This window comes from Miscanthus floridulus, chromosome 6 (genome assembly GCF_019320115.1).
Source record: "Miscanthus floridulus cultivar M001 chromosome 6, ASM1932011v1, whole genome shotgun sequence".
NCBI lineage: Eukaryota > Viridiplantae > Streptophyta > Magnoliopsida > Poales > Poaceae > Miscanthus > Miscanthus floridulus.
The window spans coordinates 21,890,567-21,951,514 of record NC_089585.1 but is presented as its reverse complement, the minus strand read 5'-3'; the positions used below and the strand labels follow the sequence as shown (position 1 = coordinate 21,951,514).

The 60,948-nt window shown below is 44.5% G+C and overlaps 2 protein-coding genes across 4 annotated transcripts; both read left to right on the top strand.

Moving 5' to 3' along the window:
* Positions 1 to 223: 223 nt before the first annotated feature.
* LOC136461850 (uncharacterized) lies at positions 224 to 22,099 on the top strand. 3 transcript variants are annotated; one of them, XR_010760467.1, is made up of 13 exons: positions 224 to 619; positions 813 to 960; positions 1,030 to 1,181; positions 1,261 to 1,443; positions 1,951 to 2,026; positions 2,221 to 2,298; positions 3,691 to 3,776; positions 4,407 to 4,480; positions 5,069 to 5,114; positions 5,289 to 5,398; positions 5,668 to 5,842; positions 20,628 to 20,879; positions 21,983 to 22,099. XR_010760467.1 is itself a non-coding variant. In XM_066461181.1 (12 exons), exons 1-12 carry the CDS (start codon positions 350 to 352, stop codon positions 20,796 to 20,798), a joined length of 1,569 nt encoding a protein of 522 aa, XP_066317278.1. In that variant the 5' UTR covers positions 224 to 349; the 3' UTR covers positions 20,799 to 20,957. The 3 variants fall into 3 exon arrangements, 1 of the variants encoding a protein (XP_066317278.1); XR_010760468.1 differs by lacking the exon at positions 21,983 to 22,099 and adding an exon at positions 6,419 to 6,569 and having other exon boundaries at positions 20,628 to 20,764; XM_066461181.1 differs by lacking the exon at positions 21,983 to 22,099 and having other exon boundaries at positions 20,628 to 20,957.
* LOC136461852 (glycosyltransferase BC10-like) lies at positions 21,087 to 24,029 on the top strand. Its single transcript, XM_066461182.1, has 3 exons — positions 21,087 to 21,666; positions 21,824 to 22,512; positions 22,652 to 24,029. The coding sequence occupies exons 2-3, from the start codon at positions 21,991 to 21,993 to the stop codon at positions 23,309 to 23,311; spliced, it is 1,182 nt and encodes a 393-aa protein (XP_066317279.1). The 5' UTR covers positions 21,087 to 21,666; positions 21,824 to 21,990; the 3' UTR covers positions 23,312 to 24,029.
* Positions 24,030 to 60,948: the final 36,919 nt, after the last annotated feature.

The following is a 60,948-nucleotide window of genomic DNA, read 5'->3' as shown; positions in this document are numbered from 1 at the left end:
GTTTTTAAATATCCGGATATATCCGATACTTAACTGGATTATCCGATATCCGCCGGATATCGATGATATTTCTCCGTATTTGATATCCGCCTAAGATATCCGTTTTAGTATCCGTATCCGAAAAAAATTACGAATATCGAGTAACTATCCAGATAAGTGTTCATATTTGTTCGGTCGAACGGACGGTCGAATAAATATCCGTACCGTTTTCATCCATGCTGTCTGCTGCCATAGGTCGCCCCGTCTGCCTGAGCGGATGAAGCTAGGGAGCTCGCCTAGTCTCCTGTAAACACCCGCCCGCTAGTCCCGACAACCAGCGATCATTTCACAGCAGCGCGGCGCTGAGAAGATGGGCTCGCCCTCCTACAGGCTTGCGGCGGCGATCACGGTGCCCTCGACCGGCGAGTTCCTCTTCGCCCGGCAGCCGCGCCCGCCATCCCCACCCGATGGGGAAGAGGATTACCGGCGCTTCGTCGACAGCGATCTCTACGACCTCCCGTCCGCGCCCCTCGCGCCACTCGCGGGGACACCCCGGTCGGAGGTGGCCATCGGCGGTGCGGACTCTGTCGCCGGCTGCCTCGACCTCTCGCACCTCGACGTGTCCGCCGCCCTTGATCAGGTGACCTACCCATTAGCCGGGTTGCAGAGTTAATTTTTGCGCTCTGTTGCAGTTGTTACCCGTGGCTACAGTTGTTTAGCAACAGCAAACTAGGTCTCAAAGTGGCACCTCGATTTGGACCTATAATTTTTCCCACGGCACCTGTCTCAGCTCAATTTTGGCAAACTTTGTTCTAAATGATGGTTTCTCGTAGATATTTGACCAATTCGGCTTGCCTGATGGGATGCGTGGGGAGTGGAGGATCCTCAAGTTTGTGGAGGAAGCGGAGTTTGGCCCGGACGCTGGCATTAACACGGTGTACATCATCGGGTCACTTGAGTCGAAATTGGATGCTCTACAAGGTCAGATGCTTAATGTTTGAGTGTTTCTGATTAGGGAATTGCTTGACCATCATGCGTTGCCCATGGCAGAGTCATGTAAATGGATGTCCAAGGAGTGTGCATTGAGGTTGCTTTCGGAAGCGAAGCCAGGTAATGAGCGCATAGGACAGTATGCATATATTGGACTTTTGCATTCGGAGCTGTCATCAAACTGCACAGCTTCTCCTGCATTGCCCTCCCAGGTATCACCCTTTTTTCCCCTTCAATTCATGCCATATAATGACAGATAGTTTCCCAGTCCTGAAATGCATTGTTCAATAGGAATACCCACCTGGAATAACACTTGTACCTATGAAGAGTAGGACACTAGCGCCATTCCGTACAACTAATCTTGTGGTAGTACGATCAACCAATGGTGCTGGTGGATCTACATGTTCTGAATTTTTTGCTTCGGGGGAAGCTCTGCTAATAGATCCTGGATGCAGCTCTCAGGTTCATGCAGAGGTAAGAGAAAATTTCATTAGATTGTGTTCTTTAGAAAAACCAATGTGCATACATGTAAGTATCTTTAACATCACTGTCTTATGAAGTGCATTTCCCACCTTAGATTTGTTTGTTTTAACAGGATTGTTTAGATTTTCAGAAGTGTCTTTCCCTTATGTATTTGCTGCAGTTCCTTCCACGTTAGACCTATATCACTGAGTACTGACAGTCTTCTTCATGTGTCCTTATTTTCTTATAGTGCTTGATTATTTCTGTATATCACAGCACAGTAGAAGTAGCAAAAATACAAAAGGATCAGGACGACACCAGGGACAAAATCATTACGAGACTTCTTGATAAAACATTACCTTTTCAAAATGTTCCAACTGTTTCTGTAGAATAACACTGTATGCACACCTGCAGACACCATGGAGTGTTTATTAGAATGCTTACTCTGAGTAGAAGCTGTCCTTTTGCACGTACTGTTTCTTCCATTCTATTGACTAATTATATTTTTATCATATTCAGCTTGCAGATCTCGTCAATTCCCTCCCAAAAAGGTTGTTAGTTCTTGTTACACATCATCATCATGATCACATTGAGGGTACGATGAAATATATCTATTGAACATTTTGTTTGCTCTTTAATATTCCAATTTTGTTCTAATTAAGACCATATCTGGGAGTATCAAATCGAGGTGGTGCAATCATGCTATAGTACCTTCTGTAGTCAATTACTGTCAGGTCTATCTATGCTATACATCATAAACAAGCTGAATCCATTGGTTCAAAATTGTAGGTCTTTCAGTCGTTCAGAGATGCAATCCTGATGCTGTTCTTCTGACACACCAAAGTACAATGGATCGCATTGGGAAAGGTGATAACCTACACATATTTGATTTCTTTTGCCAATATTGTAAAACTTGCCATCGTCATGGGAGAAATGTGTTCATCTCCTTATTTCTGAGGTTCTGAAATCTGTTAAGCATGATACTTGAATAAACGAGGAGGTATCTGGCAAGTTTTATTACTCTGAACCCAACTACCAATCTCACTTCGCTCTTTATACTTTCCACGTCTCGTCAGATTATCATACTTAGACCTGGCTGTGAATATTGGGAAATCATCTGAATAGTTTTTGCTACATCTTTTTTTTTAGAGTTTCAGGGCAAAAGCCCCAGCCATTGCATTATCACAAGGACCAGAGTAACAGGGTTTAAGCATTCAGTGTTCATCACCCAGACTTAACAAAACGACTCAAACTCAACTCCACTCACTTCACCCTCTCAACAGGAAACACAAGACGCCCACAACTAAAAGATTACATATTCCATTCTTTCTCAAAATCTAAGAAACTGATCCATTTCCCCTTGATCTCCAGACAGTGGTCTGAAGCATCCACCAGTAGTTTCTGAATCTCGTCAGGGTATTTCTTCTGCTTCCAGTCCAGGGCCGACTTGTACATGAGCTTATCCCAGTCATTTTCCACCTGGTTCAGCCAAGCAACCGTGGGAAGCTGGTTGCCAGCCTTCTGAGCTTCTCCAGATGAGGTTTGCTACATCTGAATAAGGTTGGATTACAGATCCTTTGTCCTCAGCCAGATGAGGTTTCCTTTGATAAATGGTGGGCTAGAGATGAGAACTTGGTCAATGAGCAAGCTAGGAAGGGCCCTAACTCTCTTATCATCTTAGGTGCTTGGACGACTCGGAATCACCATAAATGGTGTGTGTTTGATGGTGCTGCTCCTAGCATAGCTGGAGCTCTGACACTTGTTGAGGAGCTCCACCTTTGGGGTTTGCAGGGGCTCAAGGAACTACATACCTTCTTGCCCTTGCTCCAGAAGGTGGATGATGGGTAGCAGCTATTGGGTCGGGGTTTGTTTGTTGATGCTTTAGTTAAGGTCGAGATCGTTTTCTTCCTAATCTAATGGGTGTGTTCGTGGTTTTTTTTTTGTTTCTATTTGTAAGGGTTCTTACTCCTTTTTCTTCCTTCTTAATATAATGATACGCAAATCTCCTGCATTTCAGGGTTTTCCTAGATGATCATAGACTCTTAATAATCTAATATCACACAATCAATATAACAATCTAGTATATCACAATCATTTTAGATTATTATTGTCATTTCCCTAACTTAAGCAGCGCTGCACCGCATGTGTGTGATTTAGCTCGTACGATGTACTTTTTCTCTGTTTGTTTATGTTATCCATGCCCTGCCCCTGATGCCCATGTTTTGTTCATCTCAATGCGTGCGATGCGATGTTGTATAGGAAATTGGCAGATTGACTACACTTCAGTAACTGGTGGTGAAAAGATATGCATAGGTAACCAAGAACTACAAGTTGTTTTTGCACCTGTAAGTATAATGCTCTTTGATAATTTTTCTCCCATTTGTGTTTTTTGCTTACAATTTTTTATACCTGTATACTTGCTGGTAAGAAAAATTTTCTTCTGTTGAGCTCTTAACGCATGATAATGCATTCAAATGGTCCAATAATTATAAAGTTAGGTCTATTTAGAGCCAAATCAAGAACATCAACCTATAAAAATAGTCTGTAGAAGTTTATAGTAATGCATGTATAGTGCTTGGTTGCTACTAAACATTTTGTATTGCAGTTGTTCAGAGGCAAATATATTAGCAAAATAAGGGGAGGCCTGAACTTACTATGAGAAGTCATAGGAGAAACATATCTTGTTTTATTTCAAATTCTGGGTGCTAAGCCATTTCCTGATGTGATCTTAACTCAAAATATTATCGATTCTTAATTGTCTTATTTTTTGTAAAGAATACTTTTAAAAAAAAATGAGGTAAATTTTACTCAACTTTACACTTTCTGGATATTCTTTTCCCCCCTTTTGTTAATTAGACCAATGCATACAACTCTAGTTTGTTTTTATTTGATCAATACTAAAGTGATGCATTGCTTGTATATTACATTTCTGCGTAGTTTTTGGTTCTTAATTCCTCACCATATTTGAATTCTAGGGTCATACAGATGGTCATATGGGGCTTCTCCATGTAAATACCAATACATTGATTGTTGGAGATCATTGTGTAGGGTAAGCATTGTTCAGATTATTATTGGTAGCATAGGGAGATGATATATGATCTTTAAGTGTGAAGTCAACTATAATTATGGCATCACCTTTAAAATGTTAACTTGTTAGCCAAATACTCATGTCAAAGCTTCTCCTATTTCAAGATCACAGTGACAACTCTCATGCACAGTGCATATATGCCCACCACCCTGCAGTACATTTACACATTTGCTGACTTTTTTTCATCCTGAACTAAAGTTTATTAAAAAGAGAAATGAATCAAACCTTTGTTGACATTTGGAACTGCTGGAATTTTGTAGGAATGAAATATGCCTGTTTTTCTTTTTGTCTATTTGGAACCTAAATAGCTGTATTTTAAGATGCAAGTTGACTTGATTTATCGTCCTCTGCTATTGCAAACAATATTGCATTTCGTTTTTGTTTCCTGAAGCACCATCATTAAATGGTTATAGATTAAAACATGGCCAAAAGGAACATAACTAATCTTTAAAACAAAGTAGTAGAGTCAACATTAGTATTCCATGTACTCTAAACTTAAATGCATCATGTATGTGCAGTTCTTAAAAGATGTTTTTTACCCATTTGCAGGCATGGAAGTGCAACTTTGGACAGTAGAAATGGTGGCAACATGAAGGTAATGGTACTTCTTTTTTTTGGAACCTGGAAGGTCAAAATAGCAATGTGGCATCACTGCACTCTGTGCAACTGAATGGAATATGTGCCCCCATTCTTTCTTCATGTGCACTCTTCCCTCCAGAATATACCGAATAGTGCTTTATAACAGAATGGTTTGATTTGAAATGTGCAGGATTACTTTGAAACTACATACAAATTCTTGGACTTGTCACCACATGTATTAATTCCAATGCATGGAAGGATCAACCTATGGCCCAAGTATATGCTTTGTGGATACCTCAGGCATGGAGAACTAATCATTTCTTTATACAATTTTTTTTTAAGAAATAAGAAACTTTATCGCTCCCTGGCTTCTTTGCCTCATGTTCTACAGGCTATACGCACATGTTACAAGTTCTATTGTTCGCAATTGCTTTTGGAATTTTTTTCCATATCCAATTCAACTGTAGCCTGCTTACTTCTTACCCTATATGGAGGGATTTTCATTTAAAAAAACAATATGCCTTTTTCAAGACTCTGTACACATTCTGATCCAGTCTGTGTTTACCCAGGAATCGAAGGGCTAGAGAAGCGTCCATTCTGCAATCCATAGAGAATGGGGCCCAAACTCTGTTTGATATAGTTTCAAAGACTTACAGTGATGTCGACAGGAAGTTTTGGATTCCTGCTTCTTTCAATGTTCGCCTTCATGTTGATCATCTGAACTCCCTACATAAATTGCCCAAGGTGAGTATTAGAAATATTACCATCCTGAGATACACCTTTCCCCTGTATGCATTATTAAAGAATATAAAGATATTCCAGATTTATGAATAATCTGTTCTATTTGATATGGTAAAAGTGTAAATGATTGATATAGTGTAGGGAAAGTACTGCAGAATGATCATTTAGTCAAATAGTTAATTTTACTGCCAAACATTGCTGATTTAGATGATTAGATCCACATGATTGGGCTAGAGCTTCTCATTGTGGATGAGACTTGAGTTGGTTTGCATTTTGGCACATTAAAATTGTACTTGACCCATTTTTCACAAGGTTTTTGTTTTTTGAATGTAACTATGGGGGGGTGGGGATGGGATTCCATCTGGATTTTCATTTAAAAGGGGTATAAATTGGAAACACCATCCGCTCTAAGGATGTGGCTGGCCTTAATATGAGTTTGTGCTACCTTCCATTACATGATTTCTCGAGTTATGTTTTCCCTCATTTGACCTGACAAACGCAGTGATAGCGTGGTGTTAGGACCTCTAGTTGGGGGGCTGCTGGTGAGGTTTATTTATTTATTTATTTTTGAAAATGCAGGAGAGCTACGTTTCATTGTATTAAAGAGAAAGGGTGGTCCTCAACAGGATCCTCACTCATACGGGGACCAAATATGAGTCAGGCAATTACACAGACTCAACACTTTTCCACATAGCTAACTCACATGACTCAACTGCCCTAGATTGCAAAAGTAAGTCCTAACCCCTGTAGTTTCTTGGCACCAGCCATGCACCATAAGGCATGCTCATCCTTCAGTTCACACAAAATTGTGTTAACCGACGGAGAAGCCCCCTCAAACACACAAGCATTTCTATGTTTCCAAATAGTCCAGGCGCCGAGAATAATTAGAGTGTTCACTCCTTTTTTGTGCTCCTTTTTAACTCTTCTCATCGTCTTACGCCACCAATCTGCAAAGCTCCTTTCATTTTGTCGGGGGACTAAATCTGTTAGCTCCAACGGATGGAGCAATCTAATCCACACTTGTCTTGCCACCACGCACGTTGTTAATAGGTGTTGTATGTCTCATCTTCTTGATCACATAGAGGGCATTTATCTAGATGGGAGAGGCCCCTCTTAGCAAGCCTATCTGCTGTCCAACATCTGTTTCGGATTGCCAACCACAGAAACATTTTGCATTTAGCTGGGGCCCAGGTCTTCCATAATCGACGCCAAGGCTCGAAGGTCACAGCACCAAAGAAATAGGCTTTATAGGCAGATTTGGAGGAGTAACATCCGCTAGCATCTAGCCTCCAAATGTGACGATCCTCTTGATCAGTCAAAACAATTTCTATGAGGCAGTCCCATAACTGTAGGAATTCTCTAATACCAACCAAAGACAAGCCTCCTTGGATGTCCCTGGGCCATTCCCCATTGTTGAGAGCAATGTTTTCAGATCGTATTATCGAGGCTAGTTGTATGACCACCGATTATGACCACCGATCAGACGACTAAGTCGTCGATAAGGGTCGATTAGTCGGTCCTAATCGGTCTAATCGGCTAGTCGGACATTTAGTCGTCCTTGTGTCTAGATGGCCTCATCGACCATGTATATACTATATATATGATGTAAATATATGTAAACATGGTCATAATAAATAGGTAAATGTTAGAGGCAAGCAACCAAGCATAGTTCGGCATGTAATCATGTTTGCAATGAATCATTATCATGGTGATTTGACCACTTACCTGTAACTGTTGCTTGCTGATGCCTGATGGTGAGTGCTGACTGGTGACTTGTGGTTGAATCTGAAACTATAAAGAAAGAAGATAATCAGTTAAATAGGCAAAATAGCAGAAAAACAAAACTGTAAAGACTACAGAAAATGTAAAGAGTAGTAGACAGTAGAGCATGGCAAAACAACTTAACCAAATACACAAATTTAACAAATAAGAACTAACAACAATTTAGCACAGTGCACACTGTGCACAACAGTTGGAGCAGCTGACTACGCTGAGGCAGCCCCTCCTGAGATAGCTTCATTCTTAGGTAGAATTACCTCAACAACTGCACGCCGTCGAGCATCCTCTGCAGAGCGGCACAGCCACACAAATGTGTCACAAATTGGTGGCAACAGGCAATACACAACAACAGAGTAGTAGACATAGACAATAACCTTCAGAGGAGGCAGAGTGGTGGCTCATCTTGATGCTTGAGGCCTCCCGCGTCCGTCCTCCAGGCGTTGAGGAAGGAGCTCAGAGCGACAGAGCCTCAGAGGCGGGCGGAGCTACTGGGTCCTGGTAGGGGAGGAGACAGGAGCGGGCGGAGGTGGAGGCGTGGGTGGAGCTGCGGACGCCGGCGAGAGGCGCGGACGGAGCTACGGACGCTGGCGAGGGGCGTGGACGAAGCTGCGGATGCCGGCGAGGGAGATCTAGAGAGGTAGGCCACAGGTGGAGGAGACGCGGGCGGAGGTGCCGACGGCTGCGAGAGAGAGCCAGAGCGGGAGCTGGAAATGTGCTGAGCGGGAGCTGGAAATGTGCGGCGGCTGCAGCTCCTTCACTAGGTCACTCACTCACTCCTCTTCTTCTTACCCTAATGGGCCAGCTAAAGGTGGGCCAAATTCTTCCTACCCAACTAGTCGTCCGGCTAGTCTGATCGGACGACTTCGCAACTTATCGTACGATAAGGTTTCTAATCTGTCTAAACTAATCGAGGGCCCTTATCGAGCACTGATAAGGACGACTAATCACGATTAATCGCGATTAGTCTTCCGATATGAAAACACTATTGAGAGCCTCAGCCACTGTCCGAGTCTTGCGTATTCTTGGAGGGACACATGCAAAGACCGTTGGTGCAAGGTTTTCAATTGAGCAACCGTGCAGCCAACGATCAGTCCAAAAAAGACTGTTGTTTCCATTTCCTACCTCCGTAGTGATCGCAATGGTAAAAAGGGCTATCGAGTTGGGATGCGAGGGAAGCTCAAGGTCAGTCCATGGCCGATCAGCTCTGGTCTTCTTAAACCATTGCCATCTGATTTGTAGCGCCCAGGCCATTACCTCTAGATTGGGGATGCCTAAGCCTCCAAGACCCAACGGTCTCAAAACCTTCTTCCAAGCCACTAGACAGCAACCTCCATTAGCTTTTTCCTTTCCCTGCCATAAGAAACCTCTTCTAATTTTGTCCACCGCCTTGATGAACCACTTCGGAACGTTGATGGCAATTAACAAGTGAACTGGCATTGCTAAGAGAACAGCCTGAACTAAGGTGGCACGTCCCACCCTGTTCATGAGAGATGCCTTCCAGCATGGGAGCTTGCCAGCTATTTTCTCAATCCATGGCATAAGGTCCCTCTTCCGGAGCTTCTTATTTGACAAAGGCAGGCCCTTCAAGCCCTGGCTTGCACAAAAAAGGGTCGATCGCTGTGTAACTGTGTGCTATACACATGCTGCAAGGCGCATCCTGCACAACCACTTTTCGGAGCCTTTTCTCGGCCTGGGTGAGTCGAGTCTGCATTGTGGATGAAAGGAAGATGCCCAAGAGGGGGGGGGGGGGGTTTGAATTGCGCTAATTCTAAATTCTTTGCAATAATTAAGTCGTACACTTAGCCCACTTCACCTTTTGTGCCTAGAATATGATTCTATTGATATACCGCACAAATGTTTTGCACTCTAAGTTTTAATCCTACTCTAGCATAGTAATTTTAGAAATGTAAAGACAAGAAATGAATTGCTCAAATGTAAATGCTTAAAGTAAAGAGAGGGAAAGGAACGCGGCGATGTTTTGCTAAGGTATCGGAGAGTCGTCACTCTCCACTAGTCCTCGTTGGAGCACCCGTGCAAGGGTGTAGCTCTAAGTGTCTCTTCAATACCAAACGACACTTAGAACTAGTCCATCCTTAACCTTATCGTCCATCCTTTGAAAACTGAAACGATTTTCATCGTCAGGGGCATGACCACCTTGATTGCCCAATCAATTTCCATTATTATGACCTAACTTAAATTGCTTTTGTAAAACACACGTTAGTCATAGTAATCTCGTGTTGTCATTAATCACCGAAATCCAACTAGGGGTCTAGATGCTTTCAATCTCTCCCTTTTTGGTGATTGATGACAACACAACCTCGAGTATGTAAAAAAATGAGTGAGGTTTTCAATATTCTTGGTTCATATAAGCTTTCGACAATAAGAACAAAGGGGTTAGACATGCTTATATGACCCAAGCCAACATGGTGTACTCAAAGGATATGAATTAAGCAAGAGTACATGAAGTAAAGCTCATTTGAATCAGAGTAAAATACGGAAGCAAAGCAAATGAGCATAACCAAGTGTCCTCCATCTCTGAAAGTATGACATCCCAAATATCAAATACGGTCTGAGGCATCAGAGAATTCACTAACCACAATTGAATGCGAGTCAAGCCCTCGTGGTAATCCATCCTCAGAAACAAAGTCCTCATCATAATAGCATTAAGTAGTCGAGCTATGAGAGTAAGGTCATGTGGTGTCCTGCTCGACCCCTCGCAAAAAGGCTCTGTGAAGCATGGCCGGACAAGATCTGTGGGTGGCACAAGTCCGCCGTGAGGATGTCTAGGAGGCTCTGTCTGACCATAGCAAACCTCATGAAGGCGAATGAGTGACTCTGGAATCCTGAGAATCTCTCTGACCCTCGAGCTCTGGAGTCTGTAGTCACGGCCTCTGAATGCAAAGTGAATCAACCTGTGCCTCGGGTCAATCCAAAGAGAAAAGTAAAACTCACGGACCCATGATGGAACATAGCGGCCAGTGCGTCCAAGAAGATCTGTCAACCCTGGCAGATATGAGATGTGAGGATGGATCTGCTCGCCTGCAGCTACAAGTGACTCAATGGAGCAAACTCTCTGTGATCTGAAGGCAACTCCACTGTTCAGATAAGCATTATAGAAATCCTCCTACAGTACTGTATAGAAGTGCTCTGAAGCACGCTCATCCCGCCTCGGCGAAAACCAGTCCTCAAACTGCACGAAGCAGAGCTGCTACACCTGTTTGGCTGTGGCTGCCCTCAAGTCAAGGTGAACCACCGGAGGTGGACCCTACGGTCTGGGAGGCGGCCGAGAGCCCCTCCTCTGTGTCTCAGGCTTCGGTGACACCTGAGTGCGTGTATGACTAGAGCGTTGAAGTTGTGGCTGTGCTGCCCGCTCTATCTCCTCAGTCTGCTCTGGCTATTAAGTACCCTCTGTCTGCTCCGCTGGCTGTGTCTGCTGCTCTGTCTTCCCCTGAGGCTGACTCTCCTCTAAAACAACACGTCGTCCTCCAAGCATGACAGTCCTAGCTGGACTACTATGACGACTCTCAACCCTCCTGACGGCGGCCCTCTGAGCTGGTGATAGCTGATCGGCAATACGGACACCACTCCTATCTCCACCTCTCTCCGCTCGCTCAGCGGCGGCTGCCACTGCTGCTGCTCTTTCAGTCTCCACATCAACGAGCTTCCGCTTCTTTGTTGTGGTCTTTTTTGCCTTTCCCTTTTCTTAAGCAGTCAGGCGAGGCGGAGGCCTTGGATCCTCATCACCTAGACCACCTCCGGCATTCTTGACTCGTGTCATTGCTGGAGCTAAAGAGAATTGCTGCCACGGATAAAAACCAACTGCCAGCTGACACTCGCGAGTCTTGGCCTCGATCCGTACTCGCGGGCTTGGCCTCGAGTAAACTGACCACTGCCAACACAACCTCAAGAACACTGACTTGCTGCACGATAGAATAGATAGGATATATAAATAATCACAATATTCATCTAGAGATGTGAAACCCTAAGAAGCAAGCAGTAAATACGAAATTGAAAGCGATGGCTTGCTACCTGACGAACCGGCGACCCACGAGCAAAGGAACGAGTCACCACCGGAATACTCCTAGGGTTAGGGTTTAGGCGCGAAGTGGTGAGGCGGCCGAGCAATGCAATGTAGATGCGGTGGATGGCGGCTAGGGCAATTGGCGGCGCAGGCGAAGCTCGGGATGCGTGCTGGAAGGAGCCGCTGCGACGCGGGTAGGCGGCGCGGATGCACGCGGGCACGACGGTGCAGTGCTGCGTGGATGTACGTGGGCGTGGCGGCGTTGGTGCACGGTTGCAGCGAGGGAGGCATAGGTGGCGGAGCTGGTGCGCTGTTGCGGGCATGGGTGAGGTCGGCGTGGGCACGGCGGCATGGGCATGGGAGCGCAGAGCGAGCGCGGCGGCGTGAAGCAGGCGACGACGCTGGCGCGGTGGCTCGGTGGCTATGGGATTAGGGCAAACAGTGTCGCAGCGTACGGAGATTATATGGTGGCCCCCCGTGTGGATAAGAAAAATGAAACGGAATAGAGTTGGAGATCCACCCGACTTTAACTGACCGGACGCACCGGTGGCAACGATCGGACGCTGCCACCCAGAGTCCGGTCGACAACAGAGAGGTCCAAAACCCCTCAAGTCGCGACTGGACGCGTCCGGTCCCACGTGATCGGACGCACGCAGAGTTCGATCGGTCCTGATAGCTTCTTCGATTGACCAGACACAGGGACACCTTCACACTAGACACAGGATGAGCATTGTTTCAGCGTCCGGTCACTCCTGTGCTGCTTCTGTTCACCGCCTGTGAACTGACCGGACGCTGTAAGCAGAGTCCGGTGCAGCGAATCTTCAATGTTCCTTCGCGCTGCCTGTTTCCAATCAAGTAACAACTTCAATAAGACCCAAATAAACATCAATTGAGACTGATGTGAGTGACCTCTCTCAAACCCTCAAATTTTTTTAAAATATTTTGCCTTAGGCTATAATTCTTTTTAAGAAAATTGGCAATAAAAAAGGTAATCGAAAAGAAACAACAAAGCAACACATATGCATATGCAATGCAATTACTTGAAAGTAATTCTAGTTGCTTGGCAAGTTTGATCCAAGGTTAAGCTTCTTCACACGCTTTTTAACGGTTATCTTAACCATGTTAGACAAGCTCTAAGTGCATTACAAAAAATTAAACATATTGTATGTTACAATGCAATACAAGAGACAACACAAGCTCATTTTCTAGTGAAGTTACTAAAATCAAGCACATTTAGCTCATTCCTCAACCGACAAAATATAGCCTCATCTAGCGGTTTAGTGAAGATATCCGTCAATTGATCATCGGTCCTTACACCTTCTAGTGATATATTATTTTTAGCAACATGATCACCAAGAAAGTGATGACGGATATCTATGTGCTTGGTGCGAGAGTGTTGAACCAGATTATTAGCAACCTTTACCGCGCTCTCATTGTCACACAAAAGAGGTACCTTTTCTAGAACTACACCATAGTGTAGCAAGGTTTGCTTCATGTAAGAAATTTATGCACAACAAGCACCCGCGGTAATGTATTTCGCTTCGGTGGTGGACAAAGCCACACTATTTTGCTTTTTGGAGGAGCAGGACATTAATGATCTATCAAGCAAATGACATCCTCCGGATATGTTTTTTCTATCAATTTTGCAACCGACATAATCCGAATCGGAATAGCCAACCAGTTGAAATCTAACTCCTTTGGGATACCAAAGACCAATGCTTGGTGTGTGCTTAAGATATCGAATGATTTTTTTAACGACAACCAAATGAGCTTCCTTAGGACTAACTTGAAATCTAGCACACACACACTAAACATAATATCGGACCTAGATGCGGTCAAATATAACAAGCTACTAATTATAGAACGGTAGAGAGTTTGATCAACCGATTTACCTCCCTCATCTAGGTCGAGATGTCCATTAGATGGTATTGGTGTCTTGATTGGCTTATATTCATCCATATTGAACTTCTTGAGAAAATCCTTGGTATACTTTTCTTAAGAGATGAAAATCCATTCTCTCATTTGCTTAACTTGAAAACCAAGAAAGAATGTAAGCTCTCCAATCATAGACATCTCGAACTCCTTCGACATTAATTCATCAAACTCTTTGCAATAATCTTCATTTGATAATCCAAATATGATATCATCAACATATACTTAAATGAAGATTTTTCCATCAAGTTTCTTGATGAATAGTGTGGTGTCGATCTTCACAATGTTGAAGCCCTTCTCAATGAGAAAATTCCGAAGGCGCTCATACCAAGCTCTTGGGGCTTGCTTGAGCCCATATAGCGCCCTAGACAACCTATAAACATGATTAGGATATCTAGGGTCTCCAAACCCGGGAGATTGATCAACATAGACTAGTTTATTTATAAAGCCATTTAAAAAATGCACTTTTAAAATCCATTTGATATAATTTCATTTCATGATGCGATGCATATGCAAGGAGGATATGAATGGCTTCAAGTCTTGCAACCGATGCAAAGGTCTCTCCAAAGTCCAACCCTTCAACTTGAGAGAACCCCTTTGCAACTAGTCTTGCCTTGTTCCTCACAACAATGTCTTGATCATCTTGCTTGTTGCGGAACATCCACTTTGTTTCAATGACTCTTGTACCTTGTGGTCGCTCTTCAAGAGTCTAAACTTCATTGCGAGTGAAGTTGTTCAACTCTTTATGCATGGTATTTATCCAATCCGAATCTTGAAGAGGTTCATCTACATTATTAGGTTCAACACAAGAGACAAAAGAGTGATGTTCAATAAATAAAGTAAGTTTTTGAGAGCGAGTCATTACACTATTTGAAGGACTTCCTATGATGAGATTTTATGGATGTGCTTGTAGTAGGGGTGAATTTCTTCTATCAACCACTTAAGGTGGAGGTTGTGGAGCATCAACATCTTGAGCTTGTGCCACTATTTGATCATGAGACATGAGTATCTTCATTTTCTGCTCTCCTATCTTTATCACTATCTTGCGACACATTTGTTGAAGAATGTGGATCAATCACTTGTACATCATCTTTATCATCTTTAGGCTTGATGTCTCCAACCGAAATATTCTTCATGGCCTTCCTCAATGGTTTATCACCTATATCATCAAAATTCTCATGTACTCCTTGAGAGTCGTAAGATTCATAAAATTCCACATCATATGTTTCTTTAACCAAGCCGATGGCATGATTAAATACTCGATATGCTTTGGACTTTGATGAGTAACCAACAAGAAAACTAATATCACATCGTCTTTAAAACTTTTCTAAGTGTTGCCACTTCTTATAGATGTAGAATTTGCAACCAAACACCCGAAAGAATGATACATCCGGTTTTTCCCATTGAACAACTCATAAGAGGCTTTGCTAAGAAACTTTTGAAAGAATAGGCGGTTGGATACATAACATGCGGTGTTGATAGCTTCCGCCCATAGAACTTCGGGTGTATTGTACTCATCAAGCATTGATCTTGCAAGTGTGATAAGTGTCCGGTTCTTTCTCTCTACTACACCATTTTATCGAGGAGTGTATATTGTGGAGATTTCATGTTTGATTTCAACTTTATCATAATATGTTTCAATGTTTGTGTTGTCAAACTCTTTTCCATTATCACTTCTTATCTTCTTGAGCTTCACTTCAAACTTATTTTGTGCTCTCTTGGCAAACTTTTTGAAACATGATGCAACTTCGGTCTTGTCATGAAGGAAGAACACCCAAGTATATCTAGAGTAGTCATGAACAATCACAAGACAATAGAGATTTTTTTCCAAACTCTTGTAAGTTGTTGGTCCAATAGGTCCATGTGTAGGAGCTCTAGCAATCTTGTTGTTGACATGTAAGCTTTTGTAGGATGTGTGTTTGCAACTTGCTTGCCGGCTTGACATGCACTATAAAATTTGGTCTCAAATTTTACATTCTTCAACACTCTCACCAATTCATTATTCATAAGCTTCTTGAGTGAGCTCATCCCAACATAAGCAAGTCTTCTATGCCATAGCCACCCAAGTGATGTTTTGGTGAATAGGCATGTCTTCAAGTTGATATTTTCGGAGGTGAAATCCACTAGATATAAGTTGTATCTAAATTCCTTGAATATAACTTGATCGTCATCTTTTTTAGATACAACTACTTCCTTCTCGGTAAACAAGCATTGAAAGCCAAGATCATACAATTGACCAACGGATAGCAAGTTGAAGCTCAATGAAGCAACATATAGGATATTTGAAATCGAATGATCATTTGATATTGTCACTTTGCCCAATCCTTGAACCTTGCCCTTTGAATTATCATCAAATGTTATCCTTTCTTGATCATCTACTTCTTCATCTAGTGAGGTGAACATACGAGGATCACCGGTCATATGTTGAGTGCAACCACTATCAATTACCCAATGACTTCCACCGATCTTGTAGTTCACCTACACACAAGAGATCAAGGTTGTTTAGGGACCCAAATTTGATAAGGGCCCTTGACTTTCTCAATAAGTGACTTTACAACCTAAATTTTTTTAGGCCTATTTTTGTTGTGAGGTCCTAAGAACATGACTTTTATTTTTCTACTAGAGTCCTTTCTAAGCTTGTAATGAGCATTGAACGCAAATGATCTAACATGCTTGGGCAATGGTTGTGGTGGTGGAGTTTGATACTCATGGGCAAAGTGACCTTTTTGTCCACACTCAAAACACCTCTTTGGCTTTGGCTTTGACTTATGTTGTTGTTGATGTTGAGCTTGAGCCTTCTTCTCTTGATTTACTAAATATCCATGCCACTTCTATCCATCTTCGTTACGGTGTTCATGAGTAGCTTACTTTGAAGATATTGACCTTTTGTGAACTTGCTCAAGCCGGTTTTGAGATGTTCTTTCTCCAACTTGAGTTTCTTGTTCTCTTCTTTAAGTTTATCATGATTTTTCTCCATCTTGAGTCTCTAGTTCTCTTCTTTGAGCTTCTCATTCTCAAGAGCTATATCACAATCATGATCAAGGTTCTATATCACAATAGTGTTGGTGGTTGATAGCTTTTCAAGATCTTTTTTGAGCTTTTCATTCTCATGCTTAGGCTTGACATACTCATCATGGTTGTCGGTCTCAACCACTTTCTTGCCTTTGCCACTAGATCCTTGCTCAATGCTCTCAACAATTAAGTCATCACATGATGTGGTTATATCAATCTTAACAACATGATTAGTAGAATCATGTGGCTCATTGGATAATAATTCATGAGAGACAACAAGATTATCATGATTAATCTTGAGATTTGTATACTCTTTTTTAGCATACTGTAGCTAGTGGTGAGCTCATTATGTATCCCCTCAAGTTTATCATATTTTTCTTTAAGCTCCTTTTTAGATTATTTGAGCTCCTTGAGTTTAGATGACATAGTTTTATTTTTTAGCTCTAAGCTCAACACTAGCTTTTTCGGCTATATCATTTTTAGCTAAGAGTGAGTCATTCTCAAGTTCTAGCTTTTCATTTTTAGCTCGTCTTTCTAATGATTTTAGTATATTGATTGAGCAACTTGACAAGATCATCATAAGAGGGTGATTCAAACTCATCATCACTATCACTATCATTATTGCTAGCATGATCATCACCACTACTATCATCATTATTTTGTACCTTTCGTTCACCCTTGGCCATAAGGCATAGGTGTGTAGAGGATGACGGCGGTGTTGTCGGTGAAAATAGTGAAGAGTCAATTACAATAGCGGCCACCTTTTCGTTCTCACTTTCATCATCGGATGAACAACTTGATGAATCAATATCCGTGAGCCAATCACCAACGATGTATGCCTTGCCATTCTTATTGTGGAAATCCTTTTTCTTGCCATCCTTCTTCTTGTATGGCTTGTTTTTCTTCTTCTCATCATCATCTTCATCACTTGAGTCATCTTTCTTGCCCTTGTACTTCTTAATGTATTTGTCTTTCTTGGGCTTGGAGCATTGATGAGCTAGATGACCAAGTTCTCCACAATTATAATAATCTATCTCGGAGATTGGCTTCCTTTTATTGCTAGTGAAGAATTTCTTCTTCTTGCCATCAAACTTGATACCGTTCTTGTTGAGCTTTTTAAGCATCTTGGCGGTTCTTCTCACCATGAGAGCAAAACTTGCATCATCAATTTTATCATCACTTGAGTTCTCATGTTCAACTCTAGCTTTGTCCTTCTTCTCTTGACTAGCCTTGAATGCCAAGTCTTTCTTCTTGGTGGAAGAAGAGCCATCTTGTGGTGTGATGTGCATATACATTTCATGTGCATTGATCTTTCCCAATATTGTGTTGGTGTAGCGGTAGAAAGATCACCTTGATGAAGCACAGTCACAATATGCCCATATTTGCCAATGGGGAGGACTCTTAAGATTTTTCTTACAACATCGGAGGGTTGTATTTGTGTAAGTCCTAGCCCACTGACTTTCTCTACAAGAACATTCAAGCGTGAGTACATTTCATTAGCAGTTTCTTTAGGAAGCATCTCAAATGAATTAAGCTTTTTCATAATAAGATGATAGCGTTCCTCACGCTCACTCTTTGTTTCCTCATGGAGTGCACAAATGTCCGACCATAGTGTATGGGCGTCCTTGTTGTTCCGCACACGGTTAAACACATCTTTGCAAAGGCCTCTAAAGATGGTGTTTCTAGCCTTTGCATTCCATTTCTCGTATAACTTCATCGCCTTAAAGGTGTGTGGGATCCTTAGGTTTTGGAAAACCTTGAGAGGCGGCTCTAAGAATTCCAATATCTAGAGCTTCTAAATAAGTCTTCATGCGGATTTTTCAATAAGGAAAATCATCTTCCTCAAAGATAGGAGAAGGTCTATCCCCGTGGAATATCTTTCTCTAGACGGTTAAGCCTAATTTAGTGAGCACGAGGCTCTGATACCAATTGAAAGGATCAAGATACCCAAAAGGGGGGGGGGGGGGTTGAATTAGGCTAATTCTAAATTCTTTGCAATAATTAAGTCATACACTTAGCCCACTTTACCCCTTGTGCCTAGAATGTGATTCTATTGATATACTGCACAAAGGTTTTGCACCCTAAGTTCTAATCCTACTCTAGCATAGTAATTCTAGAAATGTAAAGACAAGAAATGAATTACTCAAATGTAAATGCTTAAAGTAAAGAGAGGGAAAGAAACGCGGCGATGTTTTGTCGAGATATCGGAGAGTCGCCACTTCCCACTAGTCCTCGTTGGAGCACCCGCGTAAGGGTGTAGCTCCTCTTCATTCGCGCAAGGATAAAGTGCTCTCTACGGGCTGATTCTTCGACACTCCGTCACGGTGAATCGCCCACAACCGCTCACAACTTGAGTTGTGTCATCCACATGCTCCGTTGGATGATCACCAAACTCCCAATCACCACCAAGCCGTCTAGGTGATGGCGATCACCAAAAGTGACAAACACAAACTCTCACTTGACCACGACAAGTCTAATGAGAAGAGGTGGATGCACACTTGGTACTCTCCTTGCACTAACGAGACCTTAATCTTGGATTCTCAAATCTCAATCACCTCAATAGGCTTTTGATCTCCTTTGCACTCTCAATGGTGTTTCTCAGCTGAACAAATGGGCAAGAGACCTACCTTGGACGAGTGGAATAAGTATTTATACCCTTTTATTCAAAACATAACGTTTGGAGGCTGAGTCATCACTCTGCGGGGTGACCGGGCGCTCCGGTCAGTTATCCCCACCACTGTGCCAGAAAGAGCCGTTAAGTTCTGACCGGACTTTGACCTGCGCCCGGTTAAGAAAAACGCTCTCTGGAACCTTACTGATGTTTACCGGACGCTGGCACCCAGAGTTTGGTCACTTCGTTGTTCAGCATCCGGTCAGTTACCGGATCCTGACCTGACGCGTCCGATCAGGAAACTCCCTCTCTGAAACCTCTCTGGAGTTGACCGGACGTAGGCACCCAGCGTCCGGTCCTACGTCCGGTCACTTTTCACTCAGCGTCCGGTCGCAACCAGACGACTTCAGTTGATCAAATGAACTGACCGGACTCACCCTCCAGCGTCAGGTCATAGCCAGACCAGCGTCCGGTCAGTCATTTGATCCTCCATTCACTTTCAACTCGAAATCCTATGTGAATGAAGTTTACTCCAATTGATCTTAGGGCTACTCCTGAACTACCGAGTGCTAGATTTGACAAGTGTACACCACACCTAACCTAGTAGACTTACCTAGGTCAAGTTACTAGTCCATACCCCTCTTAATAGTACGGCCAAAGGAAAAATAAAGTCCTAAACTACTCTAAGTGTCTCTTCAATACCAAACAATACTTAGAACTAGTCCATCCTTAACCTTATCGTCCATCCTTTGAAAACCGAAACGATGTCCATCATCAGGGGCATGACCACCATGATTGCCCAATCAATTTTCATTACCATGACCTAACTTAAATCGCCTTTGCAAAACACACGTTAGTCATAGTAATCTCGTGTTGTCATTAATCACCAAAACCCAACTAGGGCCTAGATGCTTTCAGTGGAAAAAGCACCTTATTTGCCTGGGTGCACTGCGTTTTCAAAAGCTTCCAGTCGAACTGGCTCTACAGTTCGAGGAAATTTCTACCTTAACTATAATGTCTCGGGAGGTCTTCCCCCGTAGGTGGAGTTTTTTCTTTTTTTCCTCATTTGACCTCTACCTTGTTGCTAGAACTGACTATTCAACCGTACTGCTAATTACTTAGTTTAATCAAATATTTTGGGGATTATCATGCATGATTTATCTTTGGAAATGTTCTGTCGAAGTTGTGATGATTTTATCTCTAAAGTTTGATAGCAAGTATGAGAAAAAGGATCTTCCAATTCACATTCTGTGTTTTGATTGCATTTAAGCTGCTCTTTTCACCATTTTTTTTGTTTTATTTTGTGTATGACACTGAACAATTCAATGATGGGGAACAAAATCTTGTAATAATCCAATAAATATGTAGATTGGGCACCAAGGCTACCATTCACTCTTCTGAAATTGCAAGATTAACAATTCTAATATACGCAGGACTTCTCATTGGAAAATTTTAAGGAAAGCTGTGGAGTGCATTTCATATTCCGTTGGGCGGTGGCATATGTGCATTCCAGGAGCTCCTCAGCTATCCTTGCGGCAAGTGCCCTTGCTGGTGGTCTTGCAATTGCTTGTGCTCTCAGAAGGAACTACTGCAAGCAATCATAGATTCTCTCGGTCGATAATTTTCCAGCTACATGCACATTATATTATTCCCAAGATTCTACTACCAGTATGTTGAGTCAAAAGGTGAATTGCCAAAACTCTTACTCCTATTCTACAATTATTGGCCGTGATTGCCACATCTATACACAAGAGAAGTATCCAGACTAGGAGCATGGAAAGTGAGGGATTTGGATATGAATCCTTAGGATTTCAATCAAGAGTTTTAACCGAATCGCCAAAGGGTCTCTAGCATAGTGATTATAGTACCTGGGTAGCATCCAGCAGGCCTAGGTTCGACTCTGTGTGGGAGCGAATTTAAACAGGTCTGGAATAAAATAAATAAATATATATATAACAAATAGGTTGAGGTTTCTTCTGCTGACTTCTCTCAAAAAGAGTTTTAACCGAATCCTAAATCCCTGGAAGCAGTTGCCTCATCAAAAACAGGGGCGAGTAAGGTGTAACTAAGGGCCTACGAGGTCAAATCTGTTAGTGTCTGCATAGTTCTTATGGCTCACAATAACCTAGGAGGTAGACAGGTAGTTAACCTTAGCATTGGACGGAAGAGGCAAAGCAAACTTGGAAGTGAGCATCTCCTGGCTCATGCCAACTCTATGTTGACCCCGTGAGCATAAAAAAAAACCCTACTAACAGGCATGAAAAGCTATGCCTGTTGTCTCTCCTACGCTTAGCCTTGTCACTCTTAAGTTTGCTTTGTTGCCACTCTTAGTTGTTGTTGCTGCCTTTTCCCACTCTTTGGAAATTATTGTGGAATACTCTCACCAATGCAATTGGATGAGAATTTAAACATCTGAGTGCCGTTTCAGTGGGAGATTTGATCCTTGCGCCTTCTGATCGGCATTTCTCCTGTGTATGCATTTGTTCCTCCCAAATGAGCACGCCATCTTTATGCAGCTATATATAACGGAAGCAATCGAGCAAAGGATCAACGTGCGATCCATAGGTTGCTTCCAACATAGCTACTACTGATAATTCAAGAGGTTAGTGAACGCAACTGACTTTTGCAGGGAGAAGCCATGTTAATTTGCAGAGCAAGCAAAGCGGAGCTGTGGGAGTGCGTGTATTTTAGTTCCATCCCGTTCAGGCAGTAGAACACCGGAGATAGTAGTATATAAGTGCATAACCAAGGTAGCTGAGCTCACCCAGTGTTGTGCTGCGAACTTCAGGCCAAGCCATGAACGACGTAAACAAAGCCATGGCTGTGTCTCACTCTCACATAGGCGGGAAGCTCCTCAATGTGGTGCCTATGCTTCTCCTCTTCTCCTTGGGATTTGTGCTCGGCATGACCTGCAACTCCAAGTTCCCAAACTTCTACCTCTCCTCCGTCGCGTCATCGCCCTCTCCGTCGCCGCCTCCGGTGCCATCGTCGCCGCCTCCGGCGCTGCTGCCACCGCAAAACCCACAAGTGGGGCTGGCACGTTTCCTGGAGCCGCCCAGCGTCATGCACAACATGACCGACGAGGAGCTGCTGTGGTGGGCGTCCATGACGCCCAAGGTCCGCAGCACGCCGTACCACCGCGCGCCCAAGGTTGCCTTCTTGTTCCTGGCGAGAGGGGACCTGCCGCTGCGGCCGTTGTGGGAGAAGTTCTTCGCGGGGCACGAAGGGCTCTACTCCATTTACGTGCACACCGATCCCTCCTACACCGGCTCGCCGCTGGAGGACTCCGTCTTCTACGGTCGCATGATCCCAAGCCAGGTAACAATAGAGCAAAAGGAGAAAAATCTATAAGATGTTGCTGACTGTTCGTATTAGTTTAGTGACTGTAGCACAGCTTTTCGTTATCATATCGATCTCAAGGTGAAGGCAACTACTGCTATATATATAAAAATTGCAGAAAACGATGTGGGGAGACGTGAGCCTGGTGGCCGCGGAGCGCCGGCTGCTGGCGAACGCGCTCCTGGACCTCGGCAACGAGCGCTTCGCGCTGCTCTCCGAGTCGTGCATCCCCCTCTACAACTTCACCACCGTGTACGCCGTGCTCACCGGCACCAACACCAGCTTCGTGGACGTGATCGTCACGCCGGCGCGCTACAACGACCTGTTCGCGGAGCGCAACAACATCACCGTGGCGCAGTGGCGCAAGGGCGAGGAGTGGTTCGAGATGGACCGCGCGCTGGCTCTGGAGGTCATCTCCGACGGCACCTACTTCCCCACGTTCCGCGAGCGCTGCGTGGGGCAGGCGGCCTGCCTCATGGACGAGCACTACGTGCCGACGCTGCTGAGCGTGCTGCGGTGGCCGCGGAGCGCCAACCGGACGCTCACGTTCACGGACTGGAAGCGCCGGGATGGGCTGTTCCACCCGCACGGGCACGGCGCGGAGGAGGTGACGGCGGAGCTGGTCGAGGAGATCAGGGGAGGCGCGCGCTCCGGCAGGAACTGCAGCGCGTACCACGACGGGGCCACCGGCGTCTGCTTCCTGTTCGCGCGCAAGTTCACGCCGGACACGCTCCAGCCGCTGCTCCGGTTGGCGCCCAAGGTCATGGGGTTCGGGTGAGACGAGATCGAGATTGTATATTGCTGTGGCTGCTTTACATGTTTTTGGAGTTAATTACTGTACGAGTGTCATTAATCAACACCAGTCACTAGAAGAATAAAATGATTTCTTCTTGTTAGAACGGTAGGATCACGCATAGATCTAACGGGTACAACTTGACTAGAACATGATGAATAAACTCTAAAACATAAACTACGAGATCTAGGTGGAGAAGAAGGGAGAGGGGCAGTGGTCTCTGACCATCAGATGGCTTGGCGGAGGAGCTGCTGGAGCCGTCTATGGCGATGGGGGTGATGCGGTCCGAGTCGATGAAGGCGGTGGCGATGTAGCAGTGAAGTCCGGTGACGCAGTTCGGTGGCAACGAGGCAATGGAGCTTCCCGTCACTGGCTGCACACCCTCTAGATCGGATTAGAGTTATGTCGGTGGGGCGACTGTGGCTGCTCACGGTGAACCTCGTAAAGAGAGCCGTCGGCCCCCACCTCTCTTTATAGCGTAGTGTGACGGGGGTCCACCAACCATGTAGGGTTGGACGCCCCTGATCAGGACGCGGATCCAAGGGTCCAATTGACCGGTTAGAGATCATCTAACATTCTCCTCCTTGATATCATCTTATGACTTAATCTTAACTTTTACTTTATCTTGTTCCCATTCCATCACAGATCAGTGCATAGAGTGTGTCTTATCGTCATGGTCAGTTGCCACTAGATTAAACAGCTACAATGCACCTCTCTTTTTTAAAACAGATTCTCAACTAGGCCCTTATTGTCCAGGAATCATAGGCTTTCCCTTAAACCCATATCGGCTAAGTATTCTCTGAACACGTTGGGTGGTAAGCCTTTTGTAAGCGGATCTACGAGTATCTTTTCTGTTCTTATATGCTTAAGACTAATTATATGATTCCGGACTTTGTCTTTCACAACATAATACTTTATGTCAATGTGTTTGGCAGCACCACTTGACTTATTGTTGTAAGCATAACATACTGTTGGATTATTATCGCAGTATAACTTGAGTGGTTTGTGTATGTCGTCTACCACTTTCAACCCGGACATGAATTTCTTCAGCCAATTCACCTGCCATGTGGCCTCATAACATGCTACAAACTCGGCATATATTGTGGATGATATAGTAAATGTTTGCTTTGAGCTTTTCCACGATATAGCTCATGCGAGAGTGAATATGTATTCTGACGTGGACTTTCTGTTATCTCCCGCATAATCAGAATCTGTATACCCCTCTATGTGTAGGGAATCAGATCTTCTGTACGTTAGCATGAGACCCTTCGTACCTTGCAGGTAATGCAAAACTTTCTTTACTAATTTTCAGTGTTCTATTCCTGGATTACTCTGATATCTGCCAAGTAACCTAGTAACAAATGCTAAGTTAGGGCGAGTACACACTTGAGCATACTGTAAACTTCTGACAACTGAACTATATGGAACCGCTTTTATTTGAGCGATCTCATATTGGTTCCTGGGACATTGAAATTCTCCATATCTGTCGCCCTTGACTATGGGAGCAGGTGAAGACTTATAATTTTTATATACTGTATTTCTTTAGAACTTTTTCTAAGTATGCCTTTTGTGATAATCCTAAAACCCCATTTTCTCTATCTCGGTGAATCTCTATTCCTAGAACGAACGAAGCTTCACTGAGATTATTCATATCAAACTTTGAGGACAAGAACTTCTTTGTTTCTAGTAGTAGATTAACATCACTGCTAGTGAGCAATATGTCATCCACCTACAAGACTAGGAAAATGTATTTTCCATTCTTGAACTTCGCATAAACGCAATTGTCCACTACATTTTTTTGAAACCCAAACTTTCTTATTGTACTATCAAACATCAAATACCACTGTCTTGAAGCTTGCTTTAATCCATAAATGGATTTCTTCAGGTGGTATCCCATACGTTCTTTTCCTTCCACAACAAAATCTTTCGGTTGTGCCATGTAAACATTTTCCTCCAGATCCCCATTTAGGAATATCGTCTTTACATCCATCTAATGTAATTCTAAATCATAATGTGCTACAAGCGCCATTATGATTCTAAAAGAATCCTTACATGAGACTGGAGAAAAAGTCTCATTATAATCTATACCTTCTCTTTGCGTGAAACCTTTTGCCACAAGTCGCGCTTTAAATCTTTCTATATTCCCTTTGGAGTCATGTTTGGTTTTGTAGACCCATTTACAGCCTACTGTCTTGGCTCCTTTAGGAATGGTTTCTAAGTCCCAAACACCGTTGGTTTTTATTGATTTCATTTCATCTTCCATGGCTTCAAGCCACTTGGATGAGTGAGCGCTTCTCATGGCTTCTTCAAATGAGGTGGGATCACCCTCCATTTGAAATTCCACATATTCATAAACTTCATAATCATCAGAAATGGCTGATCTCCTGACTCTTTGAGACCTTCTAGAGGCCTCGTTAAATATCGCTTGTTCTATATGAGGCTGTTGTTGCTCTCCCTCATGTGTGATAATGGGTTCTTGGGGATCCTGAAGGACAGGTTTCTCGTGTCCATTCATTGTTGCCACACGAGAACTAACAACAGGTGCTGTTACTATAGTGTCTTGTACTGTTGGTACAACAACAACAGGTAGCGTGAAGAATGGCTCCTGAACCATAGGAGTGGGCACGTATATTCGCTTCTCTTCAAAACTTATTTCACCCGCTACCACGCTCCCCCTGATCATATCATCCTCCAAGAAGACAACATGTCTTGTTTCTATAAACTTCGTTTGTCTGTCAGGACAATAGAAGCGATAACCTTTTGACTTTTCTGGATAGCCAATCAAATGGCAACTGACTGTCTTAGAGTCTAGTTTCCCTATGTTTGGGTTAAAGACTTTTGCCTCAACTGGACAACTCCACACACATAAATAGTTAAATGAGGGTTACTTTCCTGTCCACAACTCATACGACATTTTGGGCACCGACTTGCTTGGCACTCGATTAAGAATATGAATGACGGTTTTTAACGCCTCCATCCATAAACTTATCGGTAAGGTAGAGTAACTTATCATGCTTCTCACCATATCCATTAAGGTACGGTTGCGTCTTTCAGCTACTCCATTCTGCTGAGGTTCGTCCGGTGTAGAATACTGGGCTACTATACCATTTTCCTACAAGAACCTTGCAAAGGGTCTAGGAACTTGGCCATATGGGGTGTGTCGACTGTATTACTCTCCCCCACGGTCGGACCTTATTCCTTAATCTTTAAGTTGTGCTAATTTTCTACTTCAGCCTTGAATATTTTAAATTTATCCAATGCTTTCGATCTTTCCTTAATTGGATAAATATAGCCAAAACGAGAATAGTCATCTATGAATGTTATAAATGAATCATAACCATCCACACTCTTCATAGAAAAAGGATCACAGATGTCTCTGTGAACTATTTCTAAAATTTCTACGCTTCATTTGGCATCTTTCTTTATTTTCTTAACGTACTTTCCTTTTATGCAATCTATACATTGTTCCAAATCTAAAAAAATTAAAGAAGAATTGATTTCTTAATCAATCGCTCTATTCTCCCCTCAAAATATGGCATAAACGATAGTGCCATAATTTTGAAGATACATCATGCACTCTCTTCTGCTTATTTGTTGCATTCATAGACGAGGAAGCATTCTCATTCTTAATACTTACATCATTCACATTCTAAGAAATTGATAATAAATAAAGCTTGTCTTATCCGAAGGCAAGACCAACACATTTATTATTATAAACAATATGAAATTTGTCATTACCAAAATGACAATCATATCCATCGTCATATAAACGTGAAACACTTATTAAGTTTCTTTGCAAAGAGGGTACAAATAAAATATCTGAAAGCTTAAGTAGAAAATCATCAACTAATTCTAGAGAAAGATCTCCAATGGCTTCAACTCCATTTGCTACTTTAATTCTTCTTTCTCCTCTTTGCAGGGTCATCCTCGTACGAAATCCCTATAATGAATTTGCAACATAAATAGTTGCAAATGAATCAATCCACCAAGTAGATTTTGCATAACTTAAATACAAGGATTCATCTATGAATGTAATGAAATCCTCACCCCTCTTCAAAGGGTTCTTCAGGAAGTCTGGACAGTCCCTCTGGTGGTGTCCATGCTTCTTGCACCATTTACACTAATCCTTCTTAACTTGAGCATTGTTGTTCTTCTGATGATGCTCAGTGTGAGGGGCTTTCCCTTGAGATTTGGCATTCTTATTGAAATTCTTCTTCTTGTCCTTCACAAGGTTAGCAGAGTCACCCTGTAAGGATTCCAGCCTCTCCTCTTCTTGAACATACATTGCGATGAGCTTCTCTATATCCCATTTATCGGGCTGTAGGTTGTAATTAACAACAAAGGTTTCATATTCCTTTAGCAAGGAAGCAAACACCAAATGAATCAGGAACTCATCATTGAGCCCTAAATCTATTGGCTTCAGCTTCGAAGCCGTGTTACTTATCTTTAATATGTGTTCTCTTATACCTCCACCAGAGTATTTCTTATTGAATAATTTTTTTATCAAGGTGTTTGCATAAGCCTTTGAAGTGCTAGTAAACTGACTCTCCACTTTCTTAAGATACTCGGTGGCTGTATCACAATCTGGGATTGATCCCCTTATAGCATCTGAGTTAGTGGATTTGGCCACCATCAAGCACTTGTGGTTTGAAATGTCCTATTTCTTCCGATCAAGATCGTATTTTATTTTAACTTCTGCATGATCTCGCTTTCGAGCATTGAAATCAGCATCAGTCTCATTTTCTGCCCTCACTGGGTCCTCTGGCTCAGTAGGACACGGAGAGGTAAGTACTAAGTCATTCTCGGACAGCGCAAGTGCGAGCTCATACTTCTCTCACCATACTCTGTAATTGCCCCCTTCAAGAGGCGGAATATGCGAGATAAAAGCCATTGGGTTGTCCTAAAAAACAGTGTCAAAGAAAGTGAGAAAACATAACAAAATAATTGCATGCCTTAATTTAACGTTGGTCAAAATTAAAACATACAACTTCTTCTACATTAATTCTACATCACCGTTGGACAAAAAATAGAATTAATCCATAAACGCATAAATCAAACATTTATAATATTGCTATCAACAACTTTGGTCAGAAAATAGCAAAATCATAAATTTACTCAAAATTATAACTACTCCTCAAATTTAAATCCTCCCATTGGTTTGAATTTAATTAGAAGATAATAAACTTTAACTTCGCAGCAGAAACATGAATAAATAATAATTATCTATTTTTCAGAAGCATTTCCATATTCATATCTACTTTCTAGAAAAAAAGTAACACGTTGGTGCAATTTTACTAGAAATTTTAAACCTTTGAAATTCATCAAAATTCATTCTAATTTGCTTCTGAAAATAAATAAACTTCAAACATCATTTGTTGTTCATTTTAGACAGGCCTGCAGCAGCAGTAAGCGGCCCAGCAGCAGCAGTGCGTGACCCGACAGCAGCAGCGGCTCGCACGCACGCGCTCGCGGCGCCTCCCCCGCGCCCAGGCCGTAACCTGGGCCTAGGCCGGGAAAGCTCTCGCCCGCCTAGGCTCAATCTGGCCCGAGTGTTCTCGGTCGTTCATCTACATTGGACAGTCGAGCGCGCGCGTCGGCCGAACAAAAAACCCGGTGCCACGGCCACCCCTCGAAACCCTATCTCATTTCTTCCCTCTCCCTCTCCCAGCGCGAAGCAGAGCAGCGTCGCGGCCACCCGCAGCGTAGCCGAAGGAAAGAAGGTTGACGGCGCCGCTGCAGGCCCCCTCGTCGGTGCGTGCGTTCACCCGAGGGTGAGCGTGCCGCCGTCGAGCATTCTTGCTGCGGTGCCCTGAGTCCAGTCCCGGTAGGGTACACGCGTCGGCGAGGCCGCGCCCTCCGACGGCTCCCTTCCCGCGCGCCGGCGAAGCGGTGACGCAGTCTTCTTCCCGCGCAAACGACGATGTCAATGGAGGCAAGGTAGATTCCTCCCCTTTGTTCGTCCTTTCCCCTTTAGGGTTAGGGTTAGGATTTTGAAACCGAAATCGATTCGAATCCTCTCCTTCTTAATGCTTCTACTGTACTACCCCAACTAGATCTACAGCTAGATCCGACGAACTGATACCATCGTTAGAACCGTAGGATCAACTAGGCATAGATCTAGCGGGTACATTTGACTAGAACATGATGAACAAACCCTAGAACATGAACTACGAGATCTAGGTGGAGAAGAAGGGAGAGGGGCAGTGGTCTCTGACCGTCAGAGGGCTTGGCGAAGGAGCTGCTAGAGTCGTCCATGGCGACGGTGGTGATTCGGTCCGAGTCGATGAAGGCGGTGGCGATGTAGCAGTGAAGTCCGGTGACATAGTCCGGTGACGGCGAGGCAATGGAGCTTCTCGTCACTGGCTGCGCACCCTCTAGATCGGATTAGGGTTATGTCGGTGGAGCGACTGTGGCTGCTCACGGTAAACCTCGTAAAGAGAGCCATCGGCCCCCACATCTCTTTATAGCATAGTGTGACAGGGCCCACCAACCATGTAGGGTTGAGCGCCCCCAATCAGAACGCGGATCTAAGGGCCCAATTGACCGTGTTATGAGATCATCTGTAACACTTCTAACGTGTAGCTGCAGAAACGGGAACGCTTGGTTAATTTGGCGAACGATAGCCATGTTGCTTTGCTAGTTTCCCGGCACGCAGTCACATTCACGCCAGCACCCGCGTGCAGGCCCGAGATCACCGACCTTTTGACTTTTGAGGGCCCGTACAGGCCGTGAGGCCGACCACGCGTCCACGCGCCATAGGGTAGCAGTAATGTAGCACTGTTGGGCATTGTGTACCACGGAACCATTTTGGTTTCCGAGGTCAAAACTAAACTGAAAAGAGGAGCTGGAGCCACGATTTCTAGCCCAACCGGCTCCGTACTAGAGTACTACTACAACAATGTCTAGAGCGGGAGCTAGAAAGAACCGTGCCAAAAGGCCAAGACCTGCTCATGCTCAGGCTCGGTGACGATATCCAACTAGTAGGAGCGCTTTGAGCAGAAAAGGCCCAAGGGTCAATGTGCACAATGAGCTTGACTTTCGTCACTCCAGTTGTGCTGGGAACTCCTACCTCTATCCTAAATTATAAGACGTTTGACTTTTTTAACATCAAATTTAGTTAGTTATCTTATTTAAAAATTTATGCAAAATATCACTTTTTTTATCGTGGCTTGATTTATTAATATTTTTTTTTAAAAATAACTTAAATTTGACTATGTTTGCACAATTTTTTTTGAATAAGACGAGCGGTCAAATTTGGGATAAAAAAAGTCAAACGTCGTATAATTTGAGATGAAGAAAGTAAGTGTTTATGTCAATGTATAGAACGGAGTTGGGTGCAATTTACAAGAGCAAGGTTAATAATACAACCTGTTACTGGAGGTATGAATCTTTGCAGCCTACCTCTCAGTCCATTCATATAGTAATTATCTTTTCACTATTAATATACAGTCCATTTGCCTCTCTCATAAAGTTTTTTTTTGATTCTTATGTCTAAACCATTCGTAAACTTACAGCCCGCTTCTCCTCTCTATTCCACCTCAGCATACACCACACCTACAGTCATTTACTATACTTGCTCTAAAGTGATGAACATAGGCAACTATTTGATTTGAGCTTGCCTTTATCTAGAGTAGACAACTGTGTACTTTTGACGACATTTCAATATCTCTAAAACTAAACAGACGTAGCCATTCATACCTCCTCTTCGTCCCATCTCCTCTTGATCACCCCACCCCGCTCCACGTTTGGCTCCACCACCCAACGACACAAACGGATCAGATCCCCTATTGTCCCGGCAGCGTTTCATAAAAATACCAAATATTTATTTATATAAAAAAATTATGGTTCCCGGTGACCGGTTTTACATAAAGATATTGAAATTCACATAAAAACATAAAAATCTTGAAGTTATTTTTCAAACAAGTTAAACTAGTTTTGAAGAAAAGTTAGTTATACCAGCCAATCATTCTAAATATATCATTGTACTGTTTTCTCATATAATATGTTTATATACAAGAAAATAATTAGACTTTCCTAAATTGTTGATCTAGTTAAACGTGGAATCCAACTCGTAAATGTAATTCACGTATCTCAAGGATCAGAAAGAATATTAGGAAAAGCAAATGAAATTGGGCTGACTATGCACAAGTTGGGCTAAACTTCTCATGCTTCTGTCGGGACGATTGTGGAACCTGGACGACAGGCCCAGTACACGGTTTTCCTTTCCGTTTTATTATCGTTAATGCTAGAACGTCTGGTATTTTCGGACCTGGCGGATAACCAATGGCCATGATGCCCGCGCGTTCTCCTCCACTCATCTCTTCATGGCCTTATCCACTTGTCGAACCGTCCGCTCATTATTCCCACACCGCATTGCTCCCTCCCGCTCCGCAAGGCTCCGCCGCGCCGCGTACCCCAGCCCACGCCTTTGCTCCCCTCCGCTCGCTCGCGCCCCGTGGCTCGCGCACCTCTCGCCCCTCTCATCGCGTGTGCCGTCGGCTCCCTCCTTGGCCGGTGGCGGCGCCTCACCCACCCGGGCGTCCTCCTCCCCCACAGCGGCATCCTCCTCCACCACCCGGCGGCTCCTTGCCCCACACCGGTGGCTCCTTCACCCACCCCGACGTCCTTCTTTTCCCACCGCGGCGGCTCCTTCCCCCACCTCGGCGTCCTCCTCCCCCACACCGACGTCCTCGCCCACCGGGAGCCCCCAATGCCCGCAGATCCGGCGGCCATGGCGCTCTCCGCACCAGCGTCTCTCCCCTATGTTGCAATTATATGTTTCAATTATTTCAGACGTTTCAGAAGTATGTTGCTGTTGAATCGGATGTTGTAAAAATAGATCGGAGGATGTTGCACATGTTGCATATGTTGCAAGGGTTTTTCAGAGGTGTCGACACAGAATTTTCGTCCCGTGCCGAGGACACACGCAGCAAGCCGGAAGGGTCTGCTCAACGGAGCTATAGCTCCGCCTAGCTTCAGCGCAGGGATGATCGATTCTGCGCACTCCTCCCGAGACATGCCAGTCAATTTGACCTTGTAATTGACAAGGAGAGAAAGCTTATCAGTAATTAAGGGCGGAACTTGCCGGTGTTGCCAGACAGTCCCGAATGTACGGCTCTGAGAGCCGATATGAAAGGAGATCGACTAAACAGTCGGTTCCAGCATATTCATGAGAATAAATCGGTTAAAGCTCATTGGGTTGTGTAAGAAGAATCGGTTATCATTGAAGATAAATGTTGTTATTTGAGCATATATTAATCAATGGCAATAAGATGTCAACAATGATTGGTTTATGCTGAGCCAATGATTACAAGCAACCAAACCCCTTTTATATAAAGAAACAATTCAACACCATTTGACCGTTTAATAGAGATAAATCTAATAAACATGTTAGATCTCATCTATTGCTATGACCAGTGGGGCATGTGGTAGAATCATGCAGGACGTAGAAATAACAATAGACTCAACGACCCTAACTCATTACTAATATCAGTGGGGCATGAGGCAGAATCATGCAGGCCGTAATACAATAATAAGATTATGGGGCTAACACATCTTTTAACCTATCTTTACTTCAACGGTCTCGTGATGCGAACTACTCGTGAAAGCACTCGATATCGGCAAAAACAACCGATTCAGCCATAGCGCATAGTTAAAGTCATGTCTTATCAGGAATAGATCTACCGAATAACGATCCTCACTCCACGGTGCTAACAGTGGGGTGTGAGGCAGAATCACACAGACCGTGATAACGAGCCATGGAACAGTTTTCGTTAGCCAATAAACCTACCCAAGATGCAACATGCTTTAACCGCACGCTATGCACGATCAAGATTGATGTAAAACAGCCGATAAAACGTAACTCATCGTTTAATGTACAGATTAGATCAGTTTTAGATTAACAAACGATGGGCTAAACAGGATATAAGGCCGATCTAGATCAATCCCAATCGTGCAGAGTGATATTGCTATAATTTAGATGAATAATGAAAGCAATAAGCAATATCAGTAACTTAATGAATCTACCAAAGACTTCCATCCTAAGGTAGAGCCGATGAAAGCTCTAGTTTGGTTTTGGTTAATTGATAAAACCCTAAGTGCTAACCTAGTTTATCAAGATGATCATGAGATAGGTAGCACTACTCCAAGTGATAAAGCAATGGCAAAGATCATGACAATGGTGATGGCATGGTGATGGTCAAATGCTTAAAACTTGGAAAAGAAGAAAGAGAAAAACAAAAGGCTCAAGGCAAAAGTAAAATTGTAGGAGCCATTTTTATTTCGGTGATCAAGACACTTAGCGAGTGTGATCACATTTAGGATAGATAGCTGTACTATTAAGAGGAGTGAAACTCATATTGAAATGCGGTTATCAAAGTGCCACTAGATGCTCTAATTCATTGCATATGCATTTAGGATTTAGTGGATCACTAAGACCCTTGAAAATGTTTATGAAAATATGCTAACACATGTGCACAAGGTGATACACTTGGTAGTTAGCACATTTGAGCAAGGGTGAAGAAGATAGAAGAATAAGGAACTCAGTCTCACTGTTTTCACTATGACCGGACGCTGGTCTTGGGTGGACCGGCGCGTCCGGTCAGGCATAGCAGTGAAGACGCTAGCATCGGTATATTGATCGGACACTGGGTCTGAATTTACCGAACGCTGGAAGTCTGGGTCCGGTCGAACTGACGGGTCAGCACGGTATCCAAGGTTTTGCACCGAACGCTGAGGTGTGTCTAGTCAAGGTGGACCGGACGTGTCCGGTCGAAGAAAACCTGGTTTGGAACCTTACTGTAAACGATCGGACGCTGGGGGTCCAGTGTCCGGTCACTTGTGCCGAAGCGTCTGGTCGCTACTTAGCCGTTACGATTGGGTGGTTCCTGTTGAATGGAAAATGACACGTGGCTTACATCGGTTGACTGAACGCTGGGTCTAGAGTTCGGTCAGTCTGACCAGAGTGTCCGTCAGCCTGCAGTGTGCCCAGTGAAGGGGTACAATGGTTCTATTTCGTAGGGGCTTCTATTTAAGCCCCATGGCCAGTTCAAGCTCACCCTCTTAGACATTTTCATTGACATAGCAACCTTGTGAGCTTAGCAAAAGCACTCCCACTCATCTCCATCATTGATCCATCATCATTGTGAGATTGAGAGAGAATCCAAGTGCATTGCTTGAGTGATTGCATCTAGAGGCACTTGGTATTCGTGTTGCACTGCGGATTTCGCTTGTTACTCTTGGTGGCTGCCACCACCTAGATGGCTCGGTGCAGCGGTGGAGGATCGGCACGAGTTGGTGATTGTTCGTGGCTGTCTCTGGTGATTGTGAGGGGAGTTGTACCTTCCACGGCGTAGTGCCGAAAGGTAACTCTAGTAAATTGCTCGTGTCATTGAGTTACCTCACTTGTGGGTTGGTTCTTGCGGTGTCCAATCGTGTGGACGAGGTTTGTGAAACACCTCTTAGCCGCTGAACCACCAAGTGTTGGTCGACACAACGGGGACTAGCGTGTTGGTAAGCACATGAACCTCAGGAGAAAAATTGGTTGTCTCTTGTCATTTGCATTCTCCCGGTGATTGGCTTAATCTTTATCTTGTGATTGTTTCATCCCTCTACATGGCGGTATAATCATCCTACTCACTCATTTATATTCTTGCAAACTAGTTGTAGCAAGCTCTTTAGTGTAATTAGATTTGAGAGCTTGCTTTGCTATTTGAGTTTGCTTAGTGGAGCTCTTTAGAGTAGAAAGTTTGAGAGCTCTTAGTGAGTAGTGAAAGGATCAAGATGCCCAAGAGGGGGGGGGGGGTGAATTGGGCTAATTCTAAATTTTCTTACAATAATCAAATCCTATGGATAGCCCAATTAACCCCTTGTGCCTAGAAAAGTGTTTATATCAAACTAAAGCACAACAACCTCTCAACCTAAGTTCCAAACTTACTCTAGCAAACAATTCTTATGGAAATGAAAACAAGTATTGAATTGCTCAAAGTAAATGCTCAAAGTAAGTGCTCAAAGTAAATAGAGAGAGAGAGAGGAACGCGGCGATGTTTTGCCGAGGTATCGGAGAGTCGCCACTCCCCACTAGTCCTCGTTGGAGCACCCGCGCAAGGGTGTAGCTCCCCCTTGATCCGCGCAAGGATCAAGTGCTCTCTACGGGTTGATTCTTCGACACTCCGTCGCGGCGAATCACCCAAAACTGCTCACAACTTGAGTTGGGTCACCCACAAGCTCCGTCGGGTGAACACCAAACTCCCAATCACCACCAAGCCATCTAGGTGATGGCGATCACCAAGAGTAACAAGCACGAACTCTCACTTGACCACGCGAAGCCTAATGAGAAGATGGATGCACACTTTGCTACTCTTGATTTGCTAGTGAGGCTACTCTCTTGGATTCTCGAATCACAAACACCTCACTAGGACCTTGCTCTTCTTGGCACTCACAAACGTGTTTCTCAGCTATTGGAATGAGCAAAAGATACTCCACTCACGAGTGGAGCTTCTATTTTTAAGCCAGCCTGAAAAACGAACCGTTATGAGCTTCTGCGGGATGACCGGACGCTCCGGTCGTGATGACCGGACGCTCCGGTCAGTTCAACCCGCGAACTAGTTTTCAAGTGATGACCGGACGCTGTCAGGGTCCGGTCAGTACCGACCGGACGCGTCCGGTCGCTCTTGGATGCTTACTGTAAACGATCGGACGCTGGATACACAGGGTCCGGTCACACTGACCGGACGCGTCCGGTCACTCTTTTCCAAGTCTGGACCCTTACTGGAGTCGACCGGACGCTGGCCCTCAGTGTCCGGTCACATGACCTCCCAGCGTCCGGTCACACCAGACTTGATCTTCTCGGTCAAATGAACTGACCGGACCCTGCGGCCAGCGTCCGGTCGCACCGGAGCCAGCGTCCGGTCAGTATTTGACCCTCCATTCACTTCCAACTTCTGAACATATGTGAATGAAGTTTGCTCCAAAGAATCTTAGGCATTCATAGGAGCTACCTAGAGCTAGTTTTAACAAGTGTGCACCACACCTAACTCACTAGACTTAACTAGGTCAAGCTACCCGTTCATACCCCCCTTCATAGTACGGCCAAAGGAAAAAACAAAGTCCTAAACTACTCTAAGTGTCTGTCCAACTCCAATTGACACTTAGAACTAGTTATCCTTAACCTTGTCGTCCATCCTTTGAAAACCAAAACGATTTCCATCGTAGGGGCATGACAACCTCGATTGCCCAATCGATCTCTATTACTATGACCTAACTTAATTGTCTCTGCAAAACACACGTTAGTCATAGTAATCTTGTATTGACATTAATCACCGAAATCCAACTAGGGGCCTAGATGCTTTCAAGTAGTATCATAGCAAGTTGTGTGTCTAGCAATCATTGCAACTAGAATTGTTGGATAGGTGGCTTGCAACCCTCGTAGAGCTAGAGCAAGTTTGCATTACGCTATTTGTCTTACTAATCAAATTGCTCTAGTTGATTTGTAGAATTTTAAATAGGCTATTCACCCCCCTCTAGCCATATTAGGACCTTTCAGCCGATAACTTGACCTTGATCTAGTTCATGTAGTGGGGGTCGACCGGATTGATGCAGCTATACTTGAACTAGGCAAGAATCGATAACTTACTTATACCAGAGTCGTAGTGGAGGTCGACTGGATCGATGCAGTCGTACGAACAGAGGTATAAGCCATGATGGTACTTACAACAAGCAGTGGAGGTCGATTGGATCGATGCAGCCGTACTTGCTAAAGAACTCGCCGAGATCTACTCTTCTCCTACTTCTAAGGGGTGGCCAGAGCCGAAAAAGTAAATGACTTGTATATTAGATTGATTGTGTTTTTACAATAGCCGGGGTTCGGTATTTATACCCGGGACCTATGCATGACTCCTGTCTAAGCATGACTCATCATAATTTTTGACCCTAGAGAAAACATTCCTAATTTAAGATAACTTAGACTCTAATCTTTCCCCTTTTGTAGAGTCCATCATGTTTTGTCCTGGCGCCGATCGTAGCCTTTGTCATTAGCTGCTAGCGCTGCCTGAAGAAAATCAATTCCAGTGCTGCATTTGAATCAGCTGATCCCAATCTGCACGCAATTGATTCCCTGTTGACATGATCTTGGGAGCTTTCGAGTCTCTGTGACTCTTCTTCCAAATTTTGGTGTAAACACATGCCCCCCAATTTGGGGATAAAAGTATTTTTATTCCAAAATTATCACACAAACGCCCCCATAGGTCCACAGTCATGGGTAAAGAATCTCGATCTGGGGTCTACTGTTTGTCCTCGTCTATGTCTGCTAACGAGCCCATGCTTTAAAACTTTTACGAGAGCATCGTTGCTTCATGGGCACTTGAACTCATCTTTCTAGGCCGGCTATAAAATGCTTATCCGACCCTGGCAGGAGCAACTCAACAATTCAACCATGTTTCTCTTCTATCTGCCTCCTCGAGTGCTCCCGACTCCGCCGAACCCTCCATGGTCTATCCTTTTGCTATGAAGGTCTCAAGCGGTTAGAAGAATTCTTGCGCAAAGGGTGATTGTGTCTCCCATCTTAGCACCTTGTCGAGCAAGAGAATCAGCTACTATAGTTAGAAGAATCCTTGCGATATCGTCTGGGTCTTCTCTCTATGCTCATAGAGCTGTTCTAGTGTTTGCAAGGACTAAAATGCATGGACACTTTCCCCTTGTTCGTTCAACCAAATGCCCATCGGGGAAAGCCACAAGCTTCTTTCTAGCGGCTTCGAGAAATTAGCTAGGCATTTGTTAGACCGGCAGCCTTTTCCTTCCCTGTCGTAATTAATAGGCCGATGTGACTTGGTTTATGATGACTTTCGGTCCTGTAGAGATTCGAACTTCCTTCAATCCAAAGAGGCTTTGGTGGGCTAATTGCTGGTCAATGTAAATTTTTTGCATTATCCCATGGAATTCTGTAACTTGAGAGAGCAATAAGTCCGAATCTGTTATCTCTTCATTATCTGTTCCCTGAATTCTTGGGACGTCGATCCTTTTCCATATCTGATCTCGATTTCACACCGCTGGTGCAATCTATCTCTCTGCCTTTTTGGGCTATATATACAAGCCACAGCTGGGGATCGAGAAACAACTCGTCTCACCTCAAACCTTCCGTGTCCTTAGTATAGTTTCTGCTTTTCCGTAGGTTTGAGATCAAGGAGACCATCAAGAAGTTTGCTAAGGAGCCCCTCAACGGACCTGCATCATCGCGTCAGCGCCTTCATCGTCAGGAGGTTACAACTCGTGGTGCCCCCACTGCCTCGGGGAATAGGACCGACTCTGTCGGCCTTTAGGGTCCTCTTCATTAACAGCTTGTCACTAGCTCCCTTGTTATTAAAGGAGGTGGATTGATAATGATGATCTGCTTGCCTCCATTGATCGGCATGGCCAGAGTCTCGATGAATGTCTCTCCCTCGCAGAATAGGCTCTAGCCATGGTTCGATGTTGATCACCTCCCGAGGCTGATTCTGTGGATGGTAGACTGGCTAAGGCTGAGGCTAGAATTACGGGTGAGATTTCTGTTATATCCTCTGCTTCCTTCCAGTTTCATCTTCAAGACTCTGATCATCTTCCCTTTGAATCTTTTAGATTTGTCTGCTCAACTAGAGAGCCTCTAATTGGCTACGGAGCATGCGGCGGTATAATCATCCTACTCACTCATTTATATTCTTGCAAACTAGTTGTAGCAAGCTCTTTAGTGTAATTAGATTTGAGAGCTTGCTTTGCTATTTAAGTTTGCTTAGTGGAGCTCTTTAGAGTAGAAAGTTTGAGAGCTCTTAGTGAGTAGTGAAAGGATCAAGATGCACAAGAGGGGGGGGGTGAATTGGGCTAATTCTAAATTTTCTTGCAATAATCAAATCCTACGGATAGCCCAATTAACCCCTTGTGCCTAGAAAAGTGTTTATATCAAACTAAAGCACAACAACCTCTCAACCTAAGTTCCAAACTTACTCTAGCAAGCAATTCTTATGGAAATGAAAACAAGTATTGAATTGCTCAAAGTAAATGCTCAAAGTAAGTGCTCAAAGTAAATAGAGAGAGAGAGAGAGGAACGCGGCGATGTTTTGCCGAGGTATCGGAGAGTCGCCACTCCCCACTAGTCCTCGTTGGAGCACCCGCGCAAGGGTGTAGCTCCCCCTTGATCCGCGCAAGGATCAAGTGCTCTCTATGGGTTGATTCTTCGACACTCCGTCGCGGCGAATCACCCAAAACCGCTCACAACTTGAGTTGGGTCACCCACAAGCTCCGCCGGGTGAACACCAAACTCCCAATCACCACCAAGCCGTCTAGGTGATGGCGATCACCAAGAGTAACAAGCACGAACTCTCACTTGACCATGCGAAGCCTAATGAGAAGATGGATGCACACTTTGCTACTCTTGATTTGCTAGTGAGGCTACTCTCTTGGATTCTCGAATCACAAACACCTCACTAGGACCTTGCTCTTCTTGGCACTCACAAACGTGTTTCTCAGCTGTTGGAATGAGCAAAAGATACTCCACTCACGAGTGGAGCTTCTATTTATAAGCCAGCCTGAAAAACGAACCGTTATGAGCTTCTGCGGGATGACCGGACGCTCCGGTCAGTTCAACCCGCGAACCAGTTTTCAAGTGATGACCGGACGCTGTCAGGGTCCGGTCAGTACCAACCGGACGCGTCCGGTCGCTCTTGGATGCTTACTGTAAATGACCGGACGCTGGATACACAGGGTCCGGTCACACTGACCGGACGTGTCTGGTCACTCTTTTCCAAGTCTGGACCCTTACTGGAGTCGACCGGACGCTGGCCCTCAGCGTCCGGTCACATGACCTCCCAGCATCCGGTCACACCAGACTTGATCTTCTCGGTCAAATGAACTGACCGGACCCTGCAGCCAGCGTCCGGTCGCACCGGAGCCAGCGTCCGGTCAGTATTTGACCCTCCATTCACTTCCAACTTCCAAACATATGTGAATGAAGTTTGCTCCAAAGGATCTTAGGCATTCATAGGAGCTACCTAGAGCTAGTTTTAACAAGTGTGCACCACACCTAACTCACTAGACTTAACTAGGTCAAGCTACCCGTTCATACCCCCCTTCATAGTATGGCCAAAGGAAAAAACAAAGTCCTAAACTACTCTAAGTGTCTCTCCAACTCCAATTGACACTTAGAACTAGTTATCCTTAACCTTGTCGTCCATCCTTTGAAAACCGAAACGATTTCCATCGTAGGGGCATGACAACCTCGATTGCCCAATCGATCTCTATTACTATGACCTAACTTAATTGTCTCTGCAAAACACACGTTAGTCATAGTAATCTTGTATTGACATTAATCACCGAAATCCAACTAGGGGCCTAGATGCTTTCAATCTCCCCCTTTTTGGTGATTGATGACAATACCACCTCGAGTATGTTATGGAGTGAGGTTTTTGACGGGCTTGGTTCATATAAGCTTTTGTCAATAAGAACAAAAGAGTTAGTCAAGCTTATATGACCCAAGCCAAAACAATGTACTCAAAAGATATGAATTGAGCATGAGTACCAATAACAAAGCTCATTTGCTTCGAAGTGTAAACGCGGAAGCAAAAGCAAATGAGCATTCCACAAGTGATATGACATAGAGATAAAGCAAAGTAGAAGTCACACATGTCAAATATCACAACCACGTAGATAGCACTATCACATATAAATAAGAGTATGCATGAAAGTAAACACACGAATGCATAAGTAATAGTGTATCACACAAATAAAACTCCAAAAGTATATAATAAGCTAATACTAGATAACTAGCTCCCCCTGAAACTCGCTCCCCCTAAGTCTACATACTCAAACCCTCTCCCCCTTTGGCGTCAAACACCAAAACCTAGGGGTCGGACGGCGGGGCTGCAGCGGACGAGTCGGGCGCTGAAGTACATGGAGCAAGATGGAACTAGGCGCCATCATCATCTGACCCTGAGCTCTGAACTGACTGACCCTCTAAAGTAGGAAGTGTCGCTGAAGCGGTCTGGGTCTGAGCTGGTGCTACCTGTGAAGCTGCAAGTATGTCTGTCGTAGGATCTGACGAGGCGACAGACGAGGGGAGCCGCTGAGTAGTCATGATAGCTGGAGCTGCTATAGATGGACCAGCAGTATGCATGTGAGGCAGAGTAGGCATGCCGGTCAACTCACTGAATGATGCTCCAAGACTCCTGGAGACTGACGACTCAGGCACGAATAGTGAGGACATCTGCTCTGGTGAGAAACCCATGTGATAAGGAGTGAACTGCGGGGCTACACCAGGTGAAGCTAACCACTGGGACACCTGTACAGGAGGTGACAGAAACTGAGCTGGAGGCTGTCCCTGACTCTGAAGCCTGATAGGCTGTACTGCTGGAGTCGTCGAAGTGGTAGGAGGCTGTGCAAGCTGGGGCGAAGTCTGTGGCAGTGGGATCCCAATGGCTGTCACTACATGCTGCATGAATCCCATGAGCTGCTGCTGCATAAGTAACTGCTGGTGCTGAAGGAGCTGCTGCTGCCGCTGAAACTCGTCCTGACGAGCCTAAAACTGTGCGAAGTTTGTAGCAGTCTCCTGTGCCTGTCGTGTCTAATCCTGCTGCATCCGCTCAAGAATAGCAATGAGAGCGGGGTCTGTCTATGGAGCTGGTGGAGCAGAACTGGAGCTACCTACCTCTTCATCGTGTCTGCGTGGAGGCATCTGAGGTATAGGCTGGTAGTCGTCGTCGGAGCTATCACTGTACTCACTCACCTCCTGCTGTGCCTCTAGCTCCGCCTCCTCAGTGGCTGCAATCCCTCTGATGATCTCATCCTGCTGAGCTGCGGACTCTGGCACGTCGGGACGACGGCTAGGCTGTCTGGGTGCCGGAGGAGTGGCGTGTCTGATCCTCTGTGACAGGTTGTAAGCTGGGAACTCCGTAGTGGCACCTGTATACTCATCCATCATGCCAGGTGGCTTATCAATCACAACTCTGCGGATGAGAAACGTGATCCAGTGAGCATAGGGAAGCTGCCTGCGACCCTTGAATCCCTCAGCTATAGTATCCTCCATCTCTGAAAGAAGGAGGTCCCAGATGTCAAACACTGTCATCTGCATAATGGCATTGAGAAGCTAGAGCTGTAAGTGAGTCAGGCCCTCCCTGTATCCCAACCTGGGAAGCAATGTCCTCCTGATGATGGCCTCTAGTATCCTCGCTGTAGGAGTCAAGTCACTGGGGTTCCTGCTTGACCCCTCACCAAATGGCTCCTTGAAGCAATGGCGCACTAAGTCTGTAGGGGGCACCAACCCTCCATGAGGATGCCTGGGAGGCTCCTGATGTCCATAGCAAACCTCATGTATCCTTACAGGCTGCTCCTGTAGTCTCAGTATCTCTCTGGCCCTGCTACTCGTCACTCTATAGTCTTTGCCGTTGAAGGCAAAGTGAATGAATCTGTGATGAGGATCGATGTAGAGCGAGGCATAAAACTGATGAACCCAAAAAGGTACATATATCCCTGTCCGTCCAATCAGATCTGACAGTCCTGGCAAATATGACAAATATTGCCGAATCCCCTCTCCGGCTGCTGCCACAATGGACTCTATCGGATATACCCTCTGTGATCTGAACACTGCCCCACTGTTTAGATATGCATTGTAGAAATCCTCCTGCAGTAGCGTGTAGAACCCCTCAGCTGCTCTCTCATCCCTCCTCGGAGGAAACCAGACCTCAAACTCAACAAACCGCAGCTGTTGAACCTGCCTAGCTGTAGCGGCCCTCAAGTCGAGGTGAACCACTAGAGGCGGACCCTGTGGTCTGGGCGGAGGGCGTGAACCCCTGCGCTGTGTAGCTGGCCTCGGTGGAACTGCAGCACTGGTACGACTCGAGCGGCGTAGCTGAGGTGCCGGCTCGGTCTCCTGACTCTCCTGAGTCTCCTGGGCTGGCTGAGGCTCTACTGGTGGAGGCTGCTGCTGTGCTGACGGACCCTCCACAATGGCAACCCGTCGTCCTGCAAGCGTGGCAGTCCCAGCTGGACTACCGTGACGACGCTCAACCTCCTCAATCGCAGCTCTGACTGCGGGTGAAACTGGCTGATCTGCAATGACAACTCCACTGCGGGTGCCACCTCTCTCGGCACGCTCTGCGGCCTCTGCAACAGCTGCTGCTCTAGCTGTCTCTGCGTCGGGGTACTTCCGCTTCTTGGATGTTACCTGCTTGGTTGACTTGCCTTTAGATCCGGCTGGCTGATGAGGCGGGGGCCTCCGATCATCATCACCTGGGCCACCACCAACATTCTTGGTGCGAGCCATCTGAACTGACAAGATGGTGAACTGACGCTGATGAAGATCAACTGTCAAACTGTCGCTTTCAAGGCTTGGCCTCGATCCTTACTCATGAGCTTTGCTCCGAGTTGACTGCCAACTGCCAATTGAACCACAACGGAACCGACTCGCTGCACGATAGAATAGATGGATATACAAATAAATACCATATGTCTAATAGATACAAAACCCTAGCAGAGAAAGCAATGTAGATGCGAAATTGAATCGAATGACTTTCTACCTGACGATCAGCGAACCGAGAAGAGGTAAGATGTCACGCGGGGGATCCTCGGAACCGGGCTAGGGTTAGGTCAAACGCCCTGAATGCAATGGGGAATCAGTGCATTTAGAATTTGATCTAGGTTACAGTTGGAGATCAAGATTGAAAACGCGAAAATTGCCATACCAATCAATGGGAGGATAGGGCAAGAGCACTCGGCGAAGACCGGCAGCCTTGGCAACTATTGAGCGGCGAGCTTGGGCGCGAGGTGGCCGGCGAGGTGCTGTAGAGGTGAGCTGGCGCAGTGGCTCGGCTGCGGGCTCGGCTGGAGCGCGACTGGCGAGCGGGGGCCGAGCGTGGAGGCGCGGCGAGGCGAAGGCACGACGGCGCGGCTAGGCAGGCGCACGGAGGCGCGGGCGCAGGCTGACCAGAGCAGGTGGCGCACGGCTGAGCTGCGGCGGCGGCTTGGGCTAGGGCACGGTGGCGCGGGCGCGAGATAGGGCGCGTGGAGGCGGCGGCGCTGGTTAGGTCAAGGCGGGTGACAGAGGACGCGGGTTAAGTAATCCCCCAAGACGTGACCGAAAAGGAAACAGGGAAAAGAGTCCTTAAGACGCACGAGATCCACTGACCGGACGCTCCGGTGGTAGCGACCGGACGCTACCACCCAGCGTCCGGTCGATTCCAGAGAGGTCCAAATCCTCTGAAATCGTGACCGGACGCGTCCGGTGGTCCATGACCGGACGCAGGCAGGGTCCGGTCAGAATAACTTGGTCATCCTTCGATCGACCGGACGCTGAACCCTTTCTGACCGGACGCACAGACGCAGCGTCCGGTCACTCCTTCAACAGCAGTTCACCTCCTGTGAACTGACCGGACGCTGGACAGCAGCATCCGGTGCAGCGTCCGGTGCACCTTTTCCAGTAAATCTTCAAACTTCCTTCGCGCTGCCTGTTCCCAATCAAGTCCCAACTTGAATAAGATCCAAATAAACACCAATTGAGACTGATGTGAGTGACCTCTCTCAAACCCTCATATTTTTCAAAGTATTTTGCCTTAGGCTATAATTCTTTTTAAGAAAATATGCAACAAGAGGGCAAATGGAACAAAACGACAAAACAACATTCATGCATATGTAATGCTTGTAAGTAAATCTAGTTGCTTGTCAAGTTTGATCCAAGGTTAAGCTTCTTCACACGCTTTTCGGCGGTTATCTTAACCATGTTAGACAAGCCCTATATGCATTTCCACAAATTAGACATGTTGTATATTACAATGAATGCAAGGGACAACACAAGCTCAATTTTTTGTGAAGTTACTAAAATCAAGTACATTGAGCTCGTTACGCAATCTACAAAATGTAGCTTCATCTAGCGGTTTAGTGAAGATATCCGCTAATTGATCTTTGGATCTTACACCTTCTAGTGATATATCATTTTTAGCTACATGATCTCTTAGAAAGTGATGGCGGATATCTATATGCTTGGTGTGAGAGTGTTGAACCGGATTATTTGCAAGTTTCACCGCACTTTCATTGTCACACAAAAGAGGTACTTTCTCTAGAACTACTCTATAGTCTAATAAGGTCTGTTTCATGTATAATATTTGTGCACAACAAGCACCCACGGCAATGTATTCCGCTTCGGCGGTGGACAAAGCCACACTATTTTGTTTCTTGAAGGACCAAGACACAAGTGATCTACCAAGCAAATGGCACCCTCCGGATGTGCTCTTTCTATCAACTTTGCATCCGGCGTAATCCGAATCGGAATAGCCAATTAATTCAAATAAAGCTCCTTTGGGATACCAAAGGCCAATGCTTGGAGTGTGCTTAAGATACCTAAGGATTCTTTTTACGGCAATTAAATGTGTTTCCTTAGGACTAGCTTGAAACCTAGCACACATACACACACTAAACATGATGTCGGGCCTAGATGCGGTTAAATATAACAAGCTACCAATCATAGAGCGGTAGAGAGTTTGATCAACTGAGTTACCTCCCTCATCTAGGTCGAGATGTCCATTGGTAGGCATTGGGGTCTTGATTGGCTTACATTCATCCATCTTGAATCTCTTGAGAAGGTCTTTTGTGTATTTCTCTTGAGAGATGAAGATGCCTTCTTTCATTTGCTTGACTTGAAAACCAAGAAAGAATGTAAGCTCACCAATCATTGACATCTCGAACACCTTAGACATCAATTCACCAAATTCTTTGCATGAGTCTTCATTTGATGATCCAAAGATAATATCATCAACATATACTTGACAAATGAAGATATGCCCATCAAGCTTCTTGGTGAATAGTGTGGTGTCGACCTTCCCAATGGTGAAGCCCTTCTCAATAAGGAAATCCCGAAGGCGCTCATACTAAGCTCTTGGGGCTTGCTTAAGCCCATATAGTGCCTTGGACAACCTATAAACATGATTAGGATATCTAGGGTCTTCAAACCCGAGAGGTTGATCAACATAGACTAGTTCATTAATAAAGCCATTTAAGAATGCACTTTTCACATCCATTTGATATAGTTTCATTTCATGATGTGATGCATATGCAAGAAGGATACGGATGGCTTCTAATCTTGCAACTGGTGCAAAGGTTTCTCCAAAGTCCAAACCTTCAACTTGAGAGAACCCCTTTGCCACTAGTCTTGCCTTGTTCCTCACAACAACACCTTGATCATCTTGCTTGTTGCGGAACACCCACTTTGTTCCAATCACTCTTGCACCTTTTGGTCGCTCTTCAAGATTCCATACTTCATTGCGAGTGAAGTTGTTCAACTCTTCATGCATGGCATTGATCCAATCCGGATCTTTTAGAGCTTCTTCTACCTTGGTAGGCTCATAGCAAGAGACAAAAGAGTGATGAGCAATAAATGAGGTAAGTTTTTGAGATCTAGTCATCACCCCCTTTGTTGGACTCCCTATGATGAGATCTTGTGGATGATCTTGTAGGAGAGGTGTATTTCTTCTATTGACCACTTGAGGAGGAGGTTGTGGAGCATCAACATCTTGTGCTTGTACCACCATTTGCTCATGGGAGATGTGAGTATCTTCATTTTCTACTCTCCCAACTTTATCACCATCTTGTGGTACATTTGATGAAGAGGATTGGTTAATGACTTGTACATCATCTTCATCATCCTTTGGCTTGATGTCTCCCACCGGAATATTCTTCATAGCCTCCCTCAATGGTTCATCACCTACATCATCAAGATTCTCATGTGCTCGTTGGGAGCCGTTAGATTCATCAAATTCCACATCATATGTTTCTTCAACCAAGCCGGTGGCATGATTAAATACTCTATATGCTTTGGACTTCGATGAGTAACCAACAAGAGAACCTATATCACAACGCCTTTGAAACTTCCCTAGGTGTTGCCGCTTCTTGTAGATGTAGCACTTGCAACCAAACACCCTAAAGAAGGAGACGTCCGACTTCTTCCCATTGAGCAACTCATATGGTGTCTTGACAAGGAACTTTTGAAGAAATAGGCGGTTGGATGCATAACATGCGGTGTTGATTGCTTCCGCCCATAGAGCTTCGGGGGTGTTGTACTCATCTAGCATTGTCCTTGCAAGAGTGATCAAAGTCTGGTTCTTCCTCTCAACTACACCATTTTGTTGAGGAGTATAGGTTGCGGAGACTTCATGTTTGATTCCAACTTCATCACAATAAGCTTCTATGTTTGTGTTGTCAAACTCTTTGCCATTGTCACTTCTTATCTTCTTGAGCTTCACTTCAAATTCATTTTGTGCTCTCTTGGCAAACTTCTTGAAACAAGATGCAACTTCGGATTTATCATGAAGGAAGAACACCCATGTATATCTTGAATAGTCATCCACAATCACAAGACAATAGAGATTTCCTCCCAAACTCTTGTATGTTGTTGGTCCGAATAAATCCATGTGTAGGAGTTCTAGCACTCTTGTGGTTGACATGAAAGCTTTGGTTGGATGAGTGTTTGCAACTTGCTTGCCGGCTTGATATGCACTACAAAGCTTGTCCTTCTCAAACTTCACATCCTTCAACCCTCTCACCAAATCATTCTTCATAAGCTTCTTGAGTGAGCTCATCCCAACATGAGCAAGCCTTCTATGCCATAGCCACCCAAGTGTTGTTTTGGTGAATAGACAAGTCTTCAAGTTTGCATCTTCGGAGGTGAAGTCAACTAGATATAAGTTGTTGTATCTAAATCCATTGAATATCACTTGATTGTCATCTACCTTAGATACAACCACCTCCTTCTCGGTGAACAAGCATTGGAAGCCAAGATCACACAATTGACCAACGGATAGCAAGTTGAAACTCAATGAAGCAACATAGAGCACATTTGAGATGGAATGATCATTTGATATTGCCACTTTGCCCAATCCTTTGACCTTGCCCTTTGAATTATCTCCAAATGTTATTTTCTCTTGTCCATCTACCTCTTCATCTAGTGAGGTGAACATACGAGGATCACCGGTCATATGTTGAGTGCAACCACTATCAATAACCCAATGACTTCCACCGGTCTTGTAGTTCACCTACACACAAGAGATTCAAGCTTTAGGGATCCAAGCTTATTGAGGGCCCTTCACCTTCTCAACAAGTGACTTAGCCACCCAAATTTTCTTAGGCCTACTCTTGTTGGGGGGACCTAAGAACATGACTTTCATCTTTCCACTCGAATCTTTTCTAAGCATGTAGTGAGCATTGAAAGCAAAGGGTCTAGCATGCTTGGGCAAGGGTTGTGGTGGTGGAGTTTGACACTCATGAGCAAAATGGCCTTCTTGTCCACATTCAAAACATCTCTTTGGCTTTGGTTTTGGCTTTGATTGTTGGTGTTGAGCTTGAGCCTTCTTCTTCTCTACACTTGCCATATATCCAATGCCACTTCTATCCATCTTCATGACGGTATTCATGAGTAGCTCACTTTGGAGATGCTTGCCTCTAGCAAACTTGCTCAATCCCACCTTGAGATGCTCTTTCTCCATCTTGAGCTTCTTGTTCTCTTCCTTGAGAATCTCATTGTTCTTCTCCTCCTTGAGTTTCTTGATTTCTTCTTTTAACTTCTCATTCTCAAGGATCACTTCTTTGTCATGATCAAGAGTTTCTAGCACAATGGTGTTGTGACTTTTCATCTCTTCAAGATCTTTCATGAGCTTCTCATTGTTACTCTTGAGCTTGACATACTCATTATAGTCATTGCATTCAACCACTTGCTTGCCCTTGCTACTAGATCCATGCTCAATGCTTTCATCAATTAAATCATCACATGAGGTAGCTATATCAATCTTAACAACATGGTTAGTAGCATCATGTGGCTCATTTGGTAAGAATTCTTGTGCAATAATAAGGGTATCATAATTGATCTTTAGAGTTGCATATTCATCTTTTAGCTTATTGTGACTAGTGATAAGCTCATTGTGTACCCACTCAAGTTTATCATTTTTATCTTTAAGCTCTTTCTTAGAAGATTTGAGCTCCTTGAGTTTGGATGATATAGAATCATTTGTTTCCTTGAGCTCATCATTAGCCTTTTCTAATGTATCACACTTAGCTAAGAGTGAATCATTTTTAGCATCAAGCTTTTCATTTGTAGCTCTACTCTTTCTAATGATCTTAGTATATTTTCTAAGTATTTTGACAAGATCATCATAAGTAGGTGAGCCATCATCATCGCTATCACTATCATCACTAGCATGTTCATCATCACTACTATCATCACTCTTAGTTACCTTGCGTTCACCTTTGGCCATAAGGCATAGGTGTGTAGAGGATGATGGCGATGGTGGTGGTGAAGATGCAAGATCAATAGCAATGGCGGCCACCTTTTCATCATCACTATCATCATCGGATGATCCACTTGATGAATCAATGTCCGTGAGCCAATCACCGACAATATAGGCCTTGCCACTCTTCTTCTTCTTGTAGAACTCCCTCTTTTTGCCATCTCTCTTCTTGTATGGCTTGTTCTTCTTCTTTTCTTCTTCATCACTTGAATCATCTTTCTTGCCCTTGTTCTTGAACTTATCTTTCTTAGGCTTTGTGCATTGATGAGCTAGATGACCAAGTTCACCACAATTGTAGCAATCCATCTCGGAGATTGGCTTTCTTCTTGAGCTAGTGAAGAACTTCTTCTTTTTGCCATCAAATTTGATGCCACTCTTGTTTAGCCTTTTTAGCATCTTGGTGGTCTTTTTCACCATGAGGGCAAGGCTTTCTTCATCATCTTCATCACTTGAGCTCTCATACTCAAGTCTTGCTTTGCCCTTGTCTTGGCTAGCTTTGAATGCTAAGTCTTTCTCTTTCTTCTTTGTAGAGGATGAGCCATCTTGTGGTGTGATGTGCATGTACATCTCATGAGCATTGATCTTTCCTAAGATTTGTGTCGGTGTAGCGACGGAAAGATCACCTTGATGTAGCACGGTCACAATGTGCCCATATTTGTCAATGGGGAGGACACTCAAGATTTTTCTCACAACGTCGGATGGTGACATTTGAGTAAGTCCAAGCCCATTGACTTCCTCTACAAGAACATTTAACCGAGAATACATCTCATTAGCACTTTCTTTGGGAAACATCTCAAAGGAATTTAGCTTTTTAATCACAAGATGATAGCGTTCCTCACGCTCACTCTTGGTTCCCTCATGGAGCGCACAAACATCCGACCATAGTGCATGGGTGTCTTTGTGGTTCCTTACACGATTGAACACAACTTTGCAAAGGCCTCTAAAGATGGTGTTGCGAGCCTTTGCATTCCATTTTTCATAATTTACTTCATCGCCTTGAAGTAGTGCGGCATTCCTAGGTGCGGGGAACCCTTGAGAGGCGGCTCTAAGAATTCCAACATCTAGAGCTTCTAAGTAAGCCTCCATGCAGATTTTCCAATATGGAAAATCATCTCCCTCAAAGATAGGAGGAGGACCATCCCCGTGAGACATCTTGCTCTAAGCGATTAAGCTTAAAAACATGAGCACGAGGCTCTAATACCAATTGAAAGGATCAAGATGCCCAAGAGGGGGGGGGGGTTGAATTGGGCTAATTCTAAATTTTCTTGCAAAAATCAAATCCTACGGATAGCCCAATTAACCCCTTGTGCCTAGAAAAGTGTTTATATCAAACTAAAGCACAACAACCTCTCAACCTAAGTTCCAAACTTACTCTAGCAAGCAATTCTTATGGAAATGAAAACAAGTATTGAATTGCTCAAAGTAAATGCTCAAAGTAAGTGCTCAAAGTAAATAGAGAGAGAGAGGAACGCGGCGATGTTTTGCCGAGGTATCGGAGAGTCGCCACTCCCCACTAGTCCTCGTTGGAGCACCCGCGCAAGGGTGTAGCTCCCCCTTGATCCGCGCAAGGATCAAGTGCTCTCTACGGGTTGATTCTTCGACACTCCGTCGCGGCGAATCACCCAAAACCGCTCACAACTTGAGTTGGGTCACCCACAAGCTCCGCCGGGTGAACACCAAACTCCCAATCACCACCAAGCCGTCTAGGTGATGGCGATCACCAAGAGTAACAAGCACGAACTCTCACTTGACCACGCGAAGCCTAATGAGAAGATGGATGCACACTTTGCTACTCTTGATTTGCTAGTGAGGCTACTCTCTTGGATTCTCGAATCACAAACACCTCACTAGGACCTTGCTCTTCTTGGCACTCACAAACGTGTTTCTCAGCTGTTGGAATGAGCAAAAGATACTCCACTCACGAGTGGAGCTTCTATTTATAAGCCAGCCTGAAAAACGAACCGTTATGAGCTTCTACGGGATGACCGGACGCTCCGGTCGTGATGACCGGACGCTCCGGTCAGTTCAACCCGCGAACCAGTTTTCAAGTGATGACCGGACGCTGTCAGGGTCCATTCAGTACCGACCGGACGCTTCCGGTCGCTCTTGGATGCTTACTGTAAACGACCGAACGCTGGATACACAGGGTCCGGTCACACTGACCGGACGCGTCCGGTCACTCTTTTCCAAGTCTGGACCCTTACTGGAGTCGACCGGACGCTGGCCCTCAGTGTCCGGTCACATGACCTCCCAGCGTCCGGTCACACCAGACTTGATCTTCTCGGTCAAATGAACTGACTGGACCCTGCGGCCAGCGTCCGGTCGCACCGGAGCCAGCGTCCAGTCAGTATTTGACCCTCCATTCACTTCCAACTTCTGAACATATGTGAATGAAGTTTGCTCCAAAGGATCTTAGGCATTCATAGGAGCTACCTAGAGCTAGTTTTAACAAGTGTGCACCACACCTAACTCACTAGACTTAACTAGGTCAAGCTACCCGTTCATACCCCCCTTCATAGTACGGCCAAAGGAAAAAACAAAGTCCTAAACTACTCTAAGTGTCTCTCCAACTCCAATTGACACTTAGAACTAGTTATCCTTAACCTTGTCGTCCATCCTTTGAAAACCGAAACGATTTCCATCGTAGGGGCATGACAACCTCGATTGCCCAATCGATCTCTATTACTATGACCTAACTTAATTGTCTCTGCAAAACACACGTTAGTCATAGTAATCTTGTATTGACATTAATCACTGAAATCCAACTAGAGGCCTAGATGCTTTCAAGTAGTATCATAGCAAGTTGTGTGTCTAGCAATCATTGCAACTAGAATTGTTGGATAGGTGGCTTGCAACCCTCGTAGAGCTAGAGCAAGTTTGCATTACGCTATTTGTCTTACTAATCAAATTGCTCTAGTTGATTTGTAGAATTTTAAATAGGCTATTCACCCCCCTCTAGCCATATTAGGACCTTTCAGCCGATAACTTGACCTTGATCTAGTTCATGTAGTGGGGGTTGACCGGATCGATGCAGCCATACTTGAACTGGGCAAGAATCGATAACTTACTTATACCAGAGTCGTAGTGGAGGTCGACTGGATCGATGCAGTCGTACGAACAGAGGTATAAGCCATGATGGTACTTACAACAAGCAGTGGAGGTCGATTGGATCGATGCAGCCGTACTTGCTAAAGAACTCGCCGAGATCTACTCTTCTCCTACTTCTAAGGGGTGGCCAGAGCCGAAAAAGTAAATGACTTGTATATTAGATTGATTGTTGTTTTTACAATAGCCGGGGTTCGGTATTTATACCCGAGACCTATGCATGACTCCTGTCTAAGCATGACTCATCATAATTTTTGACCCTAGAGAAAACATTCCTAATTTAAGATAACTTGGACTCTAATCTTTCCCCTTTTGTAGAGTCCATCATGTTTTGTCCTGGCGCCGATCGTAGCCTTTGTCATTAGCTGCTAGCGCTGCCTGAAGAAAATCAATTCCAGTGCTGCATTTGAATCAGCTGATCCCAATCTGCATGCAATTGATTCCCTGTTGACATGATCTTGGGAGCTTTCGAGTCTCTGTGACTCTTCTTCCAAATTTTGGTGTAAACACATGCCCCCCAATTTTGGGATAAAAGTATTTTTATTCCAAAATTATCACACCAACGCCCCCATAGGTCCGCAGTCATGGGTAAAGAATCTCGATCTGGGGTCTACTGTTTGTCCTCGTCTATGTCTGCTAACGAGCCCATGCTTTAAAACTTTTACGAGAGCATCATTGCTTCACGGGCACTTGAACTCATCTTTCTTGGCCGGCTATAAAATGCTTATCCGACCCTGGCAGGAGCAACTCAACAATTCAACCATGTTTCTCTTCTATCTGCCTCCTCGAGTGCTCCCGACTCCGCCGGACCCTCCATGGTCTATCCTTTTGCTATGAAGGTCTCAAGCGGTTAGAAGAATTCTTGCGCAAAGGGTGATTGTGTCTCCCATCTTAGCACCTTGTCGAGCAAGAGAATCAGCTACTGCAGTTAGAAGAATCCTTGCGATATGGTCTGGGTCTTCTCTCTATGCTCATAGAGCTGTTCTAGTGTTTGCAAGGACTAAAATGCATGGACACTTTCCCCTTGTTCGTTCAACCAAATGCCCATCGGGGAAAGCCACAAGCTTCTTTCTAGCGGCTTCGAGAAATTAGCTGGGCATTTGTTAAACCAGCAGCCTTTTCCTTCCCTGTCGTAATTAATAGGCCGATGTGACTTGGTTTATGATGACTTTCGGTCCTGTAGAGATTCGAACTTCCTTCAATCCAAAGAGGCTTTGGTGGGCTAATTGCTGGTCAATGTAAATTTTTTGCATTATCCCATGGAATTCTGTAACTTGAGAGAGCAATAAGTCCGAATCTGTTATCTCTTCATTATTTGTTCCCTGAATTCTTGGGATGTCGATCCTTTTCCATATCTGATCTCGATTTCACACCGCTGGTGCAATCTATCTCTCTGCCTTTTTGGGCTATATATACAAGCCACAGCTGGGGATCGAGAAACAACTCGTCTCACCTCAAACCTTCCATGTCCTTAGTATAGTTTCTGCTTTTCCGTAGGTTTGAGATCAAGGAGACCATCAAGAAGTTTGCTAAGGAGCCCCTCAACGGACCTGCATCATCGCGTCAGCGCCTTCATTGTCAGGAGGTTACAACTCGTGGTGCCCCCACTGCCTCGGGGAATAGGACCGACTCTGTCGGCCTTTAGGGTCCTCTTCATTAACAGCTTGTCACTAGCTCCCTTGTTATTAAAGGAGGTGGATTGATAATGATGATCTGCTTGCCTCCATTGATCGGCATGGCCAGAGTCTCGATGAATGTCTCTCCCTCGTAGAATAGGCTCTAGCCATGGTTCGATGTTGATCACCTCCTGAGGCTGATTCTGTGGATGGTAGACTGGCTAAGGCTGAGGCTAGAATTACGGGTGAGATTTCTGTTATATCCTCTGCTTCCTTCCAGTTTCATCTTCAAGACTCTGATCATCTTCCCTTTGAATCTTTTAGATTTGTCTGCTCAACTAGAGAGCCTCTAATTGGCTACGGAGCATGCGGCGGGATTTGTCAACGCCAGAGGCGCCATCCCGGTGGTTCACCTGCATGACGTCCCAAACCATGTTAGAGAGGCCGCTTTGCATGGTGTTCGCCATGGTGCTGTCATGGCATTGGCTTCTGTGCAAGTCCATTCTGGCCACGAGCTTTGGTTCCTTCCCCACGGCTTTCTAGCTGCGGCACACCCTAGGGATTATGAACGCTTGATTGAGGACTTCTTCAGTGCTGCTAACTCTATAGCCTTTATCTCCTAGGCCGATAATATAGTAGCCAAAGTGTTTTCTAGCCCGTAGTTTGTAATAGGTGATATTAGCAAACAATTTCTCCATCTTGAGTGATTTTCCCTTTTGTTTTGTACTACATACTACATGCATCACTTTGTCCGTGTCTGCTTTACTCCTTTGGGCGATACACATTGTACTGGCTTTTACCCTTTTGGGTTTATCTTTGCACTAGAAGCGATACCCTTCTGGTATCGGTTATTAGAGCTGACAACCGAGCAAATTGGTCATCAAATATTAATCCAAACGTTAGGGTAATATTTCTTTAAATATTCCTTATTTGATTGCTCTGTCGAATCCTTCTTTTCCTCTCAGTGTTTCCAAAATATAAGTATTATCCGACGCACATCGCTTGATCCGATGAGGTTCTTCCTAGTTAGGTGACCATTTGCCGGATTTACTGCCTTTTGACCCGATCGGCAATTTCACTTTTTAGACCAAGTCTCCTTCAGAGAATTGCTTAATCGCAACCTTTCATATTTTACAACCCTCGGTTTATTGGCTTCAATGTTTTTTAAGAGCATGCAGCCGAAGTCAACTCAAGTCTTTTAAGTTATTCATCACAAGATTCTAGTAGACTTCGGCTGATAAATCACTCTGCAACATAACACACCTTGATCCAGTTTGAACTTCCCAAGGAAAGACTGTATCGTGTCTATGCACAAGTTCATAAGGCGATCAGCTCCTTTACTCTTGGTCATCAAGGGCAATCTATTCCCAGCCTTCTCCATTGTTTTGTCTCCCTTTTCCATTTTTGAAGATCAGGTCCTTTGTTCTGGCTGAAGAATCAATTTTGAAAATAGCGGATTCCAGACTTTCGGTTTTAATTCTATCTAGGTATGAAAACACAACCTTTATTAAGAGAGCCCTTCGATCTTCCATCCTTAGTCATCTGGCGCCACATTCTCTTTGACATTGGTGAAGTGGTGTTTCGCCTTATATTTATTGTGGTTGCCTTTTGCGCGTCCCGAGGCATCCACCTCTTCGCTTCATGTCTTCAAATACTAGCCGAGGGCTTCGGCCTTAAACACATCTCTATTCACAACTATTCCTTTGCTCTCTTCTGCCTGCCAAAACCTTATAGCAGTTTTCTTCCTTTCTTCCATAGATCCAATCATTCCTCATGGCCGGTGAAGATAATCGAGGTAAGCGCGCGACAAAGGAGATCCCGGCAGACGACATGCTGATGAACCAGCGTCTTTGATGTATGAGGTGAGATTAGCAACCTCTATTCATGATGGTGACCTATTCTGACTTGCCTATAGGTTCATTGTGAATGACAACCTTCATCCTTTCCCTAGGATCGGCAAACCCACTGATGCTGCATCTTCCACGCCGACTTCATCATCGGGTTCTTCCAACTCATATGACGGTGATGATGCCCGGTGCTTCTTTCGAGAATGGAGGGCGGTCGAGGACCGCTATTCCAAGGCGATTCAAAACAACGGCCAGCTTGAGATTCGTCTAGGGGTCTTCCAAGCGGCCCTTAATGCGGCTGAGGAGGAGGCCAGCGCCGTTCGAGCGCGGCTAGCTAAGTCTGATACCACGGCAGCAGGTAAGATGAGTTCCATGAACATTTCTATTTTGGTTTCCATTGCCTTTGTCTTGATATTCTTCTATGATCGCCAGCTCAAACGATGCAATTGGAGTCTCTCCAATTGGCGGCAAACGTGGCCACGGACACCATCAATGCTAGGGGTTCCCTCATTGATGCTCATCTCCAAGACATCTCGGCCCGTGTCTAGGAGATTGCCCTTCACGGCGTTCGTCACGGCACGTCGGTGGCGCTAACTGCGGCGTAGGTCTAAACCAGGCATGATCTCCATGCCATGGAGGTTGGCTTCCCGATTGGCGATGACCCTGAGGGACATGAAGATTTGATAGAAGATTTCACCGCAGCGGTGGAGGCCATCGTGGACATCACATCCGCTCAGGATGTGGTGAACAAAGTCTTCGACTAGATTGTACTTAGGGGAACCAATGAACAAAGACTTCTCTTTCATGAATGCGCCTCAGTGCAATGCCCTTGTGTATGATTATTTTTGCTTTTTGTTTTTGCTCTATAGGCGATACATATCGTATTGGCTTTCATTGTCTTTGAGGATTTTCATTTTTTGAACTAGAGGTGATACCCTCCTAGTACCGGGTATTAGAGCCGAGAGCGAATCGGCTATCAAGTGTTAATCAAATGTTAGGATAACACCCCACAGAACTTTTCATATCAAAGGTCAAACGATTAATGAACCGAGGCCAAGCGTTCTATTAAGCGAAACAGAACTTCCCTAAGAAATCCATTAACTCTGAATCGCGCTTACACTTTGACTCAGCATTCACATACGTCGGCCTAAATCTATCTCCAAGACTCAATGCTTATTTTTCCTTTAATCCAACGGCCGACATGAAGCTATGACTTTTCTACTAAAACAAACTCTTAGAGCCGATCGCTTGCATCGACTGTTGGCATTCATTGCTGATCTTAATGAAGCCTTCTTCCCATAACTTGCCAGAAAACATTCGAAGTCTCCCAATTCCCAAAAGACTGGATTGGCTATTGTGATGCTCACGGACTCATCAGCATGAACTAGTTTGACATCATCTCCATGCCATTAAATCAAACATTGATGTATGGTCGATGGTATACAACAGTTCACATGAATCCGATCGCGATCGAGGAGCAAACTGTACGACCCTTTTCCATCGATGATGAAGAATGTTGTGAGTAGAGTCTTGCTTCCAATTGTTAGTTTGACATTTATTGCCCCCTGGGTCTTAGATGTATTACCTCTGAAGTCTTTAAGCATCATGTCAGTCTCCATCAAATCTTCTGGTCCTTTGCCAAGTTTACAAAAAGTAGTGTAAGGCATAAGATTGACAGAAGCACATCCGTCCACCAACATCTTGTTCATCGGCTTCCCATCAACAAGACCTTTCATATATAAAGCTTTTAAGTGCCGATGTTTGACTGGTTTATCAAATATTGCTTGATGTACAACCGTTAACTTGGCAACTATCTCCTCATACTCCGATTCATCGAAATCTGAATAAACTCCTTGATCTATCGGAGCTCTGAATTCTGATGGCAACAGAAAAGCCATTTGGATATTAGCCAATGGTTGCTTTCTATTGGCTGTCTGCTTGATATGCCATACTTGAGTTTTACTGGATGCCTGAGCTTGTTCCATCTCTTTATTCCTTAGGCATTGCACCCTTCTGTTCTGACTTCTTGTTAAACCTCCTAGACACCATTGGCCCTCCTGCTAAAAATATTTTCTTTCATTGCCTTTCTCTTCATGATCAGCCCAGTCCTAGTCAACAACTCTTTTTCCAAGCCAACCATGAACACTTTTATTTTTTAAGCGTCGATCCATGTTATTATGATGATATGCATCTTGAGCATGGATAGACCGGCGGCTGGTTTGAGACTGCCTATACTCTCGATATTGATTGCTACATTCTGGACAATCATGTCTGGTATGCAACATCAAACCTTCATTCCAGCAATGTCTGAAGAAAGGACAATTCCAATGTAATTCGGCTTGTTTCCTTTCATACCTCTCTTCTTTCAGTTGATGCTAGTACGCTTGATCCTTTAACCAACGCTGATAATCCTTTTCTGTCTGCCACTTCCACTTATTCAATAGAATCCAAGATGTAACCCATGGCTTTATCATCTCTGCTTTTGATGTCTCCCCCTGCTCATATCGGCTCTTTTGCTCGGCATGACGTCTTCTAATCTCTCTATACTCATCAGTCGATATTTGCATCTTAGGATCGACTATTCTAGCTTCTTTTGATTTGGTTGATGTTAGGACCTTAGTTTTTCCTTTGAATAGCCCAGCATCAACCATTTTAGATCTCCTGCGAAAGGATTATCATCAACTTTCATTTTATGAGGCGTATCAAATTTGAGCCTCCCCTGTTGAATAGCCCTCTATATATGCTGCCGAAAAATTCTACATTCATTGGTGGAATGAGAAGTAGCATTATGGAACTTGCAGAATTTCTTATTCTTTAATTGATTAGGGGCAACATGATATGACCATCGGACAACTTGATCTGCCCTTTCTCAAGTAAGAAATCAAAGAGCTTGTCTGATTTGGTGACATCAAAGTCATAGCTCTCCTCAACTCCCCTTCCCCAAGGATTTGGCACCATCACTGTCTTCTTGCCCCAATTCCATTCAGCCGCAGCAACCTCTTCTTCTTCACTTCATAGCCGTCATCGACTGAGTATGGATCATAAGCTTCGGCTACTGTGGTACTCTTCTAGAACCGGATATCTCTGCGCATACTCTGGAATTGGCTATTGAGCGCTACTACTCGTTGAGCCAATTGACCCAAGTTGTCAAATTCTTATCCCAGTAGCTTTTTTTTCCACATCGAATTGGCTATCTCTGCGCATAAGGATATCTCTGCGCATACTCTGGAATTGGCTATCTCTGCGCATAAGGATATCATTGTTGTTGTGAACCGCCATGACAATTGTGGTGTCCCACCGGGCATGCCAGAAACGTGTATCGACATAGAATTTTCATCCCATGCTGAGGACACACGCAGCAAGCTAGAAGGGTCTGCTCGATAGAGCTATAGATCCACCTAGCTTCAGCGCAGGGATGGTCGATTCTATGCACTCCTCCCGAGACATGTCAATCAATTTGACCCTGTAGTTGACAAGGAGAAAAAGCTTATCAGTAATTAAGGGTGGAACTTGCCGGTGTTGCCAGACAGTCCCAAATGTGCGGCTCTGAGAGCCGGTATGAAAGGAGATCGACTAAACAGTCGATTCTAGCATATTCATGAGAATAAATCGGTTAAAGCTTATTGGGTTGTATAAGAAGAATTGGTTATCATTCAAGATAAATGTCGTTATTTGAGCAGATATTAAGCAATGGCAAAAAATGTCAACAATGATTGGTTTATGCTGAGCCAATGATTACAAGCAACCGAACCCCTTTTATATAAAGAAATAATTCAACACCATTTAACCGTTTAATAAAGATAAATCTAATAAACATGTTAGATCTTATCTATCGCTATGACTAGTGGGGCATGAGGCAGAATCGTGCAGGCTGTAGAAATAACAATAGACTCAACAACCCTAACTCATTACTAATATCAGTGGGGCATGAGGCAGAATCATGCAGGCCATAATACAATAATAAGATCATGGGGCTAACACATCTTTCAACCTATTTTTACTTCAACGGTCTCGTGATGCGAACTGCTCGTGAAAGCACTCGATATCGGCTAAAATAGTCGATTCTGGCATAGCGCATAGTTAAAGTCATGTCTTATCAGGAATAGATCTACCGAATAACGATCCCTACTCCACGGTGCTAACAGTGGAGTGTGAGGCAGAATCATACAGGCCGTGATAACAGGCCATGGAACAGTTTTCGCTAGCCAATAAATCTACTCAAGATGCAACATGCTTTAACCGCACGCTGTGCACGATCAAGATTGATGTCAAAGAGCCGATAAAATGTAACTCATCATTTAATGTACATATTAGATCAGTGTTAGATTAACAAACGATGGGCTAAATAGGATATAAGGCCGATCTAGATCAATCCCAATCGTGCAGAGTGATATTGCTATAATTTAGATGAATAATGAAAGCAATAAGCAATATCGGTAATTTAATGAATCTACCAAAGACTGCCATCCTAAGGTAGAGCCGATACTTGACCTTGATCTAGTTCATGCAGTGGGGGTTGACCAGATTGATGCAGCCATACTTGAACTGGGCAAGAATCGATAACTAACTTATACCAGAGTCACAGTAGAGGTCGACCGAATCGATGCAGCCATACAAATAGAGGTATAAGCCATGACGGTACTTTCAACAAGCAGTGGAGGTCGACCGGATCGTTGCAGTCGTACTTGCTGAAGAACTCATCGAGATCTACTCTACTCCTACTCCTAAGGGGTGGCCAGAGCCAAAAAAGTAAATAACTTGTATATTGG

Excerpts from the sequence above, each read along its gene's own strand:
- LOC136461850 (XM_066461181.1), top strand. The coding sequence starts at position 350 with ATGGGCTCGCCCTCCTACAGGCTTGCGGCGGCGATCACGGTGCCCTCG. Across the intron at positions 1,182-1,260 it reads CTCCTGCATTGCCCTCCCAG|GAATACCCACCTGGAATAAC; the intron begins GTATCACCCTTT and ends ATTGTTCAATAG. Across the intron at positions 4,481-5,068 it reads GTTGGAGATCATTGTGTAGG|GCATGGAAGTGCAACTTTGG; the intron begins GTAAGCATTGTT and ends ACCCATTTGCAG.
- LOC136461852 (XM_066461182.1), top strand. The coding sequence starts at position 21,991 with ATGAACGACGTAAACAAAGCCATGGCTGTGTCTCACTCTCACATAGGC. Across the intron at positions 22,513-22,651 it reads GTCGCATGATCCCAAGCCAG|AAAACGATGTGGGGAGACGT; the intron begins GTAACAATAGAG and ends TAAAAATTGCAG.